The 63,752-nt window shown below is 39.3% G+C and overlaps 1 protein-coding gene across 1 annotated transcript; it reads right to left on the bottom strand.

Annotated features, from left to right (window-relative positions):
• Window positions 1-19,476: 19,476 nt before the first annotated feature.
• On the bottom strand, window positions 19,477-20,496 carry LOC113926418 (olfactory receptor 11A1-like). The gene has a single exon (XM_027601270.1). It carries the CDS (start codon window positions 20,494-20,496, stop codon window positions 19,477-19,479), a length of 1,020 nt encoding a protein of 339 aa, XP_027457071.1.
• Between the last annotated feature and the right edge of the window lie 43,256 nt (window positions 20,497-63,752).

Here is a 63,752-nt window from a genome sequence, read left to right as displayed (position 1 = left end):
TCTGACTGAGCATTTGTATCTCTGGCACCCGACCCCGTGTGGAGTCTCCAAACCCAGCAGATCCCTGCGGTGCGTTCCCGCACCGCTCCTCCCGGGGGAGAAAGGGGAGTCTCCCCAGTTCTGCCGCTTGTTGGGTCCCTGCTGGAGGAGCAGTGGCCCAACTGGGCCGTGGATCACAGTTTATGGCCACCCCAAGCTGAGAGCCCGCGCCTCGGCTCTGTCTCTGCAGCCGGCTTCCCCGCTCTGATACCTGGGAGCTCTGCCGCACTCAGGCACCCCCAGTCTTTCTGTGACCCCGAGGGTCCTGAGACCACACTGTCCCGGGAGGATTCCACCCCATGCTTAGCCACTGCAGTGACGTCCCTCAGCGGAGCTGACTTCCAGAAGTTCCGATTTTGTGCTCCGCGGCTCTAGCACTCGCCAGAAGCGGCCAACGGAGGCTGCCTCCCCCGCTGTCTATCCTCCCGACTATCGCCTCGGATTCACTTCTCCGCACGTCCTACCTTCCAGTAAGTGGTCGCTTCTCTGTTCAGAGAGTTGTTGCTACTCTCCTCTTCGATCTCCTGTTGAGTTCGTAGGTGTTCAGAATGGTTTGATCCCTATTCAGCTGAATTCCTGAGACCAGAGGAAATCTAGGTCTCCTACTCCTCCGCCATCTTGCTCCGGGAACTGCTTTGCCTTAACTACAGGGTGACCATATTTCCAACAATTAGTTATATCAGTTGGTAGTTTTTAAGTTGTGATGTTAGATTGCAGTAGGGGACTCATAACAGGTAATCCCTAAAGCCATAAACATTATCTCTAGAAATATTCCACTATGTAATATTGCATTCAATTTTTGATAAGCCTGGATCATATCCAAAAGTGTTATCACTGGAAGAGATGTCAACTCCATGAGGGTGTGAAATAATAATGATATAATCTGTGAGGATGTCTTCAAGGATTGAGGTGTTGTGTGGCATCTATGTGTAACCTTTGTTTGTGTCATCATTCCATATTTACTATATCCTGTGTTATTGAAGTTTAACTTAAATTCAGCTATCCCATTAAGCAGGAGTTGCCCAATCATGGCATTGTTCAAGATTTTTTATTCTGTTCCATTATGATTTGGTATGCAGAAAGTTTCAAAGACTGACTTTGAGGTTATCTTTCTGGCTCTAGGGCAGTTTATCCTTCCGGGTAATGTCCATGCCCTGTAAACCAATGTGTTAAATTGTGAATTGTGTCCAAATGGTTAGTTTAGGTGTTGGTTTTCTGAATATTCTGCATAAGAGTGTCCCATCGTCTGCGCTGCTGTAAGGTTCAATTGAAAGCATTCATGAATTGGTTTTAAAAGCATTGGTCTTGTAGCATTGTCCCTGTTAAGTGTGTGGTAAAATTACCTTTAAAGCCCCTTGGGCATGCCAATGTCCAATTATGGCATAATGGTTTCATCTAATAATGTGTGTTTTTTGGTACATGTAAATCAGGTCTGGCTTGATGTGTGAAGTTGTCTGGTTTGATGTGTGAAGTTTTCATCTGGCTGTGTAAGCAAGGCTGGTCCTATTTTTAATTTCCAATCTAATTCTGTAGGTGCAAATGTTCCATTTCCTCTTTTCTAAAATTCTTCAGATGTTAAGTGGGTTGATGAAGCCTTGGGGTACCAAGTGGCATGTGTGTTGTTGTTGCATTGTGTATCTTTATGTCTCACACAAAAATTGCCAAAAAATAGAAAGTCTGGAAAATCTGTTAAATAATAGTCATAATACATAATGTTTTCATTTGTGGATATGATTTTGTGATCCTTTGGGTATCTGGTTGGCATTGGAACCATGTCTAGGGATGGGTTAAAGTATGGAAAGTGATATAATGAGGGTTTAGTAGTAACAGTACTTTCAGGATATTCATATTTGTCATATTCATTAATACTAGTAGTATTTTCAGGATATTTATATTCATCATATATATCCTATTGTTCCATACCAGGTTGGTCCCCAAATTCATGCCATGTGTTGACAAAGGATTTGTGCAAGTGTATCATAAGGTTAATGCGTGTGACATCCTACAGTATGGATGGCTCTGTATTGGGTACATATGCTTGTGTGGTGAGATTATGTAGGATGGTACTATGTTTTATTTTTTAATTTTTTTCTGATTTCTGAAAATTTTATTTTCTTTCAAGGATAGGTTACATGTTCTCAAAATTATTTTTTAGCAGAGAGTGTATCCATCCCTTTTTGTTTCCAGTAAGAATTGTCTTTTTTAAGCTTTATTTAAATTCCACTTAGTTAACATAGTATAATATTAGTTTCAGGTGTGCGATTTAGTAATTCAACACTTATATACAATACCCAGTGCTCATCACAAGTGTATCCCTTAATCCCTATCACCTATTTAACCCAGCTCCCCCCCAACCGGTAGCTATTAGTGTGTTAGGAGTCGGTTCTTGGTTTGCCCCTCTCTCTTTTTTTTCCTTTGCTCATTTGTTTTGTTTCTTAAATTCCACATATGAATGAAATCATATGGTATTTGTCTTTCTCTAACTGGCTTATTTCACTTAGGATTATACTCTGTAGCTCCATCCATGTCCTTGCAAAAGTCAAGGTTTCATTCTTTTTATGACTGAATAATATTCCATTGTGTGTGTATGTGTGTGTAATAGTGGTGTTTGTATATAATGTATAAATATAATGTATAAATTAGATATAATAAATATATAAATAAATATAATATATAATTTATATATTATATACACACACTACATCTTCTTTATCCATTCATCAGTTGACAGACACTTGGGCTGTTTCCATAATTTGGCTATTGTAGATAATGCTGCTTATAAATGTCGGAGTGCATGTATCCCTTCAAATTAATATTTTTGTATTCTTTGGGTAAATACCTAGTAGAGCAATTGCTGGATGATAGGGTAGCTCTACTTTTAACTTTTTGAGGAACCACCATCCTGCACCAGTTTATATCCCCATTAGCAGTGCAAGAGGGTTCCACATTCCCCACCTCCTCACCAACTCCTGTTGTTTCTTGTGTTGTTGATTTTAGCCATTCTGACAGGTGTTAGGTGATGTCTCATTGGAGTTTTGATTTGTATTTCCCTGAAGATGAGTGATGTTGAGCATTTTTCCTGTGTCTTTTGGCCATATATCTTTTCTTTTAAGATTTTATTTATTTGATAGAGAGCACAAGCAGGGCGACCCACAGGCAGAGGGAGCAGGGAGCCTGATGTGGGGCTTGATCCCAGGACCCTGGGATCATGAACTGAGCTGAAGGCAAATGCTTAACTGACTGAGCCACCCAGGTGCCCCGGCCATATGTCTTCTTTGGAAAAATGTCTATTCAAGTCTTCTGCCCATTTTTTAATTGGAATATTCAGTCAGGAACAAGACAGGGATACGCCACTCTCACCACTGTTATTTAACATAGTACTGGAATTCCTAGCCACAGCAATCAGACAACAAAAAGAAATAAAAGACATCCAAATCAACAAGAAAGAAGTAAAACTTTTGCTATTTGCAGATGACATGATACTCTATAGAGAAAACCCAAAAGACTCCTTCAAAAAATTTGCTAGAACTGGTATGTGAATTCTGTAAAGTCACAGGATACAAAATCAATGTACAGAAATCGGTTGCATTTCTATATACCAATAACGAAGTGGGAGGAAGAGAAATTAAGGAATCAATCCTATTTACAACTGCACTAAAAACATAAGATACCTAGGAATAAACCTAACCAAAGAGGTGAAAGACCTGTACTCTGGAAACTATAAAACACGGATGAAAGACATTGAAGACAATGAAAAGAAATGGAAAGACATTCCTATTCATGGGTTGGAAGAAAAAATATTGTTAAAATGTCTATACTACCCAAAGCCATCTACACATTTAGTGCAATCCCTGTCAAAATACCATCGGCATTATTCACAGAGCTAGCACAAATAATCCTAAAATTTGTATGGAACAAGAAAAGACCCCAAATAGAGAAATGTTGAAAAAGAAAACCAAAGCTGGGGGCATCACAATTCCAGACTTCCAGCTCTATTACAAAGCTGTCATCATCAAGACAGTATGGCACTGGCACAAACACAGACACATAGATCAATGGAACAGAATGGAGAACCCAGAAATGGACCCTCAACTCTAGGGTCAACTAATCTTCGACAAAGCAGGAAAGAATATCCATTGGGAAAAAGACAGTCTCTTCAACAAATGGTGTTGGGAAAATTAGACAGCCACATGCAGAAGAATGAAACTGGAACACTTCCTTACACCATACACAAAAATAAATTCAAAATGGATGACAGACCTAAATGTGAGACAGGAAACCATTCAAATCCTAGAGGAGAACACAAGCAGTAACCTCTTTGACATTGGCCATAGTAACCTCTTACTAAATATGTCTCCTGAAGCAAGGGAAACAAAAGCAAAAATGAACTGTTGGGACTTCATCAAGATTAAAAGCTGCACAGTGAAGGAAACAATGAACAAAACTAAAAGGCAGCCTATGGAATGGGAGAAGATATTCGCAAATGACTTCTCTGATAAAGGATTAGTATCCAAAATATATAAAGAACTAACAAAACTCACCATCCCTCCAAAAATGGTACTAATGTTTTTTTTTAATTTAATGGATGTGGTTAATTCCATGTTTTATTTAAAATTTTTTGTTTATAATGTGAGTAGTATATTGATTTGAGACATCAAAGGCTACATTGAATTAGCAGATGATAGGGGCATTTTGTCTGCAGTTATCTAGCGTGTGATCTATTTTTTATATGGCTTGATAAAGGTGTGCAGTTTGTAAACTGGAGTAAAAATTTTGTTGATAAAACTTAATATCATTGTTAAAAGTGCAAAAGTGTCTTGGGCACCTGCGTGGCTCATTCGGTTAAGTGTCTGCCTTCAGCTCAGGTCATAATCCCAAGGTCCTGGGATCGAGTCCCGCATTGAGCAGGGAGCCTGCTCTCTCTCTCTCTCTGTCTCTCTGTCCCTCTGTGTCTCATGAATAAATAAATAAAATCTTTTTAAAAAGTGTCTTAAAGCTGCCTGTTAAGCTCTAGTAGAATTAAGTAGGTAAGTGATCATTTTTTTTAAAGAATTATTTGAGAGAGAGAGAGAGAACAAGCAGGAGGACAGGAAGAGGGAGAGGGACAAGCAGGCTCCCCGCTGAGTGGGATCCTGATGTGGGGCTTGATCCCAGGATCCCAAGATCATGACCTGAGCCAAAGGCAGATGCTTAAGTGACTGAGCCACCCAGTGCCCCATAAGTGATCAATTTTGAGAAAGGGGTAATATTATTGGATAAGATACAGCCTGATATGTGTTCAGGCAATCCTGGTATGGTTGGAGCATGATTTGAAAAATTGAATTTAAGTATGGGCTGGTTTTGTGGTGTAAGGATGTTTACCTGGTATTCAGTGCCTAAAGTGTTAGTGGTATCTCTCATACTTATTGAGATATTAACCATACCTATGATTATAATGCATAAGACTGGCCACCAAATCTTGACAGTCTTGTGGTAAGATGGGTATGTTTGCAAACAGAACAGTGTCCTCCATTATCTCTTTGATCAGTCTTTGTATACATTGACAATAATAGTATGTTAAAAGCCAACAAATATCAATTAAGTCATCTGTATATGTGACCTCCACTAGTCCTTATAAAGTTCCTAGTGCTGCTGCTAGTTCAGTTAAGAAACAATTATTAAAATAAGGATGCCTCATAGGAGTCAGCACATCTTGGTGCTCAAGCCATCATCATCTGACATGTCTTCCAAGAAGTCTGAGAGATCTTCCCAGGCTGCTTCCAACAGCGAGGTAATTTCTGGATCATCTCCCCGTGTTATTTGTGCCAAATCTAGATCGTTGTCAGGAGACTCTGGAAAGTGTGTATGGTAGGGTCTGGTATTTGGCGCTTCTCTCTCATGCCCCTAATGTGAAAAATCTTCTTATTTTAATGCTTTGTTAATTAGGCAGATATAGTAGTTAGCTAAGTTTCTGCACAATGATTGGGTCCTGTTACCACTATGGCAATTTCTGTGGTAGGAATAAATGAATTATCTGGTTAATTTAGTAAGACAAAAGATAGGAGAATATTGGTAATTATAAGGAGTATTTTTCCTAGGAACGTTGTTGGTAGGGAACTAGATGGACACTGCATATTTGTATCCTAATTGATGGTGTGATTGAATGTGCATATAGATCACTTGTGGGGTTTTTTTAGATTTTATTTATTTATTTGAGAGAGAGAGAGAGAGCAGGAAACCCAATGCAGGGCTGGATCCCAAGACCCCAGGATCATGACCTGAGCTGAAGGCAGATGCTTAACTGACTGAGCCACCCACGTGCCCCATCATCTGTTTTATAATGACAAGCAGACAGGTGGCCACTGTATGAGTGAGCAGGGGCATAAGGATTGGATACAGTATATAACAATTTTCTAACCTATAATGTGAAGAATATTGTATTTTACATGTGCCTGCTGTGCTTGTATAATATAATGCACATATGAGCATGCTGGCTATTAGCCAAAGTATAACACCATAAGTGTAGGATGATCCTAGCTGGTATATAATTCTCTTCCAATTATTCTTGAAGTATGCCCATGGGGGAAAATCCTGGATTTTTTAAAGTTTTAGCTGTCCCCTGGCCCCTGTGGTCTAATAAGTGTTTCTGTGTTCATGAGCAACAATATCTTGTCATGAGACAGAATGATCCCTTGGTTTTGTTGCTACCTTATATGGAAGTTCGGGTATGCCTACTGGTGCCTCCCTTTTTCCTATATCTGGGGCAGAAGTGTTTAACCTATGAGGTCCATCTTTTTGTAATCTGTCTCTTTGATGTAGCATAAAGCAAGCCACGGCCAGGGCCTGTTGGAAACTCCCTTGTCTTTCTGTCAATTGTAATTCTCTTTTTACTAATCCATTAAATCTATCTATAGATCCAGCAGCTGTAGGTTATAAGCTAGACGGCAATTCCATTGTAAGTCTCAGAGACCAGAACTGAGGCAGCTCTGAGATGAATTCCCTGGTCACTTTCTACTATAATTGGTGCTCCCAGGTAAGCAGCTCTTACTGTATGGGCTGAGGGGCTAGACGCAGCCAGCGCTATACTCAAACTTTATGTCTATCATAATGGTGACATACTTCTGTTGTTAACTGTGATTTAACAGTCCTATGAAATCTATTTGTATTATAAAATTAAATGTAGTGGTTTTGTATGTGGCTGTTGGTGTAGTTTGCCCGTATTTGTCTGTCATCTGTTTACATCTCTGTATGCCGTTTTAAGGTAACCATGAGATCCCTTTCTGTGAACCAGTTGTATAAGGCATATGTTCCTGTGTGATCTTTCTGTGGATGTATTACCATAATTGTGTATGGAGTTAGTTGTACTTGTTGTTTTCTCATTTATGCGATATTGGTCTCGTCTCTTTCTAGTTTTAATGGTGGTACTCTAGGTACCTCCCATTTTTCATCATTATCACCTTTTATAAAGTTTTTATTTAAATTCCGGTTAGTTAACTTACAGTATATTAGTATCAGGGGTACAATATTGTGATTCAACACCTCCATACAACACCCGGTGATCATCACAGCAAGCGCATTCCTTAATCCCCATCACCTATTTCACCCATCCCCCCACCCACCTCCCCTCTGGTAACCACCAGTTTGTTCTCTCTAGTCAAGAGTCTGTTTCATGGTTTGCCTCTCTCTTTTTTTCCCCCTTTGCTCATTTGTTTTGTTTCTTAAATTCCACATATGAGTGAAATCATATGGTATGTCTTTCTCTGACTGACTTATCTTGCTTAGCATAATACTCTCTAGTTCCATCCATGTCATTGCAAATGGCAAGATTTTGTTCTTTTTGATGGTTGATTAGTAATATTCCATTGTATATATAGACACCACCTCTTCTTTATGCATTCATCTGTTGCTAGGCTATTTCCATATTTTGGTTATTGTGGACATTGCTGCTATAAACATTGGGGTGCATGTGCCCCTTTGAGTCACTGTTTTTGTATCCTTTGGATAAATACCTAGTAGTACAATTGCTGGGTCATAAGGTAATTCTATTTTTAACTTTTTGAGGACCCTCTATACTGTTTTCCAGAGCTGCTGCACCAGTTTGCATTCCCACCAACAGTTTAAGAGTGTCCCCCTTTCTCTGCATCCTCACCAACATCTGTTGTTTCCTGAGTTGTTCGATTTAACCATTCCAGTCGGTGTGAGGTGATATCTCATTGTGTTTTTTATTTGTATTTCCATAATGTTGAATGATGTTGAGCATTTTTTCATGTGTCTGTTGGCCATTTGTATGTCTTTTTTGGAGAAATGTCTGTTCATATCTTCTGCGCATTTCTTGACTGTATTTCTTGTTTTTTGGGTGTTGGGTTTGATAAGCTCCTTATAGATTTTAAATATTAGCCCTTTATTGGATATGTCATTTGTGAATATCTTCTTCCATTCCATAGGTTGCCTTTTAGTTTTGTTAATTGTTTCCTTTGCTGTGCAAAAGCTTTTTTTCCTGATGAAGTCCCAGTAGTTCATTTTTGCTTTTGTTTCCCTTGTCTAGCAAGGAGTTGCTGTGGCCAAGGTCAAAGAGATTGGTGCCTGTGTTCTCCTCTAGGATATTGATGGATTCCTGTCTCACATTTAGGTCTTTCATCCATTTTGAGTTTATTTTTGTGTATGGTGTAAGAAAATGGTCCAGTTTCATTCTTCAGCATGTAGCTGTCAATTTCCCAACACCATTTGTTGAAAAGGCTGTCTTTCCCCCATTGGATGTTGTTTCCCGCTTTGTCAAAGATTAGCTGACCATAAGAGTTGAGGGTTCATTTCTAGGGTTCTCTATTCTGTTCCATTGATCTAGGTGTTGGTTTTTGTGCCAGTACCATAGTGTCTGGGTGATTACAACTTTGTAATTTAGCTTGAAGTCTGGAATTGTGATGCCACCAGCTTTGGTTTTCATTTTCAACATTCCTCTGGCTATTTGGGGTCCTTTCTGGTTCCATACAAATTTAGGATTGTTTGTTCTAGCTCTGTGAAAAATGCTGTTGGTGTTTTGATAAGGATTGCACTGAATGTGTAGATTGCTTTGAATAGCATATCTCCTTTAGGTTTTAATACTAGCCTTATGGAACTATTAAAACTAGATGACATCCCTGGAATGATTATGCCATCTTTTAATAATTCCATTATCTTTTCTGTTATTTCCTTATGTTCCCTTTTAATGGGTATTGTTTAGAAAATGATCCCCTCTTGGGGTCTTGAGAGTTCTGTGGGATCTATTTTCACTTGTGCTAAGCATGCATTCTTATTTTTCATTTCTTTTTAATGGCATCTCTTCTTCATATGACTTTGGAATCAGATTCATTCCTATAATGTTTTCCAGTGGCAGTGCATTCACAAAGTGTGTTTTGTGCCTTCTCCGTCATACATTAGCACTTCTGTTTCTATGGGTAGTCCTTATTTTTCCTCCCAATCCTCCAATGTTTATACTTTTTCCTTCATTGGGTCTTTTTCTCTTTAATAATGATATTTGAGATCCTGTATCTACTAAAAATGGATCTGTTACTTCTTTTCCTATTCTCAGTGCTAATTGTAGGTATGGCCCTATTCCTGCTGTTCCACCCTGGGGTTCTCTAGTTTTTTTGTAAAAAAAAAAACTTTTGGTAAAGTCCCCCTTATTCCTTTTGTCAGCGATTCTGCTCCTCTCTTGGTGTTTTATTTTTATTTTTTTAAGATTTTATTTATTTATTTGAGAGAGAGAGAGAGATCATGAGCAGGGAGGAGGGGTAGAGGGAGAAACAGACTCCCGGATGCAGGACTCCATCCCAGGACTCTGGAATCATGACCTGAGCCAAAGGCAGATGCTTAACCCACTGAGCCACCCAGGCGCCCTCTCTTGGTGGTTTAAATGAGACATTTCTTTTCTCTCCTCTTCTGTCTTGATTTCTGCATGCATTTCTGTTAATTTTCTCATTTCTTTGTTTCCTGTTCCTATGTTGATTTCTATTTCCTGTGCTTCCTTGTTGATATTTCCCTTGATTTCTTCCTGGATATCCTTGGTTATACTCTCTATTCCCCTTCTTTGATTATTTTGGTAATTCTGTGTTCCATATTTGTCAAATAGTCTGTTTGTTTTGTTCCCAGACACCTGCACATTAGTGTTAAATGTAAACCTCTGGTGTGGTCTGTCTCTCTCAATGGATGATTGCCTGTATGTTCATTTGTATGAGCAATGCCAGGAGGTGTCATTGAGGGTTTGTGTATGTTCTCACCCTATCCTCATCCGGTCGATTTGGGGGTTTCTAGGCCATAAACATTATCTTATGGGTGCCTGATAGCTCAGCCGACAATCTAAATGTATCTATTACATCTTGCATGTTGTGGCATCCTGCTAATGTATTCATAAATGAATTTTTTTAATTCCCTGGGGCTCCTAACAGCAGAGTTCTTTTGATCTCATTGGTGACAGGCACCTCAGATGGTGTTGTGAATCTTCCCTTAGTGCTGTTCTATCATTGCCAGAATAGCCAATTTCAGCAAGGTAACCAAGCCTGTTCTAGATCAGTCCAATTTAATTTATCTCCAGATTTGGTGGAATCTAGATAGGAGTTCACCCCTTTCCGTGCCAAGGCAATCCAGTCCCAAAGGGATAGAATTTTGTGACATATTTCACTGTTACTTCCATAATTGCATGGTTTAATGAGGGGTTTTCCACTAAAGAAGATACCTGATAGTGCTATAATTGCCACTACCCCAGGATTATCAGTTTCCTGGGTCCTCAGGATGGGGGTCCTGTGGTCCCAAGGGTGGTGCATCCTTTAAATTGAAATTATTCATTGATTTGGCCTTCCTTATCACTCTATTAGGTAGCTCTTTGCCCCTTTGTTGATCTGGTCTTGCTGCAAGATGGTTTTCATCAGTAAGATGGGAACCTCTTCAGTGGGCACTTTGGACCCTAAGAGTTTTATATTTTTAGGATCCTTCAGATTTATGATTACATCTCCTAGAGTCTTATTTGTGAGCTTCTTTCTGACTTCCAACTCCATGGGGTACCCTGGGTCTTCTATACACAGTAATGGTATCTGGCCTCTTGGCCCTCTCCACCATCTTTTTAAATCATTTACCTAGTGTCAGATGTGAAAGAGTCAGCATCTGGAGAGACTGACAATTTGCTGCAAAATCCTTCCTCTTTAAAGGGGTTTAATCAGTCTTGAGGCTTTGCAGGCCTTGACACTACCCACAAACTATACACAAACTACCCACTCCATCTTGCTCTCTTTAAGACCTTATTTGGGATCTGTTTTAAGGCCTTGTTTTTTGTTTTTGTTTTTGTTTTTGTTTTTGTTTTTTCCTCTGAGAGTACTCATTTGGCCTTTGGGCTAACTTCTTTTAGGAATCAGACTGTTCGTAATGGAACGGTGCTGGTGGTTGGTCTGATTCTTTCTAGGACCGGGCTGTTCCTGTTGAAACTGTGCTGTTTATGAATTTGTCTCTTTACTCTAGGGAAAAACTCTGACAAATGGCACCCAGTGTATGCCTTGAGGGCGTTTGCCCCCTTGGGACACTGGCTGGTTTTATGTTAAAAACCTATGGTCCCTCCTCCTGCACATTTATAACTAAGTGGACTGCCTTAACCAAAATAATTGAGAACTTCAATGGCCATTATGGAAAATTGCAATCACCCCAAACTTGTTTTACTCAAAATTAATTTAGAGAGCAGTGGCCTCAAAACAAACAAGCAAACCAAAAACGGAATGCGATGCCTATTTTAAATGGTACTGTGAGGCTTCCAGATGCTTTCAGAATTCCAAGTCTCCCTCTTTGCAAAATATTATTTCTAAATTAACTGAGGCAAACAATTGAAAGACCTCAAAATGACTTCTGAGGCCTCCCCCGCTACCCACCCCCCCACGGCCATCTTCTTTGTCTGTAGACAGGTGGCAACCATCTTGAGCTCAGGCCCCACCCCTGGCACCGTCTCTGCCAAACTTCTGTTTTCCACTGAATCTTTCTCCACTCCCTCCTCTTCTGAGCCCATTAAACCCTTCCTCTTTAAAGTTAAATCTTCTGTTCTCTGGAGTAAGACCAAATTGTGAGCCATAGTTAGAGCTTCATAAAGTGACTGTGGACCCCCTAAGTTTGCTGAAGAATTTGGCATAGTTATTCCAACTTACCAACATGTTTTCTCAGATTTATATCAATTAAGCCACATGCTTGTTGGTGAGAACCAGGCCAAACATTGGACGAAACTGGCCAGAAGGGAACATCCTGAAGGGGGGATTTACAGAAACAAACCCCTAACTTTTGGCAAGATGTTAGAACACTCGCTGGAAATCGCCAAGCAATTGCACTAGTTTTTTCTAAGCCTGCTGATGGAAACGAAATTCAGGTCTGCACACAAAAGCCTGATGAATCTGTCCATGACGATTACAATCAACTCCAAATTGTCTTTTAAGAGAATTCTGGTTTTCTTTAAATGTTAAATCCACCTGGATAGCATTTAACTCTATGTTTATTAGAAGGCTGAACCAGGACCGTTCTCTTTTAGTCAGAAGGACCAGGATGGAATGGGAAACTACCCACTCCAGATTTAGTTCACATGACAAACCGGTTCTCTTATATCCTTGATGAGTCACCAAAAAGAAAGCTGCTAAAATTCTCAGTTTTCAACTCAGGCAAAGCCAACCCACCTTCACCCCTAGTTTTTGCTGTTATTGCAAAGAGCCAAGGCATTGGAAAAAAGATTGTTATGAATTAAGTACTCAAGGCACTTTCTACCTTCTAGTTAGCCTTTCCAGTGGCCTCACCATTCTCAGTGATGGGAATACAGAAGCTCTTCCCAATCCTCCTTCTCAATCAGCTTGGAGAAATCACTCTCCAGATTGGGAATTAGTCTCTGTCCCTATTGATATGGAAACTACACTCTTAGGGTTGAAGCCCACTGCTATACATAGCCCCTGCCTCAAAGTATTAAAACTGTTCAAATTGTGGGGGCCTTTAATACAACTCAACAAGTTCCTGTCTCTGAACCTATTCTCTTTTGTGTAGGCTCTTTGAGAGACACAGCCCCTTTTCTCCTTAGTTACTCTATCTCCTTCATGTATTGGGCTGAGATTTCTTAGAAAAATATCATGCCAGAATTTCTTTCTCCCGGAAGGGGGAAATAATTCTAGAATTGGGCAGTAGTCATCAAAATAACCAACCAGGGGAATGAAATAATCCTTTGACAGCTTTTATTTGTTCTGTCTCTGATGGCAATATAGCTGATCGAGGAACACTGAGTATTTATTCCTGTTGAATCAGATACCATTTTCTTTATGGGAAAAATCCTTAACTGATATTGGCAGAATTTACAGTGCACCTACCATCAAGATTCAAATAGATCCCTCAAAACCTCTTCCCATAATTAATCAGTACCTTATAAATAAAGACGCTCTTCAAGGTATCAAGCCCATAATAGAAGATTACGTCTCAGACCCTCATTATCCCCTGCACTAGTCCCCATAATACCCCTATTTTACCTGTGAAATAACCCAGTGGCAGAAGATGGAAGTTTTTCCAGCACCTCTGAGCAATAAATACTGTTGTTATCCCTTGGCACCCTGTTTTTCCTAACCACTCTGTGCTACTAATATTCTCTCACTAAAAGAAAATTTTCCCTGTAATTGATCTATGTGGTGCATTTTTAGTATTCCAGTTGATAAGGATAGCCAGTATCTTTTTGCTTTCCCTTGTGAAGGATGGAAATACACCTGAACAGCCTCAGAGTTTCACAGAGAATCCTTCTTACTTTTCACAGGAGCTGATTTGGATGATAGAAAGTTTTCTGCTGGCTCTACTTTGTTATAATACACCATGATTTGCTTCTCTGGTCTCCTTCTCAAACCTCTGCACAGGAAGATAGCTTCCATCTGCTAAAACTTTTGGCCTTAAAGGGATATAAAGTTTCCAAAAAAAATTGCAATTTGCTCAACCACAGGTTTGATACTTAAGGCACCTAATCTCAGAATAAGGACATTTGGATCTAGATGCTTAACGTTGACAGATTACCTTTTGAATCCCTGTGATAATTTATAGGAAACTCCTCTAACCAATGCAGATTTTTTATGGTTTATAGATAATTCTTATTTAAAGGATAAAAATGGTAAACATTAGGCTGGGTATCTATTTTGGCTCCTTTTGAAGTCATTGAAACAGCACCTTTACATTTGGCTACTAACCTTCAGCCTGGCATGCTGAGTTATATGCCCTTACTCAAACTTGTATGTTAGCCAAGGGTAAACTGCATTTATATTAATAGTTGGTATGCCTATGGGGTAGCTCATGACTTTGGAGTATTATGAAAACAACAGGTGTCCTTAACTTCAATGGGAATACAATTAAAATGGCTCTTATCCTGTACCTCTGAAACAAATAATACATTATATATTAAAAAAAAAAAGAAGAAGATAGTAGGAAGGGAAAAATGAAGGGGGGGAATCGGAGGGGGAGACGAACCATGAGAGACTGAACTCTGAGAAACAAACTGAGGGTTCTAGAGGGGAGGGGGGTTGGGGGTGGGTTAGCCCAGTGATGGGTATTAAAGAGGGCATGTACTGAATGGAGCACTGGGTGTTATACACAAACAATGAATCATGGAACACTACATCAAAAACTAATGATGTAATGTATGGTGATTAACATAATAATAAAAAAAAATTTTAAAAAAGAAAAAGAAAATGGTTCCTATATTCAAAATTTATTATATGTCATACTTTTGTCAGCTGCTTTGGCTATTAAGTTTCCTGGACATACCAGACTCAACTCCCTGGAGGCCCAAGTAATCTAGCTCACTGATTCTTCCACCAAAATTACTACTCTCAAGGAAGTTAGTAGCCAAATCTCTGTTATGGCCCAAAGGGATATTCTCCCAAATGATAAATTTTGGAAAAATGACAAGAGATACCCAACAGTTGGCCCCATAGTGGGAAAAACAATATTGGAAACCTAGTGATTGTTAGCTTGATTAAAAAAAAGCGGGGGCTTTCTCTTGTAGACATGCCAATGCTTCTTCTGTTAGAAAAGATTATCCTTACCTGAGGAACATTTCTCAAACCTCATAGTGATCAGGGAACCCATTTGACTAGTCAGGTGCTTTGATAATTCTGTGCTCTTTGGCCGGTTTTACACTTTCCTTGTGCATATCATCCTCAACCCTCAGAGTTAGTCATACATACACTAAGTTAGGCACTAGGACTCAACTGGCAAAATTTGTAGAGACTCTCCAAATACCTTGGCTGAAAGCATTGCCATTGACCTTTTAAATCTCAGATCCATCCCCTTGGGAACTCATAGTCTCCTCCTTTGAGATAGTCACAGAACGTCCAATGAACTTGACCCCTGCCTCCTTTGACCCATCCATAGTTGATAAGAGGAGATAGAGGTGTACTTCAACAGTATAAGTGTCTAATTGTTTCAATTAAAAATAGCCATATTTGATGGGTGCCTGAGTGGCCTAGTCAGTTGAGCATCCAATTCTTGAGCTCAGCTTAAGTCTTGATCTCAGGGTTGTGAGTTCAAGCCCCACATTGGGCTCCATGGTGGATATGGAGCCTACTTAAAAAAAAAAAAATGCTTGGTGGAGCAATCTTTTCATAGTGCACTCCTAGAAGACAATGACCTTAAGTATCTTGCAACCTAGAGATTTCACCGGGGTTGGAAAAAACACTTCCAGAAAGACTCTTCAACCTCACTGGACAGGCCATTATCAGGAACTTCTTAGTGCACTCCTAGAAGACAATGACCTTAAGTGTCTTGCAACCTAGAGATTTCACTGGGGTTGGAAAAGACACTTCCAGAAAGACTCTTCAACCTCACTGGACAGGCCATTATCAGGAACTTCTAACCAACCCTTGTGCCACCAAACTCCTGGGAAGAAATTCTTGGATCCATGTGATGCATGTAAAGTCAATTATCATATGGTTTCACTTATTTGTGGAACATAAGGAATAGCATGGAGGACATTAGGAGAAGGAAGGGGAAAATGAAGGGAGGGAAATCGGAGGGAGAGATAATCCATGAGAGACTATGGACTCTGAGAAACAAACAGGGTTTTAGAGGCGAGGGGGGTGGGGGGATGGGTTAGCCCGGTGATGGGTATTAAGGAGGGCACGTACTGCATGGAGCACTGGGTGTTATATGAAAACAATGGATCGTGGGTCACTACATCAAAAACTAATGATGTGTTGTATGGTGACTAACATAACATAATAAAATAAAAGAAATAAGTACTCATGTAAGAGGGACTATGCTACAGAATTGATGTTTTCACCAGCAGTTATTACATATGTAAATGTGTAAGTTGAAAGCAGTTTTGAATTTGAAAGCTATCATTAAAATAGAAAAAGAGCAGAACCAGATCATTGGTAAAGGTGAAATTAACAATTTAAGGATTTTTATCAGTATACAATTTTTATGATCTTTGTCATTTAGTAGATTTGTTTTCAATAAAGCAAAATATTCACAGTAAAAAAAAAGAAAGAAAGAAAGCACCAATGCCTGACTGGAAGTGCACACCATCTGGTGATCTGAAAGTAAAGATTTCCAGGAATTGAAGCAGTTATCTGATGAGAGCTTTTCCAAGGTGTCCATACCAGGCTTGTATACCTTTTTCTCACTGTGCTTCTTCCCTCTTCTGTATGGGAAGACAGTGCCCTGTCTGCATTTCCCAAGCCCTTGCAAAAGGGGGAAAACTTTTCTTTCGATTATGGCCTTTTGGAAATAGCCTCATGATCCTGGGACAAATTAATTTTTCACTTGCTTTTTCTGAAGGGTTAGAAAGTTCAGAATTCACAAATTTTCTTTCATCTGAACTATACACTGACTTAAGATTCTTTTCCAAATTCATGGTCTCTGAATTTTCAACCTTGCTGACTGTGTTGTCGATAATACATTTGGTCCTAAACAGTTCTTTTGAAATTACAGCATTCTTTTAAAATGTCTTTGAAGTTTTCAAAAAGTTAATCAGCTACTGCTTTATGTTTATTCCTATATTGTATCTTCCCAAATGTCTTTGGTTAACTCTTTCATTGTGCTCTCACAATATTTACTATTCTGCTTTTGTGACTTCTAGGAGGCATACTATGGGAGTTTGCCTTCATAAGGAGGACCTTTTTCCCATAAGTCAAAATCAGTGCCAGTAGAATATTTCTTTTTTATTAAGGACTTTATTTATTTATTTAACAGAGAGAGACACAGCGAGAGAGGGAACACAAGCAGGGGAAGGAAGTGGGAGAGGGAGAAGGCTTCCCACTGAGCAGGGAGCTTGATGTGGGGCTCGATCCCAGGACCCCAGGCTCATGACCTGAGCTGAAGGTAGACACTTAATGACTGAGCCACCCAGGTGCCCGCCAATGAATATTTCAGTTGGCTACTTTTCAGACCTAGAGTCCTGGTTTAGAACCATCACACAATTTGGAATTGTTATGTTACTTCTCTTATTTTTCATAATTATTTTACATTTTATATTTTGTTGCCTGTCAAAACTTTTTTTAAAAATAATGTACCCAATAAGGTGATGCTATCTCATGCTCTGAGATGATCTCTAAACTGACCTTGACAAGATATGGGCTTTAAGTTGGAGTACCTGAGAGTTTTTCCCTCCTAACCTTCCTTGTTACTCAAATGTAGTCTTAAGTGGTTTCCAACTGCTATGCACTTTCCCTCCAATGTAGGATGTGACAATCAGGAAAGGTCCTTCCTGGCACTGAGGGGCAAAACCACTAAATATGGAAAACCTGACTCTTGATCAGTGATGCTTTCAAAGAGAGATCTTGATCAAAAGGGGGACAAGGTGAATTATTAATAAAAGGAAATCTCATTTTATTTTATTTTATTTTATTTTATTATGTTATGTTAGTTGAAATCTCATTTAGAATGGTGTTGGGAGACCAGCAGAGGGAACATTTATGCCCTACCCCTCATCAACTGGTGACCCAATAAGGAGAGATGGATTTGCGCATGGATACTACTTTACTACACTAGCAGGAGGAAGAAAGGCTCTCTTCCTCTCCTGCAACAGTCCAACTAATGAGAAGCCACTATACTTTGAACTCCCTGTTTACTGCAATGGACATTTTGTTTGTAACAGCCTTCCCAACTTCTCCCGTTTCCTCTGTAAAAGAGCTTTCCTCTACCGTTCTGCCAACTTGCCTATGGCTCTGCCATAGCTTGCTTGGTCTGGATTGCAATTCTCTGTTATTCCCAAATAAACCCATTTTTGCTGGTAAGATAACTGGCAGTTTTTTTAAGGTTAATACCCCATACTTGCAGTCTCACCCATTATCAACATTTTCCACCAAAATGTTACAATCAGTGAACCTATAGAATTTACATTTGAGTGCACTCTTGGTGGTGTACATTCTGTGGGTTCTGCCAAATGTATAATGACATGTATCCACTTTGTAGTTTCATACAGAATAGTTTCACTGCCCTAAAATCCTGTGTTCTCCAATCATCCCTCCCCTGACCCTAACCTCTGGCAACTACTCATTTTTTACTGTCTCCATAGTTTTGCCTTTTTGTGGAATGTCATATAGTTGGGATCATATGATGTTATGATTAACTTCTTTCACTCAATAACATCTATTTCAGGTTTCCTTCACATCTTTCAGATCTTGATAGCTTATTACTTTTTTTAGCATTGAATAATATTCCACTGTCTGAATTTACCAATTTATTTTTCCATTTATCCATTGAAGGGCATCTTGGTTGCTTCAAAGTTTGGACAATTATGAATAAAGCTGCTATAAACAGCCATGTGAAGTTTTTTGTGTAAACATAACTTTAAACTCATTTGGGTAAATACCAAGGAATGTGATAACTGGATTGTACGGTAAAAGCTTATGAAGTTTTGTAAGAAACTTCCAAACTATCTTAAAGTGGCTGTACCATTTTGCATTTCTGCTGGCAATGAATGACAGTTCCTGTGGCTCCACATCTTCACCAGCATTTGGAGTTGTCAGTGTTCTGGATTTTAGCCATTCTAATAGGTAAGTACTAGTCATCTTATTTTTTTTAAATTTTGAATCACAAGTGTAGTTTTATATTTATATGTAGTTTTATGTTAGTTATCTGATTAATGTTTGTCATCCCCTTATAGACTGCAGGTTCCGTGAAAGCAGGGACTGTCTCTGTTTTTGTTCACTTTATCACCTATATGTAGTACAGTATCTCAGACATAGTAGACCTTGATGAATATTTGAATAAATGAGCAACCAACCTTAGCAGCTTATTTGTCAGGTGAGCTTTTACACAAAGATCCAGATCTACTGAAGATAATGGAACAGAACTTGACCTACTGAGGCCATTCCTGGGACCCTAGTTCACCTGAGGCTGTCAGAACTCCGCAGCATCCACAGCCATGCTCAGAAGCATCCAGTCATCTGGCTTTAATAACTCCCAGTGCAGGTGGTGCCTTTTACGTAGAATCTAAATTACTCAATCCAATTCCTTGTCCCCTGGACAAATATCCAACTTTTCCTCTTTGCAACAGCTGAGGAGGAAAGCTGCCTTCTTACTCAAGCACATCTTCAGGGCTTCATGGATGTCTCTGTTTCTCAGGGGGTAGATGATGGGGTTGAACATGGGTGTCAGGATGGTGTAGAGCAGAGAGAATCCTTTGCACAAGAGTTGTGAAGAATTGGCCGAAGGCACAAGGTACGTGGTGATGAGTGTCCCATAAAACACTGTGACCACGGTGAGGTGGGAGGAGCAGGTGGAGAAGGCCTTTCTCCGGCCTGTCCTAGATGGAATTCTTAGGATAGCAACAAGAATGCAGGAGTAGGAGGCAGCGATGAGGAAAAATGGAACCAGGGTTACTGCAGAGGAGGTGGTGAAGGCGATGATCTCAGTCAGTGAGGAGGCCATGCAGGAGAGATGGACCAGAGGGGTGAAGTCGCAGAAGAAGTGATCAATCTCATTGGGTCCACAGAAGGTTAGTCTAGACAGTAGGACCACAGTGATTGCTGTAAGGAGGAAGCAGCAGATCCAAGAGCTGACAGCCAGCCTAATGCAAAGGGGGCCAGTCATGAGGAAGGGATAGTGGAGAGGTTGGCAGATGGCCAGGTATTGGTCATAGGACATCACAGCGAGCAGGAGACACTCTGTTGCAGCCAGGGATCCGAAGAAGTAGAACTGTGCCAGGCACCCCGCCACAGAGATAGTCTTCTGTTGGGCTATGATAATCAGCAACATCTTGGGGACAATATTGGAGGTATAGCAGATCTCTAATAAGGGCAAATTCACCAGGAAGAAGTACATGGGGCTGTGGAGGTGCTGGGTGAACAAAACTAGCAGAACAATGAGGATGTTTCCAGAAATGATTAAGATGTAGAAAGCAAAAAACATTATGAAGAAGAAAATATTTAGCTGTTGGTTGGAGGAGAATCCTCGAAGCACAAATTCCACAATGGTTGTTTGGTTTTCCCAGGGCAGGAGGCCTTGGCTTTCCCAGGACATCCAGTGATAAGACATGCAAAGTGCAGAGTGTTCTAGCTTACGCATAGACCATGGGCTGATGTGGGTGATTTTCATTCCCTGTTCAGGTTTTTGGAAGGTTTTTCATTTGGGTGGAGGAGTATCTTTTTTTTCCAAGCCTGAAATGGGAAAGAAAAGAATTTGCAGTAAGAACTTGTGACCACTCCAATCCCCCCCGCCCCCTTCTCCTGCCTGTGTCTTCATTTCATCCGGAGCAATGTCAGGCTTTGAGGAAAGCAGGACATTGAAGGAAGGGGAAGAAGAATACAAAGGGGAGAAAGGACAGAGGAAAAACAAAGGGAAGAAGAATCATCTGCTATATGCTCGTCCTGAATGCACTATGGTGGCTTGGGGAATTATGGAAAGAATAGAAGATCTAAAAGGAAGGTAGGCACATTCCAAAGAATTTTTGAACTCTAAGGCAGGACCTAGAGAATCAAGGGCCCAGGACAAAGAACTCCCCTCTCCCTCCTCAAGCACTGGTTATGCAGTGGTCCTATCCTACCTATGGTCCCTATCATATCTACTATGAATTTTTCTCCTTTCAGCTTCTCAGTGAGTTGAGAGATTTCTTATTTCTGTTACAGTTTCCAGAACATTAGCAAGAGAAAATCACATGAGTGCTCATGCTGGTGTAATTCAGAGGCAGGGGTGCTTTCTCTCACAGTTTTAAAAATCAGGTCATTAAAAAGACTTTATGAGGAGTGCCTGGGCGGCTCAGTCGGTTGAACCTCTGCCCTCTGCTCAGGTCATGATCCCAGGGTCCTGGGAGCAGGGAGTCTGCTTCTCCGTCTCCCTCTGACTGCTTCCCCTGCTTGTGCTCGTGTTTGTGCTAATGCTCCCACCCTCTCTCTCTCTCTCATGCACATGCACTCTCCCCCCCTCAAATAAATAATAAAATCTTAAAAAAAAGATTTTATGTTGGGCAGCAGTAAATGGGAGAAGATTCAGAACCAGGTGGCCTAAGGCACTGTGTGTAACCAGCCAATTGAGTATAAGGTAGCAGCACCTTCTTTTGAATGAGATAAGAAGGCCCAGGTCTCCTCCTCAATTCTATCTTAGTCCAAGCCGAAGGCCCTACCCTGAAATTCAGGACAGAAAGGGGACCTACCCAAGAAATACTGCTATCCTCAGACAGGGCCAGAGGCTGAAACCATTTGACTCTTCTCAACCCCCTTGTACTAGATCCGTTACTTTCTTCTTCTTCTTCTTCTATTTTTTAAAGATTATATTTATTTATTTGAGAGGGAGAGAGAGTGAGTGAGAGCGCAAGAGCAGGGGGAGGGAGAAGCAGACTCCCTGCTGAGCAGGGGGCCCAACTATGGGCTCAATCCCAGGACGCTGGGATCATGAACTGAAGGCAGATGCTTAACCAACTGAGCCACCCAGGCGCCCCCTGGATCCGTTACCTCTGAAGATAGTTATGGAAGGAGCATATTGCTGCAGGTGGAGATGGGGAGCCCCATGTACAGGTATGGGAAGCACCAGGGTAATAACAAGGTAGTTATCAGGGAATAGCCAGAGAGCCCTGTACAAAGCCAAGAGTGTGGCTTTATAAGGGTCAGACTTTGAAACAAGGCATTTAACTTCTCTGGGACACAGTCTCTCATTCATAAAATGGGATACCAGGAGGGAGAAGAACGTAACATGTGCCTAGAATGTGCAAGAACATAAATACAAAGCGAAATTGCTGGCTGCTCTGGGCTGCCAACGTTGCATAAGTTCACCAAGAAATTGCCTTTACTTTGAAGGAGCCATTGGCAATGAGTCCCTGTTTGTTTTGCCACATCCTGCAGTGTTTGTGCATGTAATTGTCTGAGTCATGAAAGCCCTTCCAGTGCTCTCTCATCATATTAAGACCTTCTGGCAGTACCTGAATCCCATTTTAAAATTGACCCAGTGTCCTAGGTATCATTCAGTGGGGTCCCAGTTCTAGCTTTCCACATGGCTCACAGAACTAACCTGGCATTGGTGCTGACTGAGAGTCTTGGTGTCCATGGGACGCTTGGCAACTGGTGACTCAGATTCTGAGTCTATTGAGTGGAGCATGGGGAAGGCACAAAGAGATGCCTTCTCTTCATCCCTGAAAAGCACAAATAAGGATCTGAGATCTCGGAGGGAGGGCTTTGGTTCTGACTGCGCACAGCCAGACTCCTGGTTGCTGCTGTGATTCCTGCCAATGAGGAGGACATCATTGGATCCCAGGCATGTCCCAAGTGCTGAAAAAAATAGAACTCCATCATCGCAGCAACCCTCTAGAGGGTGGGTTATTACCCTGACTTATTATCCTTCCTTTGTAGATGAAGTCACAGAGAAGTTAAATCACTTACCCATGGTCATCAGCTAGAAAGTGGCAGAGATGAGATTCTGACTTGCCCTCAGTCCCTCACTCCTAACCACGGACACTGCTGTTCCTGGGGCCTGGGTACATGAGCTAGTTTGCATTGTCTCACGGAGGCGGGAAGAGGAAAGTTCCATGAAGCAACCTATCACGCTTTTAACTTCAGGTAAAGGGAGGTCCGCATTGTTGGCTGCTGAAGGAGCCATCCCATAAAGGGTCACAAACTCTAACAGCCTTCTCTACCTGTCACCTGGACTTGCTTTCACACGGCTATTTCTATGTCCTTTCTTTATAATCTTACCAAAAAATCGGGTCAACTTCTTACCTTAAAAAAATCCAAGAACACTTGAGAATGTGCACAGGGGATTACCACTTCCCTTCTACCAGCCAGTTAATTACATTTCTGCTGCGGGGCTGCAGCACCAGCTGGATGCGGTGCAGAGACATGACGAAGAATAGAAAGCCAGTGAAAGGTAGGATAGAACTAATTAGCAATGCCTTGTTGAGAACACAGGCTCTAACACTAAACAGGCCTGGATTCCAATCCCTGCTCGACCACGAAGAGAAGTAAGCAAAGGCATTTTATAACCTTTAAGGGAAAAAGAACTCTGCTGTCTCCAGGGAGTGCCAATGAGGATTCGTAGGGCAGCAGAGAGGTCGGTGATCCTGGCCAACATACCCTAACGTGCAGCCACTATCTCTTGCTCTTGTTTCCTTAGCAGAAGTGAGGGAATCATGCCCTTATGTGAACTCTGCCCCTGTATGCTGCTTGACTCTAGAGCCACAAGCCCAAACAACATAATATGGCTGTAATTCCTTTGGGCACAGGGCTGGGGTCAGAGTAAGTGCTCAGTTAGTGGTAGAGCTTTCTCCCTCCCCCCTCCTCTCCTCTTCACCTCTTTCTCTGCCCTTCCCTCTATTCTCCCCAGTTATATCAGCACAGTTATTGCTATCTAAACATAGGTGAGCTCTTTTAGGAATATAACTGCTTCCCTTCACTGGAGATGTTCAACAAAAATAAATATGAAAACAATCAAAGACTTAACCACTGAAGAATTATTGGGGTTTGATGATTTTTCACGTCCCTTCCAAACTTCAGGGTTTTTGCTGATTGGCAAATATTCCATTCCCCCAAGACACACACAAAGCAAATTTGTAGGAAAGAGAAGACAGTTCTCACAAAGCAAAGTAAAAACAAATAGGAAGGAATCATAGGTTTTGCAGCTTCCATTAACCAAAAAGCAAGAGGGAACAGGAAGTGACTTGGGTGCTGTATGAATGGGATCCTTTCTCTTAGCTGAATTAAGTATCAGTCAACCAACCAATCAATTCAGCCAACACTTGGCTTATTGATAAGGGCTGTAGACTCTTGCCAGCTGCTGGTGAATTCAGGTGAACAGTTGGTTAACCAGATAGACATAGTTTGATTTTGTTACTACACTGATAGTTGATCTAGTGTGCTAGGGAATTGTACCCCTGGCCTCATATGGCAAAGGACAGACTCAAAACAGGAAACACTGAAGTGTATGCCAGCAGAATAGAGGAGCTTTACCTGTGCCTCAGAGGGGTCCACTCTTACTTTGGGGAACCAGGCCACAGAGACAATGGCATGTCCACCTCGCCTGGATTCAGAGAATTGGGCTACACGTCTGGAATCCTGCTTTTATCCAGAGAGCTACCTCCCTTGATGAAAACTAAATTGGGGCTGTCTTTCCACATGAATCTAGGAGGCCACTTGAATTTTCTTCCTGTCTCAACCTTCCTCTGTGTAAACTGGAGTTCCTCAGTGGGCAAAGCCATCACCTCCTCTGATGCTGGTGCTCATGGGCATTTCCCAAATGACTCTGGTGGGGAATTGCTTTTGTTTTGCAAATTATGTGAAACCAGGTTACCTTCACCTTAGAGGAGATCTTTTTTCCTTTGCTGTGCGTTCAGCTCCTATTTTAATAATGACTATTTGCATTTATATTACCTGTATCAAAAGCTCTAATTTAGTGATTAAAAATGCATAATTATGTTACGCTTCGGGGAATGGATTAAAACAATACTTTGAAAGAAGTATTCAGTTTTTTCTATCCTCTGGAAAAGAATGGCTGGGCATTTCCTTATTGTGTAGGTTCGGTAGGGAACTGAAATATCTATGATAGCAAACATTTGTTGTCAAAGCCAATAACTAGGATTCTAAAGAACTGTGTCCTCCCGGATACGTGTCATTTATTAAAAATTGTAACTGAGGCTAGCCCTCTTCTAGGAAATGTAAGTTTGTGATTGATGACCTTATACAATTAGAATTATCATCTACTGACAGGCATTACAAACTGAAGAGATTTTTGTTCCAGCTAACAGATTAATACAGCTGTCTGATAAGTATAACAAATGAAACAATAAAATAATCAATGAATTGAAATGACCTCATTTGTTCATTAGAACTGAAGTGTTTTCTCTATGAACTAGTACCCAGATTTCCTGAAACCTTGGTATTTGCCACTATCTGAACTCATGAATGAACACATATCTGAATACATGAGGTTTTTGACTACGATGTCCTCATTGAAATCTACTGAGTAACCACTGTATGCCAGGCTTGGGGTAAAGCCTATACTCTCCATAATCTTTACAACCTTTGTCCATATTGCCCATCGTACAAATGAGGAAATCCAGGCTTTGAGAGATGAAGTGACTTGTTCAAAATTACCCAAGCAGAAGAATGTAAGGGGGCTGGGATTGGACCGAAAGCTCCATGAAGGCAGAGCATGTCTATTTCCATCACTATTGTATCTACCTCGGAGCCTGGCGCATAGTAAGATTTATAATAAATATATTAATATTTATAAATATTATAAATGTTATATTAATAAAAATAGTATTTATAAATCTTAATATAAAGTATAAGTAAAACTTGGGGTGCCTGGGTGGCTCAGTTGGTTAAGCGTCTGCCTTTGGCTCAGGTCATGATCCCAGAGTCCTGGGATCGAGCCCCGCATCGGGCTCCCTGCTCCGCGGGAAGCCTGCTTCTCCCTCTCCTACTCCCTCTGCTTGTGTTCCCTCTCTCGCTGTGTTTCTCTCTGTCAAATAAATAAATAAAATCTTTAATATATATATATATATAAATAAAACTTATACATCACATGAATAAATATGTGAGCAAAGGTCTGCCTTCAATGCGATGTTCTTTCTATTTTAGCGAGCCCCTTCCTCCAGACTGCACATGGTACTGTTACCCTGTCTGGTTAAAAAGGGGCTGTAGGGCAGACAGTCCCTCCCTTGCTGTCCTGCCCTCTGCCCCCTTGCAGTGTTGTCAATAAACATCTGTCCCCTTTAAAAAAGGGGGGGGCCCCTCTGGTGCCAGAATTGAGGCTGTGAATAGGTAATGGAAGTGGTTCTTGAAACTAAAAACGGTTTTAAATGGCAAATTATACCTGAAAAGTAAAAGGTCACTGATGAAAACAGCAAAGATTACTTTATTTAGAATGATCTCCACAGCACATCCCTCGTAGGTATTAGTTTGGCTCTGAGAAACCCAAGAGCCTAGCTTAAAAAAATGGGTTTCTTTATATTCAAAGAGTTGAGAGTTCCACCTTTTGGCACACCTGTATTTTTTATGTATAAAGACTATAGTCATGGAGGCTATAGTTACAAAAGTGGCAAAGTCTTACTAAACACAACCTAGAATTACAGTGGCCATTATGAGGAATGTTCCAGTTAGATATGATCATTCAAGAAGTATATTTGAAAGTAAACGTTCCCAAATTAAACAGAATGGGATACCTCTTTTAATTGTCATGCAGAAGCCTCTAAAATGTTTCAAAATTCCAAAATGTTCTCATTGAAAGATTCATTGCAGAAGGTTAATGAAAAAGATAGAATGTACTGAAAATGAAAGACTATAAGAATATAAGAAGTAACCCCTACTGTTTCCCTCTACCTTCCTTTATTTGAGTGCTCATTCTAGGAATCCTCTAAGTTGCTTTTCCACTCTGAAGAGTATTAAAAAGTTACCCTTTAAAATAAGACCACCCAAGGCTACAAGCACACCTCTTCAGGTATCTTTTACTCCTTGGTCAAAGACCAAACTGAGGGCTTTAGTTAAAGAACTTTTTTTAGGGGTGCCTGGGTGGCTCAGTTGGTTAAGCATCTGCTTTTGGCTCAGGTCATGATCCCAGAGTCCTGGGATGGAGCCCTGCATCAGGCTCCCTGCTCAGCAGGAAGCCTGCTTCTCCCTCTCCCACTCCCCTTCCTGTGTTCTGTCTCTCTGTCAAATAAATAAATAAAACCTTAAAAAAAAAGAACTTTTTTCAGCCCATAGAGGATCCTCAAGAATTTTTGTAAATAGATTACCTCCTGAGCCTTGTCAAGAGAGGAAAATAAAATTTCACATTGGCCTTTCCTTTCCAAATCCAGAGCAATTGGTCATTGATCTTTCTCTCCCAGGGATGGCTATTGTCTTCTTGCTTGTCTGATTTTATGTTCTAAGACCTTGCCTTGGATTTCTGCCTGCTTGGGGCATGTAGGTTGTGGGTTCTGTCTTTGGCTATCTTTGAGAGTGGCTCTAGAACTTGTGAGGATTGTATTATCTTTTGCACCATCTTTGAGGATGCCTCTTGGTTCCATAAGGTTGTTTAATCACTGATGAAGGATAATTGGGAGGCAGGCAGGCAGGGACAAGGGGCCCCCCTGCCCTAAGAGGAAACCACCCTTAAGAGGATTTTACACTACCTTGGAAGGAGCCCTCTACCCTTTCCCATAATGACAAAAACCTGATTGGATGACAGGCTCAGGGTTAATCAGATTAAAACAGCCCACCAACAAGCCCATAAAAACCCCTAGACTTAGAAACTCTGGTGGTAACCCCTTCGGGTCCCCTCCCTCCTTGGGAGCTTTTTATTATCATTTTGCTTTTGCTCAATAAACCTTGCTTTGTTGCCCACTACTCTGCTATGTCTCCATTCTTCGAAGTGGCAAGACCAAGAACCACAGGCACCAATGGAGAAAAAATCCTGCAACAATACTGCCAGAAATATTTACTGTTTGTCTGGCTGAAACCTGACAAGATATTTGAAAAGATTTAATAACTTTACCATTAGAAGTTTGACCAAATTTGCAGCTGGTATTCAGAACCTGATAGGAATATTTTTAGGTCTTCTCTCCTAAGCTAACTATACACTGAGGGAAAGAGAAATGTCCAACTTAGGTGGGTGGTGTGTCAGTCCTTGATATCATGTAGGCAGCACCCCAATTCTTTGAGGAATTAAAAGTAATTGTTCTTGTTTTGCAATCTGGTCTTTACAGGACCAGTGATATGGCTCCAAAACAATTCAGAGTCCACCAATCATTTTTACCAATCCCCAAACCTCCCCTATTTATCTCAAAAGGCTTGTAAGTATTATAAAATTTCTGGCCTTCAGGGAACAAAACTTCTTAGAGAAGCTTGCATTCTTTTTCTGTGCCTTTGATACATAAATGTTCTACACAGTGTTCTCAAGAATTCTTACGAAGACTATCTTTGTTATGAAAATTTCAAGAAGGTAATTCTTTTTTTATTATGTTCAGTTAGCCAGCATATAGTACATCATAAGTTTTTGATGTAGTGTTCAACGATTCATTACTTGCATATAACACCCTGTGCTCATCACAACACGTGCCCTCTTTAATTCTTATCAAGAAAAAAAGGGGGGGAGGGGAGGTCATTTGTAACTTGATTTGTCAAGGACAAACACAAATCTTGTGTCTATATACATGTCTATGTTAGATTCTAATACTATTAATTGTCTTTGAGGTCTTGTTATATGCCTAGCCTATAAACTGGACCAGATCCTGAATCCCAGATCTGGCTAATATTTATCTCCAAAATAGCATTTCCAATTTTCTCCCAATATGTGACCTTTGGGTCTGGCTTCTTTCACTTAATATTTCAATATATATTTTAAGGATTCATCCATGTTGTAGCACATATCAGTACTTTATTCTTTTTATGGTTGAATAATATTGCATTGTATGGTTATATCACAATATGTTTATCCATTCACCAGTTGATAGAAATTTGAGTGACTTTAATATTTTTATTTTAATTCTTTGGTTGTCACAAATACTGCTATAAACATTTGTGTACTTGTTTCTGTTTTGTTTTTAATTCTCCAGAATTGCTGGGTGATATGGTAATTCTATTTTTACATTTTTGAGAAACTGCTAATGCGTTTTGACAATGATTGTACCATTTTATATTTTCACTAGCAATGTATGAGATTTCTAATTTCTTCACATCTTTATCAACACTTATTATTTTCTTTTTCTTATCATTAAAGCCAGCCCAGTGGGGGTGATATAGTATATCATTATGGCTTTTATCTGCAAATCTCTAATGACTAATGATGTTGAACACTTCTTCATGTGTTTAGTGGCCATTTGTATATATTCTTTGGAGAAATCTCTGTTCAAGTCTTTTGTTAATTTTTATAATTGGGTTATTTTGTTGTTGAGTTGTAAGAGTTTCTTCCATATTCTGTATGCTAGATTCTCATCAGGTATGTAATTTGCAAGTATTTTTAATATGCTTAGCAAATGTTATCTCTAATTCTGTGGGTTTTATCACTTTCTTGGTGATGTGCTTTGATATAGAAAAATTTTATTTTCATTAAACCCAATTTATCTTTTTTAAAAAATCTTTTGTTTTTGCTATTTTATCTAAGAATCCATTGCTAATCCAATTCATGGAGATTTATCCCTATGTTTTCGTCAAATAGTTTTTATTGTTTAGCTCTTACATTTAGATCTTTGAATGATTTTGTGTTAAATTTTACCTGTGGTGTGAAGTAAGGATCCAACCTCATTCTTTTGTATGTAAATATCTAGGTATTCCATCATCAGTTGTGGAAAAGATTTCTTTCCTCCAATGAATGGCCTTTGCATGAATCTCAAAAACCAACTGACAATAGATGTAAGGGTTTATATCTGCACTCTAAATTTTATTTTATTGACCTGTAAATTTATCCTTTTTTATCAAACTAGACTTTATTTTTAAATTATTTTTAATTAAAAATTTAAATTTTATTTTATTAATTAATTTATTTAAATATTAAATTTGTTTATTTGATAAAATTAATTAAAATAATTTTATACAGAGAGGGGAAAGATGGTGGAGGAGTAGGGGACCCTATTCAAACTGATTCTGGGAATTGAGCTGGATATCTACCAGACCACTCTGAACAGCCACAAAATCAGCCTGAGATGTAAGAAGATAGATGTAGATCTCTACAAACAGAATATCACAGGCGGTTGGTTTCGAGGTACGAAGTGGGGAGCTGTGATTCCATGGGTAGGTATTAGAGGATAAACAGAAGGGGGAGGGAGCCTGACTTTTGGGATCCTACACCACCAGTGAGTGATAGCCTCCCCTGCAGGGGACAGAGCACAAACTTGCAGACTAGTAGTGGTGGGGAAAGGACCTTAGGGCAGTCCCCCAGACAGAAACCCAGAGCAGAAGGGACATGCATGCAAACTGGGGGTGGCTGGTGGTTTTAGAAGCACAAAGGACAGAGACAGGCCCTGACATGGAGGCGAGGACTGGGAGAGCTGCTGAAGGGCGTAAAACCCAGGATGCTGCAGTTTATAGCAGCACAGACAGAAATGGAGATAGTGTGGCCTGGAGAGCTCACTGAAGAACAGACTGCAATCTCTCTGCTCTGAGGCAAAGGGTTGGAAACAGTCTCTTCTGCTCTAACTCTCAGAAGGGACACAGAAAGCTGCCAGGCAAAGCTGCCAGAAAACAAAAGCCCACCCAAAACCGGTTTTTCACTGAGCCCATCCCCTGCCACAGGGGGCAGGGCAACTCTACCCAAACAGAGTTGCCTGAGTAACAGCGTGGCAGGCCCCTCCCCCAGAAGACAGCCTGAGAAAACAAGAAACCATCAGCCTTAAGGTCCCTAGAAAACAAGTGCATCTTGCTTGGGTTGTGGTCAATAATTTGGACTCTATACATACCCTCAACCACCCCTCAACAGAATAACTAAGAAGAGGACCCCCCAAAATAGGAAAGATTGAGATTATGATTTACACCACAGATTTACAAATGGATCCAGATATAACCAAGATGTCGGAGATGGAATTCAGGCTAGCAATTGTGAAGACAATAACTAGAATGGAGAAATCAATTAATGGCAACATAGAGTCTCTAAGGGCAGAAATGAAAGCTGAATTGGCAGAATTTAAAAATGCTATCAATGAGATCCAATCTAATCTAGGTAATCTAATAGCGAGGGTAAGTGAGGCAGAAGAACGAATTTGTGACCTGGAAGACCATTTAAGATAAAAAGGGAAGAGAGGAGGCCAGGGAAAAACAACTCAGAATCCATGAAAATAGAATCAGAGAAATAAGTGACACCATGAAACATTCCAATGTTAGAATTATTGGAATCTCTGAGGGGGTGGAGAGAGAAAGAGAGAACTAGAAGTTATATTTGAGCAAATTGTAGCTGAGAACTTCCCTAATCTGGGGAATGAAACAAACATTTGTGTCCTAGAGGCAGAGAGGACCCCTCCAAAGATGAAGGAAAATAGGCCAGCATCCCGGCATGTAATGGTAAAACTCGCAAATCTTAGAACAAAGGAAACCATCTTAAGGGCAGTTAGGGGGAAGAGATTCCTTACGTACAGAGGGAGGAACATCAGAATAACGTCAGACCTATCCATAGAGAACTGGCAAGACATATTCAGGGTACTAAATGAGAAGAACATGCAGCCAAGTATACTTTATCTGGCAAGGCTGTCATTTAGAATGGATGGAGAGATGCAGAGCTTCAGACCGGCAGAAACTGAAAGAATATATGATCACTAAGCCGGCCTTGCAAGAAATATTAAGGGCGGGGTCTATAAAAGGAGAAAGACCCCAAGAGTGATATACAACAGAAATTTACAGGGACAATCTATAAAAACAAGGTCTTCACCAGCAACATGATGACAATAAATTCATATCTTTCAAATAATCACTCTCAATGTGAATGGCCTAAATGCTCCCATAAAATGGCACAAGGTTGTAGATTGGATAAAAAGACAGGCCCCATCCAGAAGCTGTCTACAAGAGACTCATTTTGAACCTAAAGATACATCCAGACTGAAAGTGAAGGGATGGAGATCCATCTTACATGCCAATGGACCTCAAAAGAAAGCAGTGGTAGCAATTCTTATATCAGACAAATTAGATTTTAAACTAAAGACTGTAGTTAGAGACACAGAAGGACACTATATCATTCGTAAAGGGTGTATCCAACAAGAAGATCTAACAATTATAAATATCTATGCCCCCAACATGGGAGCAGCCATCTACATAAGCCAACTGTTAACCAAAATAAAGAGTCATATTGATAACACGTTAATTGTAGGAGACCTCAATACTCCACTCTCTGCAATAGACAGATCATCTAAGCAGAAAATCAACAAAGAAACAAGAGCATTGATTGACACACTGGACCAGATGGACCTCACAGATATATACAGAACATTCCACCCTAAAACAACAGAATACTCATTCTTCTCGAGTGCACATGGAAATTTCTCCAGAACAGACCACATACTGGGTCACAAATCAGGTATCAACCAATACGAAAAGACTGAGATTATTCCCTGCATATTCTCAGACCATAATGCTTTAAAACTGGAACTTAATCACAAGAAAATATTTGGCAGAAATTCAAACACTTGGAACCTAAGGAACACTCTGCTCAAGAATGTTTGGGTCAACCAGGAAATCAAAGAACTTAATTCATGGAAATCAATGAGAACGAAAACACATCGGTCCAAAACCTATGGGATACTGCAAAGGCAGTCCTAAGGGGGAAATACATAGCCATCCAAGCCTCACTCAAAAAAATAGAAAAATCCCGAATTCACCAACTAACTCTACACCTTAGGAACTAGAGAAAAAACAACAAACAATGCCTAAGCCACGCATTAGGAGAGAAATAATTAAGATCAGAGCAGAGATGAATGAATTAGAAACCAGAAATATAGTAGATCAGATCAATAAACTAGAAGCTGGGTCTTTGAAAGAATTAATAAGTTTGATAAACCACTGGTCAGACTTATCCAAAAGAAAAGAGAAAGGACCCAAATTAATAAAATTATGAATGAAAGGGGAGAGATCACAACTAACACCAAGGAAATAGGAACAATTATTAGAAATTATTATCAACAACTATATGCCGATATATTGAGCAATCTGGATGAAATGGAGGCCTTCCTGGAAACCCTATAAGCTGCCAAGACTGAAACAGGAAGAAATTGACAACATGAATAGGCCAATACCAGTAACGAGATTGAAGCAGTGATCAAAAACCTCCCAGAAAACGAGAGTCCAAGGCCTGATGGATTCCCTGGGGAATTCTACCAACCATTCAAAGAAGAAATAATACCTATTCTTCTGAGCTGTTTCAAAAAATAGAAACAGAAGGAAAGCTTCCAGACTCATTCTATGAGGCCAGCATTACCTTAATCCCGAAACCAGGCAAAGACCCCATCGTAAAGGAGAATTTCAGACCGATATCCCTGATGAATATGGATTCCAAAATCCTCAACAAAATCCTAGCTAATAGGATCCAACAATACATTAAAAGGATCATCCACCACGACCCAGTGGGATTTATCCCCGGGATGCAAGGGTGGTTCAACATTTGCAAATCAATGTGATAGAACACATTAATAAGATGAGAGAGAAGAACTATATGGTCCTCTCAATTGATGCAGAAAAAGCATTTGACAAAATACAGCATCCTTTCCTGATTAAAACTCTTCAGAGTATAGAGATAGAGGGAGCATTCCTCAGGTGCATAAAATCCAACTATGAAAAACCCAGAGTGAATATCATCTCAAAGGGGAAAAGCTGAGAGCCTTTCCCTTAAGATCAGGAACACGTCAAGGATACCCACTCTCACCACTATTGTTCAACATAGTACTAGAAGTCCTAGCAACAGCAATCAGACAACAAAAAGAAATAAAAGGTATTCAAATTGGCAAAGAAGTCAAACTCTCTCTTTTGTCAGATGACAGGACACTTTGTGTGGAAAACCCAAAAGACTCCACCCCCAAATTACTAGAACTCATACAGCAATTCAGTAATGTGGCAGGATACAAAATCAATGCACAGAAATCGGTTGTTTTCTTATACACTAACAACGCAACTGTAGAAAGAGAAATTAGAGAAACGATTCAATTTACAATAGCACCAAAAACCATAAGATACCTCGGAATAAACCTAACCAAAGAGGTAAAGGATCTGTACTCTAGGAACTACAGAATACTCATGAAAGAAATTGAAGAAGACACAAAAAGTTGGAAAAAGAGTCCATGCTCATGGATTGGAAGAATAAACATTGTTAAAATGTCTAAGCTACCCAGAGCAATCTATACCTTCAATGCCATCCCGATCAAAATTCCAAAGACATTTTTCAAAGTGCTGGAACATACAATCCTAAAATTTGTATGGAATCAGAAAAGTCCCCAAATCGCCAAGGAAATGTTGAAAAAGAAAAACAAAGCTGGAGGCATCACGTTGCTGGATTTCAAGCTATATTACAAAGCAGTGATCACCAAGACAGCATGGTACTGGCACAAAAACAGACACATAGACCAATGGAACAGAATAGAGAGCCCAGATACGGACCCTCAACTCTATGGTCAAATAATCTTTGACAAAGCAGGAAAAGATATGCAATGGAAAAAAGACAGTCTCTTCAATAAATGGTGCCGGGAAAATTGGACAGCCACACACAGAAGAATGAAACTCAACCATTCTCTAAGACCATACACAAAGATAAACTCAAAATGGATGAAAAACCTCAATGTGAGACAGGTATCCATCAAAACCCTAGAGGAGAATATAGGCAGTAACCTCTTTGACATCGGCCACAGCAACTTCTTTCAAGATACATCTCCAAAAGCTAGTGAAACAAAAGCAAAAATGAACATTTGGGACTTCATCAAGATAAAAAGCTTCTGCACAGCAAAGGAAACAGTCAACAGAACAAAGAGGCAACCCACAGAATGGGAGAAGATATTTCCAAATGACACCACAGATAAAGGACTGGTATCCAAGATCTATAAAGAACTTCTCAAACTCAACACCCAGAAAACAAATAATCAAGTCAAAAAATGGGCAAAGGCATGAACAGACACTTCTCCAAAGAAGACATACAAATGGCTAACAGACACATGGAAAAATGTTCATCATCATTAGCCATCAGGGAAATTCAAATCAAAACCACATTGAGATACCACCTTACACCAGTTAGAATGGAAAAAATGGACAGGGAAAGAAACAACAAATGTTGGAGAGGTTGTGGAGAAAGGGGAACCCTCTTACACTGCTGGTGGGAATGCAAGTTGGTACAGCCACTTTGGAAAACAGTGTGGAGGTTCCTCAAAAAATTAAAAATAGAGCTACCCTATGACCCAGCAATTGCACTCCTGAGTATTTACCCCAAAGACACGGATGTAGTGAAAAGAAGGGCCATATGCACCCCAATGTTCATAGCAGCAATGTCCACAATAGCCAAACTGTGGAAAGAGCTGAGATGCCCTTCAACAGATGAATGGCTAAAGAAGATGTGGTCCATATATACAGTGGAATATTACTCAGCCATCAGAAAGGATGAATACCCAACTTTTACATCAACATGGATGGGACTGGAGATTATGCTAAGTGAAATAAGTCAAGCAGAGAAAGTCAATTATCATATGGTTTCACTTATTTGTGGAACATAAGGAATAGCATGGAGAACATTAGGGGAAGGAAGGGAAAAATGAAGGGAGGGAAATCGGAGGGAGAGATGAACCATGAGAGACTATGGACTCTGAGAAACAAACAGGGCTTTAGAGAGGAGGGGGGTGGGGGGATGGGTTAGCCCGGTGATGGGTATTAAGGAGGGCATGTACTGCATGGAGCACTGGGTATTATATGAAAACAATGGATCGTGGATCACCACATCAAAAACTAATGATGTATTCTTTGGTGACTAACATAACATAATAAAAGAAAAAAAAAGAAAAGTAAATAAATAAATTCAACACGAGTCAGCCATCACCAAGATATATTATAGTCAAATTCACAAAATACACAGACAAGGAAAGAATCTTGAAGGCAGCAAAGGAAAAAAAATTCCTTAACCTACCAGGGAAGATGGATGAGGTTCACAGCAGATCCATTCTCAGAAATTTGGCAGGCTAGAAGACTGTGGCATGAGATATTTAATGTGATGAATGGGAAAAATATGCAGCCAAGAATAGTTTATCCAGCAAAGCTATCATTCAGAACAGACAGAGAGATAGTTTCCTGACAAACAAAAACTAAAGGAGTGCATGACCTCTAAACTAGCCCAGCAAGAAGTCTTAAAGGGGATTCTCTGAGTGGGGAAAAGAAAGACCAAAAGCTACAAAGACCAGAAACACCACCTTTACAAGTAACACAATGGCACTAAAATCATACCTATGAACAATCACTCTGAAAGTAAATGGACTAAATGCTCCAATCAAAAGACAAAGGGTATCAGAACGGATTAAAAAACAAGACCCATCTGGGGCGCCTGGGTGGCTCAGTCATTAAGGGTCTGCCTTCAGCTCAGGTCATGATCCCAGGATCCTGGATTCAAGCCCCAGATTGGGCTCCCTGCTCAGCAGGAAGCCTGCTTCTCCCTCTCCCACTCCCCCTGCTTGTGTTCCTGCTCTATCTTTCTCTCTGTCAAATAAATAAATAAATAAAATCTTAAAAAAAAAACTAAATAAATAAATAAAATCTTAAAAAAAAAAAACAAACAAGACCCATCTATATGCTGCCTACAAGAGACTCATTTTGGATCTAAAGACACCTGTAGATTGAAAGTGAGGGGATGGAGAGCAATTTATCATGCTAATGGACATTAAAAGAAAGCCAGAGTATCCATACTTGCATCACACAAACTACATTTTAAACCGAACACTGTAACAGAGGTGAAAAAGGGCACTATATTGTAATAAAGGGGAAAATCCAACAAGCAGATCTAACAATTATAAATATTGATTCCCCCAACATGGGAACACCCAAATATATAAATCAATAACAAACATAAAGGAACTCTGATAATAATACAATAATTGTAGGGGACTTTAATGCCCCTCTTACATCAATAGACAGATGATATAAACAGAAAATCAACAAGGAAACAATGAGTTTGAAAGACACACTGGACCAGATGGACTTAACAGATATATTCAGAACATTTCATCTTAAAGCAACAAAATACACATTCTTTTCAAGTGCACATGGAACTTTCTCCAGAATAGATCATGTATTGGGTCACAAATCAGCTTTAAACAAGTACAACAAGACTGAGATCATACCATGCATATTTTCAGACCACAATGCTATGAAACTAGAAGTCACCAAAGGAAAAAAAATTGGAGAGACCACAAACACATGGAGGTTAAGGAACATCCCACTAAAGAATGAATGGGTTAACCAGGAAATTAAAAGAAAACATTTAAAAGTACATGGAAGTAAATGATAATGAAAACACAACAGTCCAAAACCTTTGGGATGCAGCAAAGGTATTCCTAAGAGGGAAGTAGATAGCAATACAGGCCTACCTCCAGAAGCAAGAAAAGTCTCAAATACACAACCTAACCTTACACCTAAAGGAGCTAGAAAAGGAACAGCAAATAAAGCCTAAAGCCAACAGAAGGGGAATAATAAAGATTAGAGCAGAAATAAATGATAGAGAAACAAAAAAGACCCAGTATAACAGATCAGCAAAACTAAGAGCTGATTCTTTGAAAGAACTAATAAAGTTGTTAAATCCCTAGCCAGACTTATCAAAAAGAAAAGAGAAGGGATCCAAATTAAAATAATCACAAATGAAAGAGGAGAGATCACATATATACAATGGAATATACTACTTAGCCATCAAAAAGAATGAAATCTTGCCATTTACAATGATGTGGTTGAAGGTAGAGTGTGTTATGCCAAGCAAGATAAGTCAGTCAGAGAAAGAAATATACCATATGCTTTCAGTTGTATGTGGAATGTAGGAAACAAAGCAAATGAACATATGGGAAGGGGGTTAAAAAGAGAGTGAAAACAAACCACAAGAGACTATTAACAATAGAGAACAAACTGAGGGTTGATAGAGGAAGGTGGTGGGGGTTGGACTAAATGAGTGATAGGTATTAAGGAGCACTGGGTATTATATGTAAGTGATAAATCACTAATTCTACTCTTTTTTTTAACTTTTTATTGTTATGTTAATCACCATATATTACATCATTAGTTTTTGATGCAGTGTTCCATGATTCATTGTTTGTTCATAACACCCAGTGCTCCATGCAGAACGTGCCCTCCTCAATACCCATTACCAGGCTAACCCATCCTCCTACCCCCCTCCCCTCTAGAACCCTCAGTTTGTTTTTCAGAGTCCATCATCTCTCATGGTTCGTCTCCCCCTCTGACATACTCCCCTTTTCTTCCTCTCCTGTTATCTTCTTCTTTTTCTTTTTTCTTAAAATATGTTGCGTTATTTGTTTCAGAAGTACAGATCTGTGATTCAACAGTCTTGCACAATTCACAGCGCTCACCGTAGCACATACCCTCCCCAATGTCTATCACCCAACCACCCCATCCCTCCCACCCCCAACCATTCCAGTAACACTCAGTTTGTTTCCTGAGATTAAGAATTCCTCATATCAGTGAGGTCATGTGATACATGTCTTTCTCTGATTAACTTATTTCACTCAGCATAACACCCCCCAGTTCCATCCACGTCGTTGCAAATGGCAAGATCTCATTCCTTTTGATGGCTGCATAATATTCCATTGTGTATATATACCACCTCTTCTTTATCCATTCATCTGTCGATGGGCATCTTGGCTCTTTCCACAGTTTGGCTATTGTGGACATTGCTGCTATAAACATTGGGGTACACGTACCCCTTCGGGTCCCTACATTTGTATCTTTGTGGTAAATACCCAGTAGTGCAATTGCTGGATCGAATGGTAGCTCTAATTTCAACTGTTTGAGGAACCTCCATACTGTTTTCCAGAGTGGTTGCACCAGCTTGCATTCCCACCAACAGTGTAGGAGGGTTCCCCTTTCTCCACATCCCCGCCAACATCTGTCGTTCCCTGACTTGTTAATTTTAGCCATTATGACGGGTGTGAGGTGGTATCTCATGGTGGTTTTGATTTGGATTTCCCTGATGCCGAGCGATGTTGAGCACTTTTTCATGTGCCTGTTGGCCATTTGGATGTCTTCTTTGGAGAAATGTCTGTTCATGTCTTCTGCCCATTTCTTGATTGGATTATTTGTTCTTTGGGTGTTGAGTTTCATAAGTTCTTTATAGATTTTGGATACTAGCCCTTTATCTGATATGTCATTTTCTCTCATTCTGTCGGTTGTCTTTTGGTTTTGTGGACTGTTTCTTTTGCTGTGCAAAAGCTTTTTATCTTGATGAAATCCCAATAGTTCATTTTTGCCCTGGCTTCCCGTGCCTTTGGCGATGTTTCTAGGAAGAAGTTGCTGCGGCTAATGTCGAAAAGGTTGCTACCTGTGTTCTCCTTTAGGATTTGGATGGACTCCTGTCTCACGTTTAGGTCTTTCAACCATTTGGAGTCTATTTTTGTGTGTGGTGTAAGGAAATGGTCCAATTTCATTCTCCTGCATGTGGCTGTCCAATTTTCCCAACACCATTTGTTGAAGACACTGTCTTTTTGCCATTGGACATTCTTTCCTGCTTTGTCAAAAATAAGTTGACCATAGAGTTGAGGGTCCATTTCTGGGCTCTCGATTCTGTTCCATTGATCTATGTGTCTGTTGTTGTGCCAGTACCATACAGTCTTTATGATGACAGCTTTGTAATAGAGCTGGAAGTCCGGAATTGTGATGCCGCCAGCTTTGCTTTTCTTTTTCAGTATTCCTCTGGCTATTCTGGGTCTCTTCTGGTTCCATACAAATTTTAGGATTATTTGTTCCATTTCTTTGAAAAAAGTGGATGGTATTTTGATGGGGATTGCATTGAATGTGTAGATTGCTCTAGGTAGCATTGACATCTTCACAATGTTGATTCTCCCAATCCATGAGCATGGAACGTTTTTCCATTCCTTTGTGTCTTCCTCAATTTCTTTCATGAGTATTTTATAGTTTTCTGAGTACAGATCCTTTGTCTCTTTGGTTAGATTTATTCCTAGGTATCTAATGGTTTTGGGTGCAATTGTAAATGGGATCGACTCCTTGATTTGTCTCTCTTCTGTCTTGTTGTTGGTGTATAGGAATGCCACTGATTTCTGTGCATTGATTTTATATCCTGCTACTTTACTGAATTCCTGTATGAGTTCTAGCAGTTTTGGGGTGGAGTCTTTTGGGTTTTCCACATACAGTATTATATCATCTGCAAAGAGTGAGAGTTTGACTTCCTCTTTGCCGATTTGGATGCCTTTGATTTCTTTTTGTTGTCTGATTGCTGTGGCTAGGACTTCTAATACTATGTTGAATAGCAGTGGTGAGAGTGGACATCCCTGCCGCGTTCCTGACCTTAGGGGAAAGGCTGAGAGCCTTTCCCCATTGAGAATGATATTCGCTGTAGGTTTTTCATAGATGGCTTTTATGATATTGAGGTATGTACCCTCTATCCCTATACTCTGAAGAGTTTTGATCAAGAAAGGATGTTGTACTTTGTCAAATGCTTTTTCTGCATCTATTGAGAGGATCATATGATTCTTGTTCTTTCTTTTGTTAATGTATTGTATCACGTTGATTGATTTGCGGATGTTGAACCAGCCTTGCAGCCCAGGAATAAATCCCACTTGGTCGTGGTGAATAATCCTTTTAATGTACTGTTGGATCCTATTGGCTAGTATTTTGGTGAGAATTTTTGCATCCATGTTCATCAAGGATATTGGTCTGTAATTCTCTTTTTTGATGGGGTCTTTGTCTGGTTTTGGGATCAAGGTAATGGTGGCCTCATAAAATGAGTTTGGAAGTTTTCCTTCCATTTCTATTTTTTGGAACAGTTTCAGGAGAATAGGTATTAATTCTTGTTGAAATGTCTGATAGAATTCCCCTGGGAAGCCATCTGGCCCTGGGCTTTTGTTTCTTGGGAGATTTTTGATGACTGTTTCAATTTCCTTAGTAGTTATAGGTCTGTTCAGGTTTTCTATTTCTTCCTGGTTCAATTTTGGTAGTTGATTCATCTCTAGGAATGCACCCATTTCTTCCAGGTTATCTAATTTGCTGGCATAGAGTTGCTCATAATATGTTCTTATAATTGTTTGTATTTCTTTGGTGTTGGTTGTGATCTCTCCTCTTTCATTCATGATTTTGTTGATTTGGGTCATTTCTCTTTTCTTTTTGATCAGTCTGGCCAGGGGTTTATCAATCTTGTTAATTCTTTCAAAGAACCAGCTCCTAGTTTCGTTGATCTGTTCTACTGTTCTTTTGGTTTCTAGTTCATTGATTTCTGCTCTGATCTTTATGATTTCTCTTCTCCTGCTGGGTTTAGGCTTTCTTTGCTGTTCTTTCTCCAGCTCCTTTAGGTGTAGGGTTAGGTTGTGTATTTGAGACCTTTCTTGTTTCTTGAGAAAGGCTTGTATTGCTATATACTTTCCTCTCAGGACTGCCTTTGCTGTATCCCAAAGATTTTGAACAGTTGTGTTTTCATTTTCATTGGTTTCCATGAATTTTTTTAATTCTTCTTTAATTTCTTGGTTGACCCATTCATTCTTTAGTAGGATGCTCTTTAGCCTCCATGTATTTGAGTTCTTTCCGACTTTCCTCTTGTGGTTGAGTTCTAGTTTCAAAGCATTGTGGTCTGAAAATATGAAGGGAATGATCCCAATCTTTTGGTACCGATTGAGATCTGATTTGTGACCTAGGATGTGATCAATTCTGGAGAATGTTCCATGGACACTAGAGAAGAATGTGTATTCCGTTGCTTTGGGATGGAATGTTCTGAATATGTCTGTGAAGTCCATTTGGTCCAGTGTGTCATTTAAAGTCTTTATTTCCTTGTTGATCTTTTGCTTAGATGATCTGTCCATTTCAGTCAGGGGGGTGTTAAAGTCCCCCACTATTATTGTATTGTTGTCAAAGTGTTTCTTTGCTTTTGTTATTAATTGCCTTATATAATTGGCTGCTCCCATGTTCGGGGCATAGATATTTACAATTGTTAGATCTTCTTGTTGGATAGACCCTTTAAGTAGGATATAGTGTCCTTCCTCATCTCTTATTACAGTCTTTGTTTTAAAATCTAGTTTGTCTGATATAAGGATTGCCACCCCAGCTTTCTTTTGGTGTCCATTAGCATGGTAAATGGTTTTCTACCCCCTCACTTTCAATCTGGGGGTGTCTTTGCATCTAAAATGAGTCTCTTGCAGACAGCATATGGATGGGTCTTGTTTTTTAATCCAATCTGATAGCCTGTGTCTTTTGATTGGGGCATTTAGCCCATTTACATTCAGGGTAACTATTGAAAGATATGGATTTAGTGCCATTGTATTACATGTAAGGTGACTGTTAACTGTCTGTTGTCTGTGTTCGTTTCTGCTCTTTGCTGCTTTTAGGTTCTCTCTTTGCTTAGAGGACCCCTCTCAATATTTCTTGGAGGGCTGGTTTCGTGTTTGCAAATTCCTTTAGTTTTTGTTTGTTCTGGAAGCTTTTTACCTCTCCTTCTATTTTCAATGATAGCCTAGCTGGATATAGTATTCTTGGCTGCATATTTTTCTCGTTTAGTGCTCTGAAGATATCTTGCCAGTCCTTTCTGGCCTGCCAGGTCTCTGTGGATAGGTCTGTTGCCAATCTAATGTTTCTACCATTGTAGGTTACATATCTCTTCTCCCGAGCTGCTTTCAGGATTTTCTCTTTGTCTCTGAGACTTGTAAGTTTTCCTATTAGATGTCGGGGTGTTGACCTATTATTATTGATTTTGAGAGGGGTTCTCTGTGCCTCCTGGATTTTAATGCCTGTTTCCTTCCTCACATTAGGGAAGTTCTCTGCTATAATTTGCTCCAATATACCTTCTGCCCCTCTCTCTCTCTCTTCTTCTTCTGGGATCCCAATTATTCTAATATTGTTTCGTCTTATCGTATCACTTATCTCTCGAATTCTGCCCTCGTGATCCTGTAGTTGTTTCTCTCTCTTTTTCTCAGCCTCTTTATTTTCCATCATTTGGTCTTCTATATCGCTGATTCTCTCTTCTGCCTCATTTATCCTAGCATTTAGTGCCCCCATTTTTGATTGCACCTCATCAATAGCCTTTTTGATTTCGATTTGGTTAGATTTTAGTTCTTTTATTTCTCCAGAAAGGGTTTCTCTAATAACTTCCACGCTTTTTTCAAGCCCAGCTAGTATCTTTAAAGTCATGATTCTGAACTCTAGGTCCGACATCGTACTAATGTCAGTATTGAGTAGGTCCCTGGCTGACGGTACTACCTCTTGTTCTTTTTGCTGAGGTGATTTCTTTTGTCTTGTCATTTTGTCCAGAGGAGAAAAGATGAATGAGAGAACAAAATGCTAACAGGTTTACAACATCCCCAGCAAATATACTGTATACAAATCAGAAAAGACCTGAAACCAGGGGAAAAGAAAGGGAAAGAAAGAAAAAAGAAAGAGAAAAGAAAAAAAGAAAAAAAAAGATAAAAACAAAAACAGAACAATACAAAGAAAAAGCAGAATATTATCAAATATGATCAGGCTAGTGCATAGATCAGTGCCACACACTAGATTTTGGGCGTATTTTGGTCTGTTAGAAAAAAGTGCCTCCTAAAATTTTAAAGGAAGCAAGACATATATGTACAAAATAAGGGTTGATACAATGAAGGGATGGAAGATAACTGTAAAGATGAAAATTATAAAAGATTTTATAAAAGGACTTGGTAAGATAAGTTGTTTGAAAAAAGAAAGAAGATTTAAGAAAAAAAAAAAGGAAAAAGGGAGAGAATGTGATCAGGCAGGAGACTAGAACAAAGCCATACAGTAGTGATTTAGGGTATCTTCTGATCTGTTAGAAGAAACTGTACCTCAAAATTTTAAAGAGAGAACAACTTATATATATATGCCAAAAATAAGGGTAACTACTATGAAGGGATAAAATATGACTCTAAAAATGAAAACTAAAAAATGTTTTGTTTTTTTTTTTTTAAAAAAAAGGGATTGATAAGATGTTGGTTGAAAAAGGGAAAAAGAAAAATAAAAAAAAACAGTCAACAAAAATTAACTTTGATGAAATAATGAATCATGGTAAAAAAAAAAAAAAAGCCATGAATCTATGTGCAGTATTCCCCTAGCGCTGGAGTTCTCCCGTTCTCCTTGATCGATCAACTTGGTCTTGGCTTGCTGGCTGTTTGTGCTGATCTTCTGGGGGAGAGGCCTGTTGCTGTGGTTTGCCGGAGGCGGAATTGCCCCGCCCTTGTCGGTCCGGGCTAAGGAAGCTGCTCCGGTTTGCTCTCGGGAGCTTTTGTTCCCTGCAAGCTCTCGGCACAGCTTTGGAGGACCAGGGCAGAAATGGTGGCCTCCCAATCTCCACCCGGAGGAGCTGAGAACTCGGGGCCCCGCTCCTCAGTGTGCCCCCAGAGAAAAGCAGTCACTTCCGTGTCCCCGGTCTTCGGCCACACTCCGTGCTCACCCGGCCTGTGACCGAGCGTTGCTATCTCTGGCACCCGACCCCTCACGGAGTCTCCAAACCCAGCAGATCCCTGCAGTGCGTTCCCGCACCGCTCCTCCCCGGGAAGGAAGGGGAGTCTCCCCGGATCTGCCGCCTGCTGGGTCCCTGCTGGAGGAGCCGTGCTCCGACTGGGCCGCGGATCACAGTTTATGGCAACCCCGAGCTGAGAGCCCGCGACTCTGCTCTGTCTCTGCAGCCGGCTTCCCTGCTCTGATACCTGGGAGCTCTGCCTCACTCAGGCACCCCCGGTCTCTCTGTGACCCCAAGGGTCCTGAGACCACACTGTCCCGGGAGGATTCCACCCCCCGCTTAGCCACTGCAGCGACGTCCCTCCGCGGAGCCAACTTCTAAAAGGTCCGATTCTGTGCTCCGCGGCTCTATCACTTGCCAGAAGCGGCCGGCGGAGGCCCCTCCCCCGCCGTCTATCCTCCCGAATATCGCCTCGGATTCACTTCTCCGCACGCCCTACCTTCCAGTAAGTGGTCGCTTCTCTGTTCAGAGAGTTGTTGCTACTCTCCTGTTCGATCTCCTGTTGAGTTTGTAGGTGTTCAGAATGGTTTGATCCATATTCAGCTGAATTCCTGAGACCAGACGAAATCTAGGTCTCCTACTCCTCCGCCATCTTGCTCCCTAATTCTACTCTTGAAAACAATATTACACTATATGTTAACTAACTAGAATTTAAATTAAAATTTGAAAAAGAAAAAATAAAATAATTTAAAAATAAATTTAAAATATTTATTCTATTTAATTAATAATTCATTAATTAGTATATACAATTATTATTTTTTCTGGGACCATTCAATTTCTTTCTATTTTAATTTTTTAATTTTATTTTATTATGTTAGTCACCATACAATACATCACTAGTTTTTGATGTAGTGTTCCATGATTCATTGTTTTCGTATAACACCCTGTGCTCCATGCAGTACGTGCCCTCCTTAACACCCATCACTGAGCTAAAAAAAGCCCCCCACCCCCCTCCCTTCTAAAACCTTCAGTTTGTGTCTCAGAGTGCATAGTCTCTCATGGTTCATCTCTCCCTCCGATTTCCCTCCCTTCATTTTTCCCTTCCTTCCCCTAATGTTCTCCATGCTATTCCTTATGTTCCACAAATAAGTGAAACCATATGATAATTGACTTTCTCTGCTTGACTTATTTCACTTAGCATAATCTCCAGTCCCATCCATGTTGATGTAAAAGTTGGGTATTCATCCTTTCTGATGGCTGAGTAATATTCCACTGTATATATGGACCACATCTTCTTTAGCCATTCATCTGTTGAAGGGCATCTCAGCTCTTTCCACAGTTTGGCTATTGTGGACATTGCTGCTATGAACATTGGGGTGCATATGGCCCTTCTTTTCACTACATCCGTGTCTTTGGGGTAAATACTCAGGAGTGCAATTGCTGGGTCATAGGGTAGCTCTATTTTTAATTTTTTGAGGAACCTCCACACTGTTTTCCAAAGTGGCTGTACCAACTTGCATTCCCACCAGCAGTGTAAGAGGGTTCCCCTTTCTCCACAACCTCTCCAACATTTGTTGTTTCTTTCCCTGTCCATTTTTTCCATTCTAACTGGTGTAAGGTGGTATCTCAATGTGGTTTTGATTTGAATTTCCCTGATGGCTAATGATGATGAACATTTTTCCATGTGTCTGTTAGCCATTTGTATGTCTTCTTTGGAGAAGTGTCTGTTCATGCCTTTGCCCATTTTTTGACTTGATTATTTGTTTTCTGGGTGTTGAGTTTGAGAAGTTCTTTATAGATCTTGGATACCAGTCCTTTATCTGTGGTGTCATTTGGAAATATCTTCTCCCATTCTGTGGGTTGCCTCTTTGTTCTGTTGACTGTTTCCTTTGCTGTGCAGAAGCTTTTTATCTTGATGAAGTCCCAAATGTTCATTTTTGCTTTTGTTTCACTAGCTTTTGGAGATGTATCTTGAAAGAAGTTGCTGTGGCCGATGTCAAAGAGGTTACTGCCTATATTCTCCTCTAGGGTTTTGATGGATACCTGTCTCACATTGAGGTTTTTCATCCATTTTGAGTTTATCTTTGTGTATGGTCTTAGAGAATGGTTGAGTTTCATTCTTCTGTGTGTGGCTGTCCAATTTTCCCGGCACCATTTATTGAAGAGACTGTCTTTTTTCCATTGCATATCTTTTCCTGCTTTGTCAAAGATTATTTGACCATAGAGTTGAGGGTCCGTATCTGGGCTCTCTATTCTGTTCCATTGGTCTATGTGTCTGTTTTTGTGCCAGTACCATGCTGTCTTGGTGATCACTGCTTTGTAATATAGCTTGAAATCCAGCAACGTGATGCCTCCAGCTTTGTTTTTCTTTTTCAACATTTCCTTGGCGATTTGGGGACTTTTCTGATTCCATACAAATTTTAGGATTGTATGTTCCAGCACTTTGAAAAATGTCTTTGGAATTTTGATCGGGATGGCATTGAAGGTATAGATTGCTCTGGGTAGCTTAGACATTTTAACAATGTTTATTCTTCCAATCCATGAGCATGGACTCTTTTTCCAACTTTTTGTGTCTTCTTCAATTTCTTTCATGAGTATTCTGTAGTTCCTAGAGTACAGATCCTTTACCTCTTTGGTTAGGTTTATTCCGAGGTATCTTATGGTTTTTGGTGCTATTGTAAATTGAATCGTTTCTCTAATTTCTCTTTCTACAGTTGCGTTGTTAGTGTATAAGAAAGCAACTGATTTCTGTGCATCAATTTTTTGTTGAATTTAATGGGAGTTCCCTGTGCTTCTTGGATTTCAATGTCTGTTTCCTCCCACACATTAAAGAAACTTTCAGTTCTAATTTGCTCAAATAAGCCTTCTGCCCTTTTTTCTTTCTCCTCTTCTTCCGGAATTCCTATGATATGAATGTTACTATGCTTTAAGGAATCACCGAGTTCCTAAGTTTACATTTGTGATCCAATACCTTTCTTTTCCTCTTCATTTCAACTTCATTATTTTCAACGGTTTTATCTTCTATATCACTGATTCATTTCTCTGCTTCCTCTCTATCCTCATTTTTATTGCATCCCTTCGGTTTTGCATCTAGGTTATAGCATTTTTTTATTTTGGCCTAGCTAGCTTTAAGTTCTTCATCTCTGCAGTAAGGGATTCTCTAGTGTCTTCTATGCTTTTCTCAAGGCCAGCTAGTATTTTTATGATTATTGTTTTAAATTCTGGTTCAGTCATCTTACTTGTACCTGTATTGATTAAATCCTTGGCCTTGACTTCTTCCTGTTCTTTCTTTTGGCGTGAATTCCTCCATCTTGTCATTTATGGGTTTTTTTGTGTGTGTGATTGTTAGGAAAACCTGTTGTATTCCTGCTCCTGAAAGTAATGGCTATATTAAGAAGAGGTCTGGGATGGTTGGTTGGCTCAGTTGTTTAAATATCTGCCTTCGGCTCAGGTCATGAGCCCAGATCAGGCTCCCTGCTCAGCGAAGAGCCTATTTCTCCTACTCCCTCTGCCTGCTTCTCCCCTTGTTTGTGCTCTCTCTCTCTCTGTGTGTCAAATAAATAAATAAAAATCTTTTTAAAAAAAGAGCTCCAAAAAAAAGGGGGGGGGACCTAGATCCTAGGTCTGTTTTGATCTGTTTGTTAAAAGAAGCTAGATCTCGGGTGCCTGTGTGGCTCAGTCTGTTAGGAGTCCAACTCTTGATTTCAGCTTAGGTCATGATCTCAGGGCCAGGCTCTGAGCTGGGTGTCAAACCTGCTTAAGAGTCTCTCTCCTCCTCCCCTCCACTCATGCACTCTCTTTCTCTATTCTTTTTTTTAAAGATTTTATTTATTTTAGAGAGAGAGAGAGCATGAGCAGTGGGGAGGGGGAGAGGGAGAAGCAAGCTCCCCACCGAGCAGGGATCCCAATGTGGGACTCCATCCCAGGACCCCAAAGTCATGACCTGAGCTGAAGGCAGACATGTAACCGACTGAGCCACCCAGGTGCCCCATCTCTTTCTCTCTCTTAAAAAAAAAAGCTAGGATCACTACATCAAAAACTTATGATGTATTGTATGGTGACTAGCATAACATAATAAAATAAAATTAAAAAAAAAGCCAGATCCAAAAAATAAAAAATAAATAAATTTTAAAAATAAAAAAAAAAAAAAACAAACAACTAGATCCTAGCTGTGTTTTGGTCTGCTTGTTTAAAGAAGCTAGATCCAAAAATAAAAAATAAAAAAATAAAATAAAAAAACAAAGGAAGCTGGATCTTTTTCCCCTAAAGCTGAAGCTTGGCAGCACCCTGTGATCAGTAGAGTTGGCGCATGCGAGGGGTTTGTGTTGGTCTTCTGGGGGAGGGGCCTGCTGCGCTGATTCTCAGGAGGACTTGCCCTAGTGGAGATGCACTTGCGGGACACAGCAGGACAGGGCTTTGTGTAGGCAGCTCCGGCCTCCACTTGGTCGCACTGTTTTGCTCACTGAAATCAGTCCGTGTTGATGGGCCTGGCAGATAATGGCAACATCAGTTCTTTCCTCCCTGGAGAGGGGAGCTCGCACCTGCCACTCCTCAGGAAGCCCGCACAGAAGAGCAAATAGTCACCCTTCCTGTGTCCCCAACTTCTGTCAGATCCCTGCCTTCACCCTGCCTGTGTCTGAGCCATCCACCTGTCAGGTAGTACAGCCCTCCTGTGTTTTATCTCAGGCATGCGGCTGGGTTTCAAAACTCCAAATCCTATAGATCTGCCCCGTGGATCCTCTGGGGGTGGGTCTTGTCGTGCTGTAACCAGGGGCCAGCTTGTCCCAGAAAATGGTTTCATGACTGTGGAGCAGCTCAGAGTTTATGGTAAACCTCAGCAAAAAGTCAACACCAAGGTTCACTGCCCTCAGCGGGTGTCCCCCTTCCTGTTAGTGAATGGGGCAACTCAATGGTGCCTGCCAGGTCTTCTGTCCCAAGAGCGGCCGAGCCACCCCTCCCAGATGCACTCCAAGAAGGGGAATTGTTTCTCCCTGTGTGATTCAGGGGATCCTCAGATAATGCTGTCCACTCCTGGGTCTCTGCCCTCCTTCCCCACTGGAGCACTGCTAAACCCACAAGGTGAGAACCTGGTGATGGTGTGGACCTCTAAAACTTCAGAGTTTGTGCTCCGTAGCTTATAAAAACTTGCAGTATTCGGCCCCTCTCCTTTTTCCAGTGAATGGTATTGAGGAAGAGTTTTTCTCATGCATTCCCCTGCACATGTTGTTGTTGTTGTTGTTGTTGTTGTTGTTGTTGTTGTTTTCTCTCTCTCTCTCTCCCCTCTCTCCGTGATCAGGGATTTCTCTCCTCCATAGCGTCTGCAGCTCTTTTCTCCCCCAGATCAACTCTCTGCAGCTCCTACCTTCCACACTGTGGCCCTTTTTATATCTCTAGTTGTGCAGTTTGTTCTCTCAGATCTTGGATCAATTTCATGTGTGTTCAGAATGATTTGATATTTATCTAGCTGTGTTTGAGGGAAGAGGCAAGCCCAGGGTCCCCCTACTCCTCTGCCACCTTAACCTCCTCCCCCCTTTATCCTTATGCTAGTACCACAGTATTTTGATTTACTGTTGCTTTGTAATAATTTTTGAGATTGGGAACTATATGTCCTTCAACATTATTATTCTTTTGAAAATTGTTCTGAGTGTTTTGTAATTTTAAATGAATTTTAGGATCAGCTGTCCATTTCTGCAAAAATACTATTGGAGTATTGATAAGGATTGTATGAATATGTACATCTCTTTGAGGGAGTATTGTCTTAACAATATTAAGTCTTCTAATCCATGAATATAGATGAATTTTCATTTATTTAGGTCTTTAATTCCTTCATGGATGTTTTGTAGCTTCCAATTCAGAAATCTAGTACTGTGGTTAAATTTATTTCTAAGTATCTTATTCTTTTTGATGGTATTCTAAATGATTTTTTCTTAATTTTATTTTCAGATTTCATTGCTTGCATTTAGAAATTGATTTTTGTATGTTAATCTTGTATCCTGCAACTTTGCTGAATTTCTTCATTAATTTTAACAGTTATTTTGTGTGTGGGTATGTTAGGATTTTCACAATATAATGTCATTTGCAAATAGAAATAATTTTAGTTCCTCCTCTCCAATTTTGATGCTTTTTATTTCTTTCTTTTGCCTAACTGTCCTGGCCAGAACTTTGAGTACAATATTGAATTGAAGAGGCGAGGGTGGACGTTCTTGTCTTGTTCCTGATCTTAGGGGGAAAATTTTCAGATTTCATCATTGAATATAATGTTAGGGATGAGTTTTTCATATATGGCCTTTATCATTTTGAGGAAGTGCCCTTCAATTCCTAGTTTGTTGAGTGTTTTCTTTATCATGAAAGATTGTTAGATTTTTTTCAGGTGCTTTTTTTCTATATGAATTAAGACAACCATATGATGTTTTTCCTTCATTCCATTAATCGATTGCATTACATTGATTTTCTTTTTTAGATTTTATTTAAATTCCAATTAGTTAACATACAGTATAATATTAGTTTCAGGTGTACAATATGGTGATTCAACACTTGCATATAACATCTGGTGCTCATCACAACATGTGCACTCATTAATCTCTATCACCTATTTCACCCATCTCCCCACCCACCTCCCCTCTGCTAACCATCAGTTTGTTCTCTACAGTTAATAATCTGTTTCTTGGTTTTTCTCTCTCTCTTTTTTCCCCTTGCTTATGTTTTGTTTCTTAGATTCCACATATGAGTGAAATCATGTGGTATATGTCTTTCTCTGACTGACATATTTTGCTTAGCATAATACTCTCTAGCTCCATTCATGCCATTGCAAATGGCAAGATTTCATTCTTTTTTATGGCTAAGTAATGTTTCATTGTGTATATATACACCACTTCTTCTTTATCCATTCATCAGTTGATGGACACTAGAGCTGTTTCCATAATTTGACTATTGTTGGCAATGATGCTATACATGTACATCCAGGTACATGTATCTCTTTGAATTAGCATTTTTGTATTCTTTGGGTAAATACCTAGTAGCACAATTGCTGGATCATAGGGTGGTTCTATTTTTAACTTTTTGAGGAATCTCTATACTGTTTTCCACAGTGGCTTCACCAGTTTGCATTCCCACCAACAGCACAATAGTGTTTCCCTTTCTCCACATCCTGGCCAACACCTGTTGTTTCTTGTGTTGTTGATTTTACCTATTCTGATGGGTGTGAGGTGATATCTCATTGTACTTTTGATTCACATTTAGGAAAATGATGGTAAATGATGTCGAGCTTCTTTTCCTGTGTCTGTTGGCCATCTATATGTCTTTGGAAAAACGTCTATTCATATTTTCTGTCTATTTTTAAATTGGATTATTCATTTTTTGAGTGTTGAGTTTTATAAGTTCTTTGTATAATTTGTATACTAACCCTTTATCAGATATGTTATTTGCAAATATCTTCTCCCATTCTGTAACCTGCTTTTTAGTTTTGTTGATTGTTTTTTTCACTGTGCAGGAGCTTTTTATTTTGATGTGGTTCCAATAGCTTATTTTTGCTTTTGTTTCCCTTGCCTCTGGAGACATACCTAGAAAGAAGTTGCTACAGCTGATGTCTAAGAAGTTACTATCTGTGTTCGATGCCCAAGAAGTTACTATCTGTGTTCTCTTCTAGGAAGATTTTTATGTTTCAAATCTCACATTTAGGTCTTTAATCCATTTGGAGTTTATGTTTATGTATGAGGTAAGAAAATGGTCCAGTTTCATTCTTTTGCATGTTACTGTTCAGTTTTCACAATACCATATATTGAAGAGACAGTCTTTTCCACATTGGATATTCTTCCCTGCTTTGTTGAAGATTAATTGACCGTACATTTGTGCATTCATTTCTGGATTTCTTATTCTGTCCCGTTGATCTGTGATTCTGTTTTTGTGCCAGTACCATATTGTGTTGATTGCTACAGCTTTGTAATATAACTCGAAGTCCAGAATTGTGATGCCTCCAGCTTTGCCTATTTCTCAAGATGGCTTTGACTATTTGGGGACTTCTGTGGTTCCATACAAATTTTAGGATTGTTTGTTCTAGCTCTGTGAAAAATGCTGTTGGCATTTTGATAGGGATTGCGTTAAATGTGTAGATGGCTTTGGGTAGTACAGACATTTTAACAATATTTCTTCTTCCAATCCATGAGCATGGGATGTCTTTCCATTTCTTTGTGTCATTTTCAATTTCTTTCATCAGTGTTTTATAGTTTTCAGAGTACAGGTCTTTCATCTCTTTGGTTAGGTTTATTCCTAGGTATCTTATGGTTTTTAGTGCAACCGTAAATAGGATTGATTCTTTAATTTCTCTTCCTGCCACTTCATTATTGGTGTATAGAAATGCAACAGATTTCTGTATTTTGATTTTGTGTTCTGTGACATTACTGAGTTCATGTATCAGTTCTTAGCAGTTTTTTGGTGGAGTTTTTTGGGTTTTCTATATAGAATATCATGTCATCTGCAAATAGTGAAAGTTTTACTTCTTCCTTGCTGATTTGGATGCCTTTAATTTCTTTTTGTTGTCTGATTGCTGTGGCTAGGACTTCCAGTACTATGTTAAGTTACAGGGTTGAGAGTGGACATCCCTGTCTTATTCCTGACCATAGACAAGAATATCTCAGTTTTTCCCCATTGAGGATAATATTTGCTGTGGGTTTTTCATACATAGACTTAATTATGTTGAGGTATGTTTCCTCTAAACCTACTTTTTGTGAAGGTTTTTTTATCATGAATGGATGTTATACTTTGTCAAAGGATTTTTCTGCCTCTATTGAAATGATCACGTGGTTCTTATCCTTTCTTTTATTAATGTGATGTATCACATTGATTGATTTGTGAATATTGAAGCACACTTGCAATCCAGGAATAAATCCTACTTGATCATTGTGAATGATTCTTTTTAATGCATTATTGATTTCAATTTGCTAGTATTTTGTTGAGAATTTTTGCATTTATGTTCATCAGAGATATTGGCCTGTAGTTCTCTTTTTTCGTCATGTATTTATCTGGTTTTGGTATCAGAGTAATGCTGGATTCATAGAATATGGACCTTTCCCTTACTTTTCTATCTTTTAGAACAGTTTGGGAAGAATAGCTATTAGCTCTTCTTCAAATGTTTGGTAGAATTTGCCTGTGAAGCCATCTGGTCCTGTCTTTTGTTTGTTGGGAGATTTTTTATTATGGATTCAATTTCTTTGCTGATTATCAGTCTGTTCAAGTTCTCTGTTTCTTCCTGTTTCAGTTTTGGGAGTTTATATGTTTTTAGGAATTTATCCATTTCTTCCAGGTTGTATAATTCATTGGCATATAGTTTTTCATAATATTCTCTTACAATTGTTTGTATTTCTGTGGTGTTGGTTATTTCTTTTTTCTCACTTGTGATTTTTTTTTAGTTTCAAATCATATTAAATTTATTTTGCAGAACTTGTGATTTTATTTATTTGGGTCTTTTCTCCTTTCTTTTTCATAAGTCTGGCTAGACAATTTTTTAATTTTTTTCAAAGAACAAGCTCTTGGTTTCCTTGATGTGTTCTATTGCTTTTTAGTTTCTATATCATTTATTTATGCTCTAATCTTTATTATTTCTTTCCTTCTGCTGGCTTTAGGCTTCACTTGTTGTTCTTTTTCTAGCTCCTTTAGGTATAATGTTAGGTTGTTTATTTGAGATTTTCCTTGCCTCTTGAAGTAGGCTTGTATTGCTATAGATTTCCCTCTCAGGACCACTTTTGGTGCATCCCAAAGGTTTTGGACCACTGTGTTTTCCTTTTCATTTGATTCCATATATTTTTTATTTGTTCTTTGATTTCCTGGTTGACCCATTTATTGTTTAGTAGCATGTTATTTAACCTCCATGTATTTGTGTTCTTTCTAAATTTTTTCTTTTTTTTAAATTTTTTATTGTTATGTTAACCACCATACATTACATCATTAGTTTTTGATGTAGTGTTCCATGATTCTTTGTTTGTGTATAACACCCAGTGCTCCATGCAATATGTGCCCTTTTTAATACCCATCACCAGGCTAACCCATCTTCCTGCCCCCTCCCCTCTAAAACCCTCAGTTTGTTTTTCAGAGTCCATCCTCTCTCATGGTTTGTCTCCCCCTCCGATTCCCCCCCTTCATTCTTCCCTTCCTGCTATCTTCTTTTTTTTTTTTTTAACATATATTGTATTATTTGTTTCAGAGGTACAAATCTGTGATTCAACAGTCTTGCACAATTCACAGCACTCACCATAGCACATACCCTACCCAATGTCTATCACCCAGCCACCCATCCCTCCCACCCCCAACCACTCCAGCAACCCTCAGTTTGTTTCCTGAGATTAAGAATTCCTCATATCAGTGAGGTCATATGATACATGTCTTTCTCTGATTCTAGATTTTTTTCTTGCGGCTGACTTCCAGTTTCATAGTGTTGTGGTCAGAAAAGGTACATGGTAAGACTTTATTTTTTTTTTTTGTATTTGTCAAGACCTATTTTGTGACCTAATATGTAATGTATTCCTCTGTTTTAGGTGGAATGTTCTGAATATATTTGTTATGTCCATCTTGTTTAGTTCATTATTTAAAACTATTGTTTCTTTACTGATTTTCTATTTAGATGATCTGTCCATCCATGAAAGTGGGGTGTTAAAGTCCTCTATTATTATTGTATTATTATCAATTAGTTCCATTATGTTTGCTATTAATGGTTTTATATATTTTGGTGCTCCTATGTTGGGTGCATAAATATCTACAATTGTTATATCTTCTTGCTGGATTGTCCCCTTTATTGTTATATAGTGCCCTTCTTCATCTCTTGTTACAGTGTTTGTTTTAAAGTCTAGTTTTTCCAGTAGAAGTATTGCTACTCCAGCTTTCTTTTGACATCCATTTGCAAGATAAATATTTCTCCACCTGCTCGCTTTCAATCTGCAGGTGTCTTTAAGTCTGAAATGAGTCTTTTGTAGACAGCGTATGTATGGGTCTTGTTTTTTTATCTACTTTGTCACCCTATGTCTTTTGACTGGAATATTCAGTCCAGTTACATTCAAAGTAATTATTGGTATGTATTTATTGCTATTTTGTTATTTGTTTTCTGGTTGTTTCTGGAAATTTTCTCTGATCCTTTCTTGTGTTTCTCCCTTTCATGTTTTGCTGATTTTCTTTAGTGATATATTTGAATCTCTTTCTCTTTATTTTTTGCATGTTTATTGGTGGGTTTTGATATATGGTTATCATTATGTTTGTATGTAACCTCTTCTGCATATGGCAGTCTGTATTAAATTGATGGTCATTCAAGTTTGAACCCATTCTTTTCTCTTCTCTTCCCCCATGTTTAAGGTATATATTGTTATATTTTATATCCCTTTTTGTGAATTTCTTGACTATTTTTACAGAAATATTCATTTTTACTGCTTTTGTGTTTCCTGCCTTTATACTGTCACTTTTGGTCTCCCCTCTCTACTCAGTGTCCCCTTTAATATTTCTTTCAAGACTGGTTTAGTGATCACAAACTCCTTTAGTTTTTCTCTGTCTGGGAAACTCTTTATCTCCCCTTTTATTCTGAGTGATAGCCTTGCTGGATAGAGTATTCTTGGCTGCAGATTGTCCCATTCAGCATTTTGCATTATATCATGCCACTCTTTTCTGGCTTGCCAAGATTCTGTTGAAAAATATCCTGCTAGCCTTATGGATTTTGTCTTATAAGTTAAGGACTTCTTTTGTCTTGTTGTTTTTAAGATTTTTTATTTCTCACTATATTTTGCTACTTTAATCACAATATGTCTTGGTGTGGGCCTGCTTTTGCTGATTTTGATGACAGTTCTCTGTGCCTCCTGGATCTGGATGTCTGTTTCTTTCCCCAGATTAGGTAAATTTTCAGTGAAAACGTCTTCAAATAAGTTTTCTGTCCTCTTTTCTCTCTTCTTCTTCTGGAACTCCTATAATATGAATGTTAATACATTTGATGGAATCAGTGAGTTCCCTAAATCTATTCTCATGTTACATTCTTCTTTCTCTCTTTTGTTCAACTTCATTGCTTTGCAATACTGTTTCTTGTAGGTCATTAATTCGTTCATCTGCTTCTTTCAGCTGCTGTTCATTGCATCAAACTTATTTCTAATCTCATTTATTACATTCTTCATCTCTGATTGATTCTTTTTTAATTCTTTTATCTCTATGGTAAGAGTCTCACTGATGCCTTCCATTTTTTCTCAAGTCCCATGAGTATCCTTATGATCATTGCTTTAAATTCTCCATCAGGCATGTTACTTATATCTGTTTTGTTTCGATCTCTGTTGTGAACTTCTTCCAGTCATTATTGAAAGTGAGGTGTTGAAGTCAAAAACTATTACTCTTAAGTATGTATTTCTCCCTTCAATCTGTCAGTTTTTATTACAGATATTTGGGGTCTCTATTTTTAGGTGCATATATGTTATATCTTTATGGATTAATTCTTTTGACATATAATGTCCTTCTGTATCGCTCAATTTTTGCCCTAAAAGCCATTTTTTTTCTGATAATATAATTACCTCAACTCTCTTTTGGTTACTGTTTACATGGAATGTATTTTTTCTATCCTTTCGTTTTTAACCTGTTATAAAATTTCAAGTTATTTTCTTGGTGATTGCCCTGTGGATTACAATTAACATTGTGTATAACAATGTAGTTCAGATATTACTCACTTAGTTTTGATATTATATAAATACTTTGCTCTTATATACCTACCTTCTTCCCCTTTTCACTTTTGTCATCACAGGTACATCTTTATACATTGTGTGCCCACTAACTTAAGTTCATAAAATAGTTTTATGTGGTTCTTCCTAAATCTCATAGAAAAAATGTGAAATTACAAACTAAAAACACACTAATAACTGATTTTTATATTCACCTATGTAATTACCTTTGCTGGTGTTCTTTATTGTCTAATTGTCTATTGTCTTTTCATTTCAGCCTGAAGGATTCCCCCTAGCATTTCTTGTAGGGCAGGCTACCAGTTACATATTCCTCAGTTTTTGCCTATTAGGGAATGTCTTAATTTCTCCTCCATTTTTGGAGGATAATTTTGCAGATATGCAATTCTTGTTAACAAATTTTTTCTTTCAGTATTTTGAGCATGTTATCTGTTTTAAAATGTACCTGGATTTGTTTTAATCAGGTTGGTAAGACACACAGCCACAGAAATGACTGTCGTGAAGGAAGGAATCTTTACTCACAGTTCCCTAGAATCAGGAGGCATGGCATGCCATGCAAGACCACACAAGGAAAATGAACATTTATTGTGGTTTTTGTGGGAAGGAATGGACAAGGCAGGGTAAGCAGACTAAGCAGGCTTAAGGTTGGCTAACTGAATAATTTCAGTGGGTTCCAGGGTGCAGGGGCTGTTTCTGTTTGTCTAATACCTTAGGATGATTAGGGGGGAATAGAGGTTTGTAGTGTAAGAGTTCAGTAGAGAAGGTTGTTGAGGGATATTGGGGCTTTGGGTTGGTTTATTTGCATATCAAAACTTTATTCACAGGTAAGTCATTTGCTACATATAGGAATTAGCTAACACTGGGCAGGGGTGGGGGGTGAAGTTTCTCCCAGAGTTTGTAAGACCCAAGATAGTGGTGCATCAAGAATACAGAAAATAAGAAAACATAGTTAATAGATCATCCCACTGTTTTACAGCCTCAGTGGTTTCTAATGAGGAGTAAGCTATTAATCTTAGCGAACATTGCTTATATGTGATGAGTCACTTCTCTCTGCTTTCAGGATCCCTGTCTTTGGTTTTCAATAGTTTGATTATAATTGTCTTGGTGTGGTTGTTTGAGTTTATCCTACTCATTTATGTTGGTACACTTCTCAGGATCCCACAGATCTCTTAAACTCTGTTCATTTTTCTTAATTTCTTTAGTTTCTCTTCCCCAGACTAGGTAATCTTGATTGACTTATCTTCAAGTTCTCTGATTCTTTCTGCTGCCTGCACAAATCTGCTTCTGCTGCTGGTCAGCCCCTCTGGTAAGTTTTAATCACAATTATTAAACTTTTTATCATCAAAATTTCTATTCATTTTCTTTTTAGAATCCATATCTTTTTATTAATATTTTGTATTCATAAGACTTCATTCTCCTGGTTTTTTTACTTTCTTTACTTCTTTGCCTCCAGTTTTTTCTTTTTTTGAAAAAAAGATTTTATTTATTTATTTGAGCAAGAGACAGCATGAGTGGGGGAGGGGAAGAGGGAGAAGAACAAGCAGACGCTCCTCTGAGTATGGAGCCAGATGTGGGGCTCAATTCCAGGACCCTAGACCTAAACCGAAGCTGAAGTCAGATGCTTAACTGACTGAGCCACCCAGGTGCCCCTTGCCCCTGTTTTTTTCTTTCTTTTTTTCCTTCTTTCTTTCTTCCTTCTTCTTTCTTTTTTTTTTGTAGTTTCAAGATTTTATCTAAATTCCAGTTAGTTTTCCATCGACAGATGAGTGGATAAAGATGTGAGATATATATATATATACATATATATATGTATATATGTATGTATACACACACACACACACACACACACACACACACACAGACACGATGGAATATTACTCAGCCATCAAAAAAGATGAATACTTACCATTTACACTGATGTGGATAGAACTGGAGGGCATTATGCTAAGTGAAATAAGTCAGTCAGAGAACGACAATTATCATATGGTTTCACTCATATGTGGAATATAAGAAACAGTGCAGAGGATCATAGGGGAAGGAAGGGAAAATGAATGGGAAGTAATCAGAGAGAGAGACAAACCATGAGAGATTCTTAACTATATAAAGCAAACAGGGTTTCTGGAGGGGAAGTGGGTGGGGGGATGGGGTAACTGGATGATGGGCATTAAGGAGGGCACATGATGTGTTGAGCACTTGGTGTTATACACAACTGATGAATTATTGAACACTTTGTCTGAAATTAATGAGGTACTTTATGTTGGCTAACTGAATTTAAATTAAAAAAAAACAGGCAGGAGCAAAGAAGGGGAGGGGCAAGACTTAACAGCTCTGGGAAAGGAGATCAAAACGGCACTATGCCCAGGAGACCACCTTTTTGTCAGCTGGTCAAGGTAAAACCTGAGATGAGGCACATACTAGCATCACCTTGAACCTGATGTTGAACTGCTGCAGTCTTTTCTCTTAGGTCTCAAACTGCACCAAGTTATTAACTGGCCCGATACAAACATGTCCCTCTTTCTTCCTTGTAATCTGATGGGAATGCCATGTCCTCTAAACAAAATGACAAGTGTGTTCTGAACAGAGATCCCTCTAGGTTTTGAAGAAGTTACTCTTCATGTGTTTCTCTGTGATTAGAGTCCCCACTCTTGGGATTGCAGCCCTACCATTTATTTGACATCTGAGTGCTGACCACACCAGGTCCTTCTGTGGCAGTCTGAATAATGGTCCCAAAAGTTCTGCCTCCCAATCCCTGAAAACTGTGCATGTTCTCTAATATGGCAAAAGGGATTTTGCGACGTAATTAAAAATCTTGAGATAGGGAAAATATCCAAGTGGGCCTGATGTAATCAAAGGACTCCTTATAAAAGGGGCACAAGAGGAATTAAAGTCAGAGAGAAGATCACGTGACAAAAGAAGCAGAGATTGGAGTGATGCTTCTGAAGATGGAGGAAGAGGCCACAAGCCAAGGAATGCAGGTGGCCTCTAGAAGCTGCAAAAGGCAAAGAGATGCATTCTCCTCTAGAGTCTCCAGAAGGAATCAGCCTTGCCAGCACCTTGACTTTAGTCCACTGAGATTGATTTCAGACTCCTGGCTTCTAAAACTGTAAGAGAATAAATATCTGTTTTAAGCCAAATAAAATTCCAGTTAGTTAACATAAGTGTAATATGAGTTTCAGGAGTAGGATTTAGTGATTCATCACTTACATAATACACACCCAGCACCTTAATACCCTCCTTAATACTCCTCCTTAATACCCATCACCCATTTAACCCCTGCCCACCTCCCATCCAGCACCTTTAATTTGTTCTGTATAGTTAAGAGTCAGTTTTATAATTTGCCTCTCTTTTTTTTCCCCCATGTTCATCTGTTTCATTTCTTAAATTCCACATGTGAGTGAAATCATATGGTATTTGTCTTACTCTGACTGACTTATTTCACTTAGCATTATATGCCCTAGCTCCATCCATGTTGCAAATGGAAGATTTCTTTTTTTATTGGGGGGGAGGGGCAGGGGGAGAGGGAGAGGGAGAGAGAGAGAGAGTCTTAAGCAGGCTCACAACCCTGAGATAATGACCTGAGCTAAAATCAAGAGTCAGATGCTTAACTGACTGAGCCACCCAGGAGCCCCCAAGGTTTCATTCTTTTTCATGGCTGAGTAATATTCCACTGTATGTATATATACCACATCTTCTTAATCTAGTCATCTGTTAATGGACACTTTAGCTCTTCCATAATTTGGTTATTGTAAATAATGCAGCTATAAACATAAGGGTGCATGTATCCCTTTGAATTAGTGTTTTTGTAATTTTGGGTTAAATACCCAGTAGTGTGATTATTGGATTGTAAGGTAGTCCTATTTTTAACTTTTTGAGGAATCTCCATACTGTTTTCCACAGTGGCTGCACCAGTTTGCATTCTCACCAACAGTGCAAGAGGGTTCCTTTTCCTCCAAATCCTCACCAACACTTGTTTCTTCTGTTTTTGATTGTTAGCCATTCTGGCAGGTGTGAGGTAGTATCTCATTGTAGTTTTGCCTTGCATTTCCCTGATGATGAGTGGTGTTGAGCATCTTTTCATGTGTCTGTTGGCCATCTGGATGTCTTCTTTGCAAAAATGTCTGTTTATGTCTTCTGCCCATTTTTTAATTGGATTATTTGTTTTTAAGTTTTGAGTTGTGTAAGCTCTTTTTTTAAGATTTTTTATTTATTTGACAGAGAGAGAGAGAGACAGCGAGAGAGGGAACACAAGCAGGGGGAGTGGGAGAGGAAGAAGCAGACTTCCCACTGAGCAGGGAGCCCGATGCAGGGCTCAACCCCAGGACCCTGGGACTATGACCTGAGCCGAAGGCAGATGCTTAATGAGTGAGCCACCCAGGTGCCCCAAGTTGTGTAAGTTCTTTATAGATTTTGGATACTAACCCTTTATCAGATATGTCATTTGCAAATATCTTCTCCCATTCGGTAGGTTGCCTTTTGTTCATTGTTTCCCTCACTGTGCAGAAGCTTTTTATCTTGATGAAGTCGCAAGAGTTCAATTTTGCTTTTGCTTCCCTTGCCTCTGGAGATGTGTCTAGTAAGAACTTGCTATAGCTGAGGTCAAAGAGATTGGTGCCTGTGTTCTCTACAATTTTAATGGTTTCCTGTCTCACATTAAGGTCTCTCATCCATTTTGAATTCATTTTTGTGTATGGTGTAGGGAAGTGGTCCAGTTTCATTCTTTCACATGTTGCTGTCCAGTTTTCCCAACCCATTTGTTGAAGAGACTTTTTCCCATTGGATATTCTTTCCTGTCTTGTGGAAGATTAGTTGAACATGTCATTATGTGTCTATTTCTGGGTTCTCTATTCTGTTCCATTGGTCTATGTGTCTGTTTTTGTGCCAGTACCATACTGTGTTGATTACTACAGCTTTGTAATATAATTTGAAGTCCAGAATTGTGATGCCTCCAGCTTTGGTTTTCTTTTTCAAAATTGCTTTGACTATTCAGGGTCTTTTGTGGTTCCATATAAATTTTAGGATTTTTTATTCTAGTTCTGTGAAAAATGCTGTTGGTATTTTGATAAGGATTGCATTAAATCTGTAGATTGCTTTAGTAGTATTGACATTTTAACAATATATGTTCTTCCAATCCATGAGCATGGAATGTCTTTCCATTTGTTTGTGTTGTCTTCAATTTCTTTCATCAATTTTTTAATAGTTTTCAGAGTACAGGTCTTTTCATCTTTTTTGGCTGGATTTATTTCTAGGTATCTTATTATTTTTGATGCAATTATAAATGGGTTGTTTTCTTAATTTCTCTTTCTGCTGCTTCAATATTAGTGTATAAAAAATGCAATGGATTTCTGTATGTTGATTTTGCATTCTATGACCAGAGTGGCTGCACCAGTTTGCATTTCCACAACACTGTAAGAGTGTCCCCCTTTCTCTGGAACCTCACCAACATCTGTTGTTTCCTGAGTTGTTCATTTTAACCATTCTATCCAGTGTGAGGTGATATCTCATTGTGTTTTTTATTTGTATTTCCCTAATGATGAATGATGTTGAGCATTTTTTCATGTGTCAGTCATTTCTATGTCTTTTTTGGAGAAATGTCTGTTCATGTCTTCTGCCCATTTCTTGACTGTATTTCTTGTTTTTTAGATGTTGAGTTTGATAAGCTCTTTATAGATTTTTTTATACTAGCCCTTTATTGGAGATGTCATTTGTGAATATCTTCTTCCATTCCATAGGTGGCCTTTTAGCTTTCTTGATTATTTCCTTTGCCTGTGTAAAAGCTTTTTTTCCTGATGAAGTCCCAATAGTTCATTTTTGCTTTTGTTTCCCTTGCCTCTAGAGACATGTCTAGCAAGAATTCGCTGCAGCTGAGGTCAAAGCGGTTAATGCCTGAGTTCTCCTCTACAATTTTGATGGATTCCTGTCTCACACTTAGGTCTTTCATCCATTTTGAATTTATTTTTATGTATGGTGTAAGAAAGTGGTCCAGTTTCATCCTTCTCCATATTCCTGTCCAGATTTCCCAACACCATTTGTTGAAGTGACTGTCTTTTTTCCATTGGATATTCTTGCCTACTTTATTGAAGATTGGTTGCCCATAGAGTTGAGGGTCCATTTATGGGTTCTCTATTTTGTTCCATTGATCTATGTGTCAGTTTTTGTGCCAGTACCATACTGTCTGGATAATTATAGCTTTGTAATATAGCTTGAGGTCTGGAATTGTGATGCCTCCAGCATTGGTTTTCTTTTTTAACATTACTTTGGCTATTCGGGGTCTTTTCTGATTCCATACAAATTTTAGAGTTGTTTGTTCCAGATCTGTGAAAAATGCTGGTGATATTTTGATAGGGATTGAATTAAATGTGTAGTATGCTTTAGGGAAATATAGATATTTTAACAATATTTGTTCTTCCAATCCATGAGCATGGAATATTTTCCTATTTCTTTGTGTCTTCCTCAATATCTTTCATAAATGTTCTATATTCTCAGGGTACAGGTCTTTTACCTCTTTGGTTAGGTTTATTCCTACGAATCTTAAGGTTTTTGGTGCAGTTGTAAACAGGATCAATTCCTTGATTT

The sequence above is a fragment of the Zalophus californianus genome, chromosome 4 (assembly GCF_009762305.2).
Source record: "Zalophus californianus isolate mZalCal1 chromosome 4, mZalCal1.pri.v2, whole genome shotgun sequence".
In the NCBI taxonomy this organism is placed as follows: domain Eukaryota; kingdom Metazoa; phylum Chordata; class Mammalia; order Carnivora; family Otariidae; genus Zalophus; species Zalophus californianus.
This window is presented reverse-complemented; position numbering and strand designations above follow the sequence as displayed.

Coding starts and splice junctions, on each gene's coding strand:
- LOC113926418 (XM_027601270.1), bottom strand. CDS start 20,496: ATGTCCTGGGAAAGCCAAGGCCTCCTGCCCTGGGAAAACCAAACAACC.